Genomic DNA, 72089 nt, shown 5'->3' with positions numbered 1-72089 from the left:
CGCACAATTTTCCTCCTTATGTAGAATGGAATCCTAGAACTGTTCTGCTTGTCACAGGTCAATGCTGCCCCTGGATATAAACAAAAACCTCCAGGAATACAGTTAAAAGGGACTCTACCCTTTGAAAATTTACAAGTGGACTTTACTGAGATGAAACCCTGCTGACACTATCGTTATTTACTGGTCGTGGTATGTATCATGGTATGTATCTTCTCAGGATGGGTGGAGGCCTTCCCCACCTGAACTGAGAAAGCAAATGAAGTGGCTCGCTGTCTGCTTTGAGAAATAATCCCCAGATTTGGGTTCCCAACCAGGATAGGATCAGACAACAGCCCTGCCTTTGTGGCCAGCTTACTTCAACAGGTATATAAAGCTCTAAATGTCAAGTGGAAATTACATACAGCATATAGGCCCCAGAGTTCTGGAATGGTGGAAAGAACCAACCAAACTCTTAAAGAGACACTTTCAAAATGGATCATAGAGACTGATTGTTCATGGATGGACTTGCTTCTGGCAGCCTTACTCAAATTAAGGGTAACCCTGCATTCCCATGGTCATTCTCCTTATGAAATTGTCTATGGGAGGCCCCTCCCATAGTAAGACAGGTGTCGGCAAATTTGCCACAGGTAAAGGGATGGGATTTCACAGCAGATGGAACAACTGTGTAAGGTAATAAATCAGGAAACTAAGAAAGAGTGCCACTTCCCCTTGGGGAACACATTCACCAATTTGTGCTTGGTGACCAGGTGTGGGTCAAGGACTGGAAACACGACTCCTTGGCCCCACATTGGAAGGGTCCATATACTGTTTCTCTAACCACCTCTACGGCAGTTAAAGTTGCACATGGATCCACCATATGAGGGTGAAAAGAGCATACCACACAGACCTGGAGGACACCGAGTGGACTACATAAAGGGACCTCACTTATCCCCGTGAAACCAATAGCATCTTAAAGAAGAAGAAGAGATGAAGCTATGCAATGAACTGCTGCTTCAAGGACTTGCCTGTATTCTCTTGAGATTAGCTAATAGTTTCAGCACAAGACAATGTTTTCATTTCATGGGCACCTTCCTATGCTGACTTTCATAAAAAATCCAACCGCTGGGTATGTGGAACCATGCCCATGTCTGTCATGGATGGACTCCCATGGTGGATATCACCTCTATGTAGGGGTGATATGCCTAGCTTAAATGATTTTTTGCATCAGACAAAACAACAAAAATCAAGTCTAGAAACTAATCACAGCAGCCACTACCCATTGGTGTGATAAAAAGTCTGACAAGCTGACAAATGGCCATGGGATATATTTTAATTATACACTTAGCTCAGAAAATGCTTATCAATATCATGTGACAGCCAGTAAGTCCAAACAATCAGAAATTAATCAATATTTTGATCAATTTTACCAGATATGGGATGAATACTTGTGGGTTACTCCAGAAAAGGGACAACTTGTTAGGATAGCTGAAATTTGCTGGGAACAAGATGTACACATTATTGGATATAATATCCAAACAATGGATAAAATAATTTAAAACCAATGGGCTTTCTACAGACAGAACAGTGCCATAAGACCTATAAAGTTACTTATTATCCCAGTCAATCCACCCCAATGGCCCGCAACAGACTGGGGACTTAACCCCAGAATCAGGTGCATTGCTCCTAATGGCACCCATTGGTTATGTGGGACTAATGTATGGCCTTGGCTGCCCCCAGGATAGATAGGGAGGTGTACTTTAGGTCTGGCCTTTGCCCATGGAAACATCAGGTCAACAATACAAGAACCTTTAAATTTACCCTGATGGTCAGGGTAGATGGTCATGATCAGTTTTCCATCGGTATGATTATTTGGCTGCTATATTTGTTCCCTCATTGGGTACTATGGACATAATGATTAGAGTTGAAGCTCCAACTAATTTCACCCAAAGAAACCTACATGACAGCCTAAGAGCCATTCAAGCACTAAATACTGAACAATACAAAAGAGAAAAGTGGTAATTCAAAATAGAATGGCTTTAGACATACTTACAGCTGCTCAAGGAGGCACCTGTGCTATAATCAAAGATGAATATTGTGTATATATTCCTGATTTATCTGGCAATATATCAGCCACTCTAGATGACATGAAAGATCAAGTAAAAGCTATGTCTGATGATAAACTTCCTTTTTGGACTTCTGTTCTATCATAGGTAAAGGGTGATTGGTGGAAAACTATATTGACATTGTTATAGTTGTTCTGTTGATTCTGTTATGTAGACCTTGTATTCTCCAGTGTGTTGTTAACTTTGTATCACAGAGGCTGACTTCATTTACCCAAATATACCAGGAAATCTGAAGGGCAGTACCTCCTGATGACTGATGCTCACACTGGAAGTTGAGAACATCAAGAGGTGGGAATGAAGGAGGAAAGGAAGAGGCCAAGCTGATTCCATCTTGAAAATGAAGGAAACTCCATCTTGAACTTTCAGTGAACTTTGGACTGTGTGCCTGGTAGCCATGAGGATAACATACCTGCAGCCAAACTGGCCTCCCGGACTGATAAACACGACTCCATACCAAGATTTCCCCAGCCAAAAAGAATGTGATAATCCCCTATGTAGTCAGTCACCTTTGTAATCTTCATGGCACCCGTTGGTGTAGGCTACAATGTGTAACCACCTGACCCTTCTGATTATGAGTCATGGCTGTAACCTGATTGCATCTCCCTTTAACACTTTTCAGGCTAGGTTTAAGGAATTTAGGGGTGTGGCCTTGAGCAGTACACTTAAGGTATATAAGGTTTTCACAAAAGTCGGTCGGGGTCCTTGGCTAAGAGGAGACTCTGCCTTGTGCCCGCCAGTGTAATAAACTTCACTGCACCATCTGCATTGTCCTTCTGAGTGAGTTTGTTTCCCGGAGCATTTGACTATAACAATATGCTAAAATAGAAGGGCATATAAGAGTCTATCGATCAGCTCAGAAAGCTGCCAAAGCTGTTGGGGAATAGGTGATTTTTCAGCTCTTTCTTCATTGTGTTCTATCTACAACTTTGAGTCTCTGGGAGCTTATAGTTTGTTGCCTATGTTAGATTCTGGAACATTTAGAATGTGCATGTGAAGTAATATGAATGTTAAGTTTAAGCACCATAAAATTGTGAGAGTTTGTTACTACTGGATTAGCTGAAGAGCTGAGATGGCTCTTCCCATGGCTTTAACTCATAATACAAATAGAGGGACACTTGGATGTCAGTTCTGTCCACAGAGCAAGGTTAGCTTCTGGGACATAAACGTGGACTGGTGATAAATGACAGTGTCTGGACCTTAGGGGTGCAGGGAGGGGGCACTGCAGGACCAGTGTAAGCCTGTATGTTTTCTTTTCTTCCTTTATTGATGATTCAATAGATTTGAGTAAACAGCATAGTAATAAAATTTGCAGATGGTTCAACACAGGGATCACTCTGAAAACATCTGAACCAATACAACCAGAAACCCGAAGATTAGTGGGAAAAAAAAAACACAACAACTCTGGTGTTATGACAGACCTCAGGATGTAAAAAATGTGATGCACAGTTATTTTGGAAAGAGAATTGCCCAAGGGTATAAAAATGCCCAGGAGCAACTTGACATCAAAGAAAATATGCTATTTTTTAAATCTGTGTGAGCTTGGGATTCAGTGTTAATTTCTTCTTTAAAGAAGATAGATTTGTGACTGAAATACATGTATTATCTGAAATAAGAAAGTAACACATTCTTTCTAAGAAGAAACAAACACACACACACAAGTAAGATGACTAGGATGAAGGGACTACTGAAAGAGTCCTTGATAGGACAAGCTGGAGATCACTGACATTGTATCATAAAAAAAAAAAAAAAGGAAGCGCTTTCTAGGTTTTCCTAGCAAAAGAAAGATACACTTAACAGTAAGCGTATGCTTGACTTATCAGTGTTTTACCATGAGTTGACATTATTCTAGCAAAAAGCGTAACTATTTGATATGCTTGTTAATCTGTGTGGCCAAATTGAAGTGAGTAATTTCTGGTAAAATACTTGAGTTACCCAAAGCCCTCTCAAAGAACCTCCATGCATCCTGTAAGCATTCACAAAAGTGGCTACAAGTTGTCTAGATTCATAGCCTGAGTTTTCAATCTAGTAGGTGTCACTGAGCATTTTACTTAATTTTGCCTATCTCAAAAAGTTTTTGGAATATTCTTTAAGATAATTTATATAAAGCTTTTAGCACAGGAATTAACATACAATATGTTCTTAACTATCAAGTTATGATTGCATGCTAAGTTGCTTTAGTCGTGTCCAACTCCGTGTGACCCAATGAACTGCAGCCTGCCAGTCTCCTCTGTCCATGGGATTCTCCAGACAAGAATACTGGAGTGGGTTGCCATGCCCTCCACCAGAGGAATCTTTCTGACTCAGGGATCGAATCCATGTCTCCTATGATCCCTGCAAGGGCAGGCAGGTTCTTTACGACTAGCCCCACCTGAGGAGCCCTATCATGTTATAAGTATTGGAGTTGAAATTCTAGAGACTCTATGATTAGAACTATGCTGTTAATTCATTTACAACTATCTTGGCACCCCAAATTCCACTATTATTCTTCATTCTTCTTCTTTTCCTTCTCTTCCTTTTTCTTCTCCTCTTCTCCCTCCTCCTCCTTTCTCTTTCTTCTCCTCTTTCTTCTTACTCAGTTTTATTTCCTAGACTTCATACTTTAGTTTTGATTTGCATGTAATGGGTGACTCATTGTTTTCCCCTGACATTAATGAGACTCCAAATAGATCTGGATATGTGTCTATGTCCTATTCTTCTCTTTTATCTACTTCAGAATCACTACTTTTTAAAAATAATCAGTTGTTTTATTCCACATATAAATGATATTATGTATGTTTGTCTTTCTCTTCGTTATTTTACTTAGCATGATACCTTTCAAGCTTACCCTTATTATGGCAAATGTTGACATTTAATTCATTTTTTATGGCCGAGTAGTATTCCATTATATATATATGCCACATCTTATTTATCCATTAATCTGTTGATGGATATTTTGATTGCTTCTATATCTTGGCAATAATGCTGCTATGAAACTGAACTACTGATATCTTTTCAAATCAATGTTTTAATTTTAGGGGGCTATATATATCCAGAAGTAGAACCCCTCAGTCATATGTTAGTTCTAGCTTTAGGTTAGTTTTTTTTTTTTTTTTGGAAGAAACTACCATATTGTTTTCCACAGTGACTACAATAATTTACATTCCCACAAATAGTGCACAAAGATTCCTCTTTTTCCACATCCTCACTAACATTTGTCATTTTGTTTCTTTTTTTTTTTTTGATGGTAGTTATTCCAATAAGTGTGTGGAGATATCTCACTGTGGTTTTAATTTACATTTCTCTGATGCAAAAGCATTACATTTTGTTGTATACCTTATAGAAATTTTTAATAGTTATATAGGTAGTATTCTTTTTTATTAAAGTGTCATCTAGTTTTTGATCATCTAGGACCTTCCATCTGATCCACATAAAGATCTGTTTTGACTGGTATTACAATTAAATGTATAGATCATTTGGAGAAGAAATCCCATTTTTTAATAGTCCTTCCATCCATAAACATACTTTTTCATTTGTTTTTTGTTCTTTCATGCTTTTTATTAAAAATTTTAAATTTTCCGCATAAAGATCTAGCCATCTCCTAAAGATTCCTTCCAAAATTATTATGGCTATGTTGGCATTTTAAATGACAGTTTCAAAATTTTATTTTTGCTGCTAAATAAGAGATGTAAATGACTATTGTTTTTTACTGATACTTCCAGCAATATTTCTGAATACTTTCATTAGCTCCAATAATTTAGAATTTCTTGGGATTCTATGGGGAGGTAACAGAGGCAATCTAATCAAACTATCAAATTTAAGAGAGATGGTTTTCAGGTTGGAGGGAACCAAATGTGCTGTAGAAAGTTGTGTGTGTGGGTATGTGCACACTTGCATACCCCTGGTATTATAGTTTTGTTTGTTACTTCCTCATCTGTATACTATTTTCTTTTTTTTCTTAATCTTCTTGTTTAGGACTTTTAGCAAAGCATTATAGAACCAGTGAAGTTGACATCCTTGATTAGTTACCAGTCATGAAGAAAATGTTTCTAATCCAATAAGAATAATTTCTTGCATAAATATATCAGGTTAAACACATGTTTGTCTATACCTAAACTCCTAAATGTATGTTGAAATTTATCAAATATTCTTTCTGAGTCTATTAAGATTATAATTTATTAACCCGATAAGAAGTCAATATGGTAGATTACACTTGTATGTTGTCTTTGAATTAAGCATATGTTAGAATTTGTTGTACACTAGTGCATTTAGTTTTAACACTTTTCAGGGAATTTTCTGTTTATATTTCTATGTGAGGTTATTGTACAACTTTCCTTTTTTCTATCTTTTACTTGGTTTTTGTGTCAGGATCTGGAGCTTGCCTGGTGATACAGTGGTAAAAAATACATCTGCCAATGCAGGAGACACAAGAGACACTGGTTTGATGCCTGGGTTGGGAAGATCTCCTGGAGAAGGAAATGAAAACCCACTTCAGTATTCTTGCCTGGGAAATCCCAAGGACAGAGGAGACTGGTGGACTATAGCCCATGGGTTTGCAAAGGGTCAGAAACAATTGAGAATGCATGCATTTCAATATTTAAAAAAATATTAAATATTGTGAACATAATATTTTGGTATGTGGTACATAGGTGCTCAATTTGTCTTTATGCTTTTCTCTTATCTAGATTCTTAATGTTAAAAAAAAAAAAGAATAGAAATGGGGCTTGCAAAACTTACTGCTCAGGCTGTTTGTAGGATTTAATAAAATAACATATGTAAAAGTGCCTAAAGCAGTGTTTGGCATGTTAGAGGATTCATTAAATGCTAGCTCACTTGCCCTTTCCCCTTAGCTGTGTGTTTTTGAAAAAAAGCAGAAAAGGCAGGCACAGTGGAATACTTTTTTGGAACCCAGCTTAAAACAGTCATAAACACTGAAGTCAGTTGAATATGTTTGGTTTCCATTCAAAATGTTACTTTCAGAAATATGCAGAGAGTTCATTCGCATAATCACTCTCTAGGCAAGAACTTGTCCCTTAGGGGTTATCATTATTTAAATCTTAAGTCAGGTTATTATCATTCTTCATGTGGAGCTGCTTGGCTTTGCTTCCTTCCCTTTCCCCTGACTGTTGCAGCTACAACGTTCTGAATGGGAGATTGACCAGCAATACAGAGAGGTTTAGGGTAACAAGCAGCATGTCCAAGTGGAAAGAAAGAGCACGGCGTTCAAATCCGAGGTCCACTGCCCACTGGCTATGGAACTCTGGGGAAATGACTTCATAACTTCTGAAATGGGGATTGTTAGGTTTTTGAGAGGTTTAATTGATGTTGTGTAGATTACATACCATTCTAACCCGAAATAAACTCTAATTATATTAGCTCCTTTCCTTCCTTGCCACCTTTGTCCATTGGAAAGCAGTAATGCACCTCAGAAAAGAAACAAAGGCAGACTAGGGAAAATCGAACTGGCGGCGAAAAAACAAAAAAGATACGTGTTCAAATAGAAGAACATTTTACCTGTGAGAATCATTTTGGTGGGAAAAGAGTAACCTTCATAGTCAAGGGACACAAGGAAAAGAGGGCATTAAATTTCTCATCAGGTGCTATGGGAAGAAACATATCAAAAGTTCTCTGGAGAGAGTAGGAGTACACGTGAACATGGGTAGAACTAGAACAGAGGTGCCAATTAGAGAAAAGGATAATAAAGCAGGAAGTATTTTAAGCATCTATCAAGTGAGGGTTGTGTGATGGAAATAATGAAATGCAGAATAAAGACATCACACATGAATTATTTCCTATGCTTTCTTTCACAAGCCAGAGTACTTAGCTGACTTAATGCTCACCAAAACTCCTTACAGTGGGTACAGTATTATATCTACAGAATATCTGAAGAAACTGAGTTTCAGACACATTAAACAATTTGTCCAAGACTATTCAGCTATGAAGTGCCTGAACTGGATTCCAACAAAGTCCAGCTAATTGCAAATAATCTGCCACTCTCCCAAATGACTTCCTCTTCGGAAGCTGACCGTGTTGGGTCCTCTATTTTTTAAGACTATAGTTAGGTGCCCTATGGAACTTATGGAATTTGCTTTTTAGTCTCTGTGCCTGTGAAGAGTTTCTAAAAGAGGATACTTACAACATACAGACAGTGGGCAAAGGTGCTAATGGTGAGCACAGTATAAATTTACTGAAGACTGATCATCACTGGGGAGACTCCTTACAGAAAAGATGAAAATCCACTTTGCAATCAATAGTGCCATGTTTTCACCATTGTCATACACATCATTTCTGTCCACAGTCTACAAAGGGTTCTAGAGAATTGACTTTGTATCACATGGCACTGGGCAGCAAGAATAAAATGTTTTATACACACACACACACACACACACACACACACACACACACATACCCTTATCCTCTAGAGGTATGCTCCTTACATAGAGTAACTCTTTAAAAACACATTAATGAAATAAAATGAAACATTTATTTCATTGGTCTCATTTAGCTGTGTTTAAAGTACACACTTTAAGTGTCAGACTTTATTTTTGGGGGCTCCAAAATCACTGCAGATGGTGACTGCAGCCATGAAGTTAAAAGATGCTTACTCCTTGGAAGGAAAATTATGATCAACCTAGACAGCATATGGAAAAGCAGAGACATTACTTTGCCAACAAAGGTCCATCTAGTCAAGGCTATGGTTTTTCCTGTGGTTATGTATGGATGTGAGATTTGGACTGTGAAGAAAGCTGAGCACCGAAGAATTGATGCTTTTGAACTGTGGTATTGGAGAAGACACCTGAGAGTCCCTTGGACTGCAAGGAGATCCAACCAGTCCATTCTGAAGGAGATCAGCCCTGGGATTTCTTAGGAAGGAATGATGCTAAAGCTGAAACTCCAGTACTTTGGCCACCTTGTGCAAAGAGTTGACTCATTAGAAAAGACTCTGATGCTGGGAGGGATTGGGGGCAGGAGGAGAAGGGGACGACAGAGGATGACATGGCTGGATGGCATCACTGACTCGATGGACGTGATTCTGAGTGAACTCCGGGAGTTGGTGATGGACAGGGAGGCCTGGCGTGCTGCAATTCATGGGGTTGCAAAGAGTCGGACACGACTGAGTGAACTGAACTGAAGTGAACTGAAAGTACACACTAGGCAAAAAGCGTTTACTGTATAGCACAAGAAGCTGTAGTCAATATCTTATAATAACCTATAATGGAAAATAAATTTAAAAAATAGTGCATGTATATATATGTATAACTGAATCACCTTGCTGTGCACCTGAAACATTGTAAGTGAACTATCAGATAAGATCAGATCAGATCAGTCGCTCAGTCGTGTTTGACTCTTTGCGACCCCATGAATCGCAGCACACCAGGCCTCCCTGTCCATCACCAACTCCCGGAGTTCACCCAGACCCACGTCCATCGAGTCAGTGATGCCATCCAGCCATCTCATCCTCTGTCATCCCCTTCTCTTCCTGCCCCCAATCCCTCTCAGCATCAGGGTCTTTTCCAATGAATCAACTCTTTGCATAAGGTGGACAAAGTACTGGAGTTTCAGCTTTAGCATCTTTTTTTCCAAAGAAATCCCAGGGCTGATCTCCTTCAGAATGGACTGGTTGGATCTCCTTGCAGTCCAAGGGACTCTCAAGAGTCTTCTCCAACACCACAGTTCAAAAGCATCAATTCTTCGGCGCTCAGCCTTCTTCACAGTCCAACTCTCACATCCATATATGACCACTGGAAAAACCATAGCCTTGACTAGACGGGCCTTTGTTGGCAAAGTAATGTCTCTGCTTTTGAATATGCTATCTAGGTTGGTCATAACTTTCCCTCCAAGGAGTAAGCGTCTTTTAACTTCATGGCTGCAGTCACCATCTGTAGTGATTTTGGAGCCCAGAAAACTAAAGTCTGACACTGTTTCCACTGTTTCCCCATTTATTTCCCATGAAGTAGTGGGACTGGATGCCATGATCTTCGTTTTCTGAATGTTGAGCTTTAAGTCAACTATACTTCAATAAAATATATATATTAATAAAAATATAAATAAATAAAGTACACAGTGACTAGTGTTGACCATATTGAACATAGCAGGTATAGAACACATCTATCTTTGTAGAATGTTGTACTGGAAGACTGAATTAGAGCCTCCTGGTTTGGATTTGGGTTGGAGTTAAGAGTCTAAATTTACTGCCACCACTGCCCTAATGCTTTAACTATCAACATGGTCTGTGGGTTTTAATCCTCCAAACCACCATTCGAGGAAAGAACATCGGATGAAGAGACCAAGATTCAGAGTGTTAAAATAATTTACCCAAATGCTAGCAAGCAGTGGAGCCCGGATTGAAAGGCAAGTATGTCTGACTTCAGAGCCTAGGATCGCAACTAATGGGTAAAACTGGTCACACCTAAAATGCTGAGTGGCACATGGACTAGTTATATTGTGTATAAGTTCTATAATGAGTACAGAAAGCTGGGGTTGCTCAGGAAAATCTTTACCAAAAAATGGATAACAAGGAAAGGCTCTGAAATGCCAATGAAAGTTGCTTAAGAAGATAAGATTAGAAAAGGAACTTTTCTACTGACAGAGAGTAGAAAAAGTAACACAATGTTCCAGATTGCCTCCTCAAGCCAGTCCTATTTTATATATTTTGTTGTTGAGATTTTCTAAAATGTTACGTCTTGGGCATCTATGATACCATGAGCAGGGTACTGTGCTAGACCTTGTGGATACAAACTTGAGAGGCTGTCATACTTCCAGGAAGTTCACAGTCTACAGTGAACATACTTTGGCCAAGAAACCAATTGAGGACACTCTGTCATATTAAAATTTACCCAGCCATTGCTGTAGTCAAGAATCTAATAGAATTGGTATTAAGTGAACCTGAAAGTTTAAGAACTCCTAGTTTCTATCCAAAGGATGAACAGTTTTATCAACCTTGATTTTCATCTTCTCCTCTGACCCAGTGAAGAGGATGAACATAATTGTCAAAATTCTGCACTAGAAAAAGTAAACTTTACTTTACATAACTTATCAACCATTTACTACATGTGCAACTTTTGGAAAATGACAGCCTTTCCAAATACTTTTCTAATTTGGGGAATGAGAATAGCTCTATCAAGGTGCTAATGTGAATATTTCATAAGCTCATGTGTATAACACACTTAGCTTATGCCACGGGGCGGCCCCATGGTCTAGACTGAAAAAATGAGAGCTGGGTCACTTTTATAGGAAAGGGACATATGTGAGCAGTTCTCATTAATAACATCTTCCTTATAAGGACAAAAGGTATATTTTGCCCTTACTGGATATGGATATGTTTTTCTTCTTAGTACAAAATCTCTTTCCACAAAACCTTATAGTGGTTATTATTATCATCATATAATTTACCAATCAACTTTAACATTTCAATCTAATCTCCAATGGAATAGAAAGAAGGCATGCAATATTACTTAATAGTTACTTCAATAGTCCTTTTCATAGCACCTCACAATTGTGCCCCACAATTGTGTGACTTGATGATGAATAGATCATCAAGTCATCTATTCAAATTTTACAACAGAATAGTAGGCATAGCAAGAATTTTACTTTTCATGCACTTTGAATTTTGTGTAGGGAAAAAAATAGACTTTTGCAAAACTGAACTGTCCAGGTCTGCTTCATCACAAAAGATCCTATTCTCCAAATCCTGTCAGTTTTCTGCCCGTTCTGCATGACTCCACATTGAACATTTAAAATAAGGTTACACAATGGCACTGCCATAGAGGAAACTGCTTAGTTATCTCAATTTTCTCAAGAACTTTCACCCCATCTTTCCTGGTGACCTTAAGCTGTCCTGATATTTTAATAGCAGAATTATTTTCACTACAACTCAGAGCAGAAGAGCTACATGTTTGCTGAAAAGAAACTCTGCCTATGCAAACGTACTGTGTAAAACGAAATGTAATTTATTTTTCAAGGCTAATGTGGTTTTCCTAAGAATCTACACCCTAACTATGTACTCTACACTTAGGTTTCACGGCATTAAACTTTTATGAGCTTAATTTTCATCAGTTTCTTAAATTGAAGAAGCAATTTCAGTAATAGTATACGAGCTTCATAAAAAACAAGTGCATATGCATAATGTTGTTTAATCAGGAAAACCAAAAAAGTTAAATTTTCTGTGATCTTTTTTAAAAGGAGTTTTTCTTAGGATGGTATAATTTCCAGAATTTTGTTGTGCATGTTTTTTTTTTTTCTGGTACTTTTCAATGATATTACATTTAGCATCAAATGATTAAAAAATCTAGCTATGTGACCAGAATATATTGGTTGAAATTTCCTAAAATTAAAGTATATTTCCAAGTAAGGCTTATATGTGAACATCATGATCTGCTTCAATTGACTTAATAATTCTCATTATTAAATGAATCTGCATAAGCAACTCCATCTTATTTGTATATATCTTGAATTTTAATTTGAAAAATGCATAGAGTCATGTATTCACCATTATAGTATCATCCTGAATAGTTTCATTGCCATAGAAATTTTCTGCCCTTCACATGTTCATCCCTGTGCTCACTGCTCCCTCTACTTGAAGTCCTAAAATCACTATCTTTTCACTCTATCTATAGATTTGCCTTTCTCAGCATGTCATATGATTGGAATCAGATATTATGTATCCTTTTCAGACTGACTTCTTTCACTTTGCAATAAGCATTGAAGCACATCCATGTTTTTTGCATAGCATGATAGCTTATTTCTTTGTACCACTGAATAACATTCCATTGTATGAATGCCCCAAAATTTGCTTAAACATATATCAATGGCTTCCAGTTCTTGGTGATTATTCATTAGGCTGCTATAAAACTTTGCATGAGAGCTTTTCATGTACACATACATCTTAAAATCAGTTACACACATGACTACAATTGTGTATGCTAATACTATATTTAGCTTAGTAGAAAGCTGCCAAAGTGTTTCCAAGTGTCTGTTCCATTTTACACTCTCACTGGCAATGAATGAGAATTCCTGTTACTCCCTCTTCTCACCAAAAATTGGTAATGTAAATTTGTTATATTTCAGCAATTCTAACAGGTGGTGGTGGTATCTCTGTTATTTAATTTGCAATTCTTATAGACAAATAATGTTGAGCTTATTTTCATATGTTTATCTGCCATCTGTGTAAAGGTACACCTCAGTTTATTGTGTTTCACTTTATTGTACTTTGCAGATACTGTTTTTCTTTTTACAAATTGAAGGTTCATAGCATCTTGTGTTGAGCAAATTTATTAGTGCCATTTCCCAACAGCATTTGCTCACTTCATGTCTCTATGTCACATTTTGGCAATTCTCACCATATTTCAAACTCTATTACCAAATTTGTTAAGGTGATCTGTGATTTTTGATGTTACTACTACAACTCACTGAAGGTTCAGATGAGTTAGCATTTTTTAGTAATAAAATATTTTAATACAGGTATATATATATTTTTAGATATAATGCTTTGTATACTTAATAAACTACTATAAAGAGTAAACATAAATTTTATGTGCAGTAGGAATCCAGACAATCTGTGCGATTCACTTTATTACAATATTATCTTTATTACAATGGTTTGAACTGAGCTAGGCAATGGCACCCCACTCCAGTACCCTTGCCTGGAAAATCCATGGACAGAGGAGCTTGGTAGGCTTCAGTCCATGGGGTCGCTAAGAGTCGGGCACGACTGAGCGACTTCACTTTCACTTTTCACTTTCATGCATTGGAGAAGGAAATGGCAACCCACTCCAGTGTTCTTGCCTGGAGAATCCCAGGGACGGGGGAGCCTGGTGGGCTGCCATCTATGGGGTCACACAGAGTCAGACATGACTGAAGTGACTTAGCATTAGCATAGTAATATCTCCAAGATATGCCTGTATATGTTTTGTGAGATGCCTATTCATATCATTGCAAATTTTTAACTGAGTCATTTTCTTATTGTCGAGTTTCAAGAGTCTATATATATATATTGATTAGAAAATCTTTATTTGATATATATTATGTCTACAGCTTTTCAGAGTTCATTTTTCAATTTTGTTAAATTATCCTTAGATATTTCATTCTTTTGAGGCTATTTAAATTGTTTTCTTAATTTCATTTTGGACTCTTTATTGCAAGTGTGTAGTGATACAATTGATTTTTGCATATTGAGTTTGTATCCTGCAACCTTGCTGAATATATTAATTAGTTCCAAAAATGTTGCCTTGTAGATTCTTTTAAGATTTTCTATATACAAGATCATGCCACCTGTGAATATAAATGGCTTTTCCTCTTCCTTTGCCCCAGCTTTTCATTTTCTTGCCTAATTTCCCTGGCTAAAACTTATACTACAGCATTAAATAGAAGCGATACGAGTGCACATTATTATCTTACTCCTGGTATCTGTGGGAAACATCAAGTCTCTCAACATAATGATGTTAGCTGTGGGTTTTTCATGGATGTTCTCTATCAGGTTAAGAAGGTTCATTTCTCTTTTTTTTTTGGCTGTGCTAGGTCTTCGTTGCTGCATGGGCTTTTCTCTCTAGTGGCCTCAAGTGAGGCTACTCTCTAGTTGCGTGCACAGGCTTCTCATTGAGGTGGCTTTTCTCGTGGAGCACAGATTAAAGGGCACGTGGGCTTCAGCAGTTGTGACCTGTGGGCTCAGTATGCAGCTCCCCAGCTCTAGAGCACAGGCAGTTATGGTGCAAGGGCTTACATGCTCCAAGGCATGTGGGATCTTTCCAGAAAAGGGATCAAACTCGTGTCTCCTTCATTGGCAGTCAGATTCTTAACCAATGATCCACAACATAAGCCCAAGAAAGTTAACTTCTATTCCAAGTTTGTTGAATGCTTTATCATCATAAAGTATTTGCTTTTGTTAAATACTTTTTCTATGTATATTGGGATGATTTTTGTGTGTGTGGAGGGGGCATTTGTTTTTTATTCTACTGATACAGTATACAGTCAGTACTTTGTATCTGTGCATTTTAGATCCATGAATTCAACCCATTTCAGATCAAAAATATATATTTTTTATTCTATAAAATGACAAAAAAGCAAAATTTGTATTTGCTGTGCACCTTTTCATTTCTATAAGACTTGTATCAATGTCTTCTATTTCATGATTTGTATTAGTAATTGTCTCTGGTTTTCTTCTGTTAATCTGGATAAAGATTTGCTTATTTTTTAACCTTTCAAAGAACAAGATTTTAGTTTCACTGTTTTTCTCTATGATTTTATATTTTTTATTTCATTAATTTCTGGTTTAATTTTTATTAGTTCCTTGCTTCTGCTTGCTTAAGGCTTAATTGCTCTTCTTACTCTAGTTTACTAAGTTCAAAGTTTATTGATTTTGGTTCATCCTCTTTTTTTCCCTAATACACGCATTTATCCTTTCCATTTTCCACTAAGCAATTTCATTGCGTTGCACAAATGTTGGTAAGTTTTTTAATTTTCATTTAGTTCAACATATTTTTTAAAGTAACTTGAGGCATCTTCTTTGACCCATGTGCTGTTGGAAGGGTATGTTTAATCAGGAAATATTTGTGCATTTTCCAGATTTTTTGATTACTGATTTTTAGCTTAATTCTATTGTAGTCTGAAAATATTCTATGTATGAATTACATAGTTTGAAGTTTTTGAAGTCTATTTTATGGCTTTGAAAGAGATCTACTTTGATAAATATTCCAACTGAGCTTGGGAAGACTGTGTGCTCTGCCCTTGTTGAATGGAGTATTCTATAAATATCAATTAAATGTGACTGTTGATAGTGCTTTTAATATCAGTTCTGCAGCTACTTATTTTCTTTCTTCTCTACTCTCTGAGGAATGTTGAAGTCTCCAATAATAATGGTGGATTTGTCTATTTCTCCTTGCAGTTATATCAGTTTTACCTTATGTATTATTAGATGCATACATACTTAAGAGTTGAAGAAATGTTCATCCCCCAGAAGAACAAGGCTCTGGAAAGGTCTTTTTACCAGAATAGGTCTTTAAGATGGAAAACACTTGGGCATATTTCACAGGGATTATGCTTCCCCATTGTTTCATGAAGGGCTCTTGGTTATTTATCACGAGGACATTATGGTGATCCTGAAGGTAAAACTTAGAGAGTTGTGACACCCACATGAAGCCATAGCCTTGGGATTTCCTCACTCTTCTGATGGACCACACTCAACCTCCAAATAATTCTTCGAAATTAATATTTTTGTGTTCTTAACTGCTTTGACTTCATAAATTTCTTTTTTTTTATTTTTTAATTTTATTTTATTTTTAAACTTTACATAATTGTATTAGTTTTGCCAAATATCAAAATGAATCCATCACAGGTATACATGTGCTCCCCGTCCTGAACCCTCCTCCCTCCTCCCTCCCCATACCATCCCTCTGGGTCGTCCCAGTGCACTAGCCCCAAGCATCCAGTATCGTGCATTGAACCTGGACTGGCATCTCGTTTCATACATGATATTTTACATATTTCAATGCCATTCTCCCAAATCTTCCCACCCTCTCCCTCTCCCACAGAGTCCATAAGACTGTTCCATACATCAGTGTCTCTTTTGCTGTCTCGTACACAGGATTATTGTTATCATCTTTCTAAATTCCATATATATGCGTTAGTATACTGTATTGGTGTTTTTCCTTCTGGCTTACTTCACTCTGTATAATAGGCTCCAGTTTCATCCACCTCATTAGAACTGATTCAAGTGAATTCTTTTTAATGGCTGAGTAATACTCCATTGTGTATATGTACCACTGCTTTCTCATCCATTCATGTGCTGATGGGCATCTAGGTTGCTTCCATGTCATGGCTATAATAAACAGTGCTGCGATGAACATTGGGGTACACGTGTCTCTTTCCCTTCTGGTTTCCTCAGTGTGTATGCCCAGCAGTGGGATTGCTGGATCATAAATTTCTGTAAAAAGAAAGCAGATTCACTCAGTGTGCCTGAATGTTCAAACTTCAGGGTACCCCTTTTTTCTGTAACCTCTATCTCTTCAAGGGCTCAAGAAAAACAGCTGAGAAGTTTTCCAACTTTTTCTTGTTATAAGGTTGGGAGTGAAATGTTTCAAACTTTTTACACATTGGCACTGAAACCAGAAAATCTACTGACAGTGATGTTTTAAGAAAAATCCAAGCATCTTAGGTTGTATTTGACTTGAAACAAGGACTGGGAAGAGGATTCATGCTTAACTAATTTATGCAGGAATTGATTCCAGAAAGACTGGGCATTATGGGAGAAGAAATGTGAGACAGGGAAAAGAAGGACACCAAGACAGGGTTTGTAAATTTAATGGATATATTTCTATTACAGGCAAGTGGGTCTTATCCTGAAGGACCTGGTCAAGTTCTGCTGAGGTTTCTGATATGTTATGCAAAACCTATGGGCAAAAACTTAGAGGTTATAAACCAATTCTCACTTGTCATTGATTGAAATGTGCTGCCAGGGCATTAAATCCTTAGAAACTCAGGATGCCATCAGAGAAAGTCCTCAAGCAGAGAACAGCAGATGATCACAGTAAGAAGTCAATGGTCAAAGAAAGGATGGGGGTACTGAAGGCTTCTGCTACACCAGTTTCACAGAGATGTATTCCAAGGAATATATTACACACATAGTGAGTAGGGTCAGGGCTAAAACTCTGGATTATCTGTTTCCAGTGTTCTCTCTACTCTGTTCTTTTTACAGTCTTTACCAAGAAATCCTAGTACTTTGAGCACAGCAATGCTCAAAGTTCTCCAGGCTAGGATTGAACTGTATGTGAATCAAGAACTTCCAGACTTTCAAGCTGGATTTAGAAAAGGCAGAGGAACCAGCAATCAAATTGCCAACATACACTGGATCATAGAAAAAGCAAGAGAGATTCCATAAAAACATCTACTTCTGCTTCATTGACTGTACACTAAAGCCTTTGTGTGGATCACAACAACTGTGGAAAATTCTAAAACAGAAGGGAATACAAGACCACCTGACCTGCCTCCTGAGAAATCTGTATGCAGGTCAAGAAGCAATAGTTAGAACCAGACATGGAACAACAAACTGATTCCAAATAGGGAAAGGAGTACATCAAGGCTGTATATTTTCACCCTGTTTATTTAACTTATATGCAGAGTACATCATGTGAAATGCTGGGCTCCCTAAACCACAAGCTAGAATCAAAATTTCTGGGAAAAATATCAATAACCTCAGATATGTAGATGACACAACCCTTATGGCAGAAAGTGAAGCGGAACTAAGAGCCTCTTGATGAAAGTGAAAGAGGAGAGTGAAAAAGTTGGCTTAAAGCTCAACATTCAAAAAACTAAGATCATGGCACCAGGTCCCATAACTTCATGGCAAATAGATGGGGAAACAATGGAAACAGTGAAAGGCTTTATTTTCTTGGGTCCCAAAATCACTGCAGATGGTGACTTCAGTCATGAAATTAAAAGACACTTGCTCCTTGGAAGAAAAGCTACGACCATCCTAGACAGCATATTAAAAAGCAGACATTACTTTGCTGACAAAGGTCTGTCTAGTCAAAGCTATGGTTTTTCCAGTAGTCATGTGTGGATGTGAGAGTTGGACCATAAAGAAAGCTGAGTGCCGAACAATTGATGATTTTGAACTGTGGTGTTGGAGAAGATGCTTGAGCATCCCCTGGGCTGCAAGATCAAACTAATTAATCCTAAAGGAAATAGTCCTGAATATCCATTGGAAGGACTGATGCTGAAGCTCCAATACTTTGGCCACCTGATGCAGAGAACTGACTTATTAGAAAAGACCCTGTTGCTGGGAAAGATTGAAAGCAGGATGAGAAGGGGACGACAGAGGAAGAGATGGTAGGATGATATCACTGACTTAACGAATATGAATTTGAGCAGGCTCCGGGACTTGGTGATGGACAGGAAGGCCTGGTGTGCTGCGATCCAGGGGGTTGCAAAGAGTCAGACATGACTAAGTGACTGAACTGAACTGATAAAGTTCTGAAAAGATTCCTTTCTTGGGACATATATTCTGTTTAGAATTTATTAAATATTTCAAAAGATACAAGAGTTCTACTGGTCCTGAGATCTGACTCTGCAACAAGTAGCCAGAGGGAAGCTACAGGAAATGTGTTAGCTCACAAGACATTGATCTTGGGTTCACTATACAGAAAGATATCCAGCCTTGTGGAGTAACAATATTCATCTCTGTTTGCTGCTCTTCTCTGTCCCTTGAAAGTGCCCTTTGACCAAAAGTATAATTTAAAAATCATTTAGATTTCTAAGCTTCACTGCCTTTCTATCTAAAGTTATAAGAAGAATTCAACTTGTAGTTTCTTTGAGAACTTCTATTAAAAAACTTTTTTATTTAAATTATCTCAAAATATATTCATTTGAATTGTTTAGAATTTAGTTTAATTCAGACAGTGCTCTAGGTGTGGAGGACATGAACGGAAAGATTTAATATTCAAAATGTCCAGAGAGTCACTGAAGTACAGAAATCTATTGTTCTCTCTTTATTTTCAACAATTATATACTGTCTAAAGTTCATGTAAAATCTTTGTTCAAGTCCATTTTACTCATTGCTACTTCTTTTTCAAATGTAGAGCAAGACTTTCTCTTCTGATTGAATAGCTATGAACTGAAATATTGCCCTTGATGCGATTAGTACAAAGTAGGAGAAGTGCGAAATAGTGCTAACACATAGGGGATCAAAATCAGTTTCTGTTCTAGTAATGGTCCTTTTACTCTGGAATGGTTTTCTTACAAGTTACTTTTTAAGGTAATTTGTGGCTTTGGACAAGTTTCTTAATCCATCAGTGTATCAGTTTATTTATTTATAAAATACAGGAAATAACAGGACTTACCCAAAAGTGGCACACTAGATGCTCAATGAAGTTTAGTGTTATTAAAAAATTCCATTGGCCTGAATGTGTTTACCGATTGGCACTTCATTTTATCATGTTCCCACATTCCAGTCTTAAAGACAATCAATATCACCAGTTAACTGTCTAATAAAATCTACAAGACACAACCTCTTGTTGTCCTTGCTTCAAAAGGTGTCTGTTTCAATATACAGACAATTATTGAAATGAAAGTATACTAAGGTTCACTTAAGAAGGCTTTCTTATCACTCCTTGCTATTCTCTGGAACTCTGCATTCAGTTGGGTATATCTTTCCCTTTCTCCTTTGCTTCTCTTCTTTTCTCAGCTATTTGTAAGGTCTCCTCAAACAGCTACTTTGCCTTCTTGCATTTCTTTCTCTTTGGGATGGTTGTGGTCACCACCTCCTTTACAATGTTATGAACCTCTGGAGAAGGGGTTGACAGAGAATGAGATGGTTGGATGGCATCATTGACTCAATGGACATGAGTTTGAGCAAACCACGGGAGATAGTAGAGAAGGACAGGGAAGCCTGGCATGCTGTAGTCCATGGGGTTGCAAAGAGTCGGACATGATTTAGTGACTGAACAACAATACTAAAATTATATGCCTGATCTTCAAGTGGCCCTGTACCTTGCTCCTAGACTTCCAAATAAAGTTAAACAATCTATGTAGTTTAAGATTGGGAAAGATTGATACTTTTTGGTTTTGTTGTTTTTTTTTTTTGGAAAATACCTAAAGTGGTATTTTTTCCAGCTTTTATGAGTAGTAGCTGAAAACAGATTTCAATGAAACAAATTAAAACCATTTAACCCCCAAAATATCCCACAAACCAATCAAAACAAACCAGTCAAGAAATACATCCATTTGTGCTGACTTCATCAGTTTGACTTCCTGTTGAATTGTTTCCAACTTGGGTTTACTGCTAATTCAAAATTTTGCAGAATGTTCATTAAGTTTACAGCTGGCTGAAATCTGTAGTTTGCTTTGCATGAATTTAAGTGAGAAAAGAAAACTAAGTAATATTTGTAAAACTCATGAAATTTTCATGAGAGTAAATAAAAACCCTTATTTTTGCTTGATAAGTATTTTACTTCTTGGTCCCATGGTTCCTTGATATGAAAATCATTGGAACAATCATTAGAGGAACTATCTCTGCGGTTGGGACAAACTATTGGCTGATTTAGATAACCATAAAATTAAAATCATCATTTCTCACTGAAGCAGGCAATTTTGCTTAGAGAGATATACATGCACACTTTAATTTGGAAATTCAAAATCAATCAGTAAATTATGTAGTTACAATCATGATGCATTAGACCTTGGGAATTTTCCCCTTTTCTATTCAGCAACATTTTCTTGGCATCGTAGGTTGGTGAATCTATACATAATTTATTGGCTTCAAGAAATCAGATGAGAGCACTTGAGAATATTTATTTTTTTGACTTATACTGGTTTTTTATAAGACCCCCACTAGTCTGAGGGTTTATGAAAAATATATAATGCAGAAAAAACCCTACAAATTCAATTTTTGGCTTCTTAGCAACCACACCCACCAGGAACTCAACCAAAATTCAGAAGAAAATGAAAAAGGCATGTAAGAAGCTAAAACATATGTGTCACAGAGTCCTCATCTTAAAACCAGTTCCTGCACTCAGGACCTATTCCTGATTTTTTATTTGTTGATTTATTTTAACTATGCAATAATATTGCCCAGTTTAAATTCATTGCAAGAATATCAAAAGGACTTGCTACAAGATGGCCAAATGAAATAGCCCTTATTGCCTGTCCTTCACCATCTGAGTTAAATATCTCTCCTCTTAGCTCTCATTGCGTCTTCTGCTGGCTGTTTTAATGGTACTTATTGGACTGTATTATAATTCTGTTTCCATTTTTCTTCCTTGCTTCCTTTCTCTCTTCCTCTCTCTCTCCTTCATCTGTGAGGTTCAGTGACATGTAACGGGTCTTTCTATGTTTAACAGTCATGCAGTAGGTGATCAAGTTCTACCTACTTGGAATTTAGGGCAGTTTTTATCAATGGATTTCCATAAAGCAACTATTACAGTCTTTCTTATGGTTAGAGTTATTTACAGGTAGATAAAATTTCTAATCCAAGGTATAAAAAAGAGCTTTTGTTGTTAATAGGATTCAACTGCATATTCATTTGAAATCTGAGGGAAAATTTTTGCTGTCATGAAATACTTCATTGTCTTTTTTAAGCAATGTTTTGACGAAAAAATATAAACAAGAAACCACATTTTTATCAAAAAGTTACTGCAAACTTTAAGCTAGTAATAATGATTACAATGATAACAGTAACATAAACATCAATAAACACGGTTATATTTGGATTATATATCCCCTGCCCTATATGCTCACAGCCTCCCCCACTATCTGGACCCCCGAACCAGAGTCATGTATTATATAATGCATGTACTTAACACCATCACATCACAGCTACCCAGTGTCTGTTGTTTACATTAGGGTTCATTCTTGGTGCTGTACATTCTAGGGGTTTTGGCAAATTTATAAAATACTTCCACTATGAAAGTATCATCTGGAGAAGTGACACTGCCCTAAATAGATTTTCTATAAGATGTAAGATTTTAAACTATACAAAACCATGAAGTGTATGTTATTGTGCATAGCTAAGTGTGTCTTAGCAGTTCAGTTCTATCGTTGATTATGGCTTCTTCTGATTCACTCGAGTCTATAAACACAAGCATGGGCAAAAGGTGTGTTTCATCTTAGTATCCCCAGTGATAAGCAGAGGCCCTGGTAAAATTATGACCCTCATGATGTATGCTTTAAATTAAAACCAATAATACCCTGCTGCTGCTGCTGCTGCTGCTGCTAAGTCGCTTCAGTCGTGTCCGACTCTGTGCGACCCCAGAGACGACAGCCCACCAGCCTCCCCCGTCCCTGGGATTCTCCAGGCAAGAACACTGGAGAGGGTTGCCATTTCCTTCTCCACGTAATAACAAAAGCAAATATTTCTTTCCTTCCACTCTATTTTTGTTGCTGTTGTTAAATGAACCTTGTAACTGACAAAACAAGAGAACCTCACTGAGGGAGAAAGACTGTGCTGAAATTAGGCCTTTAAATAGCACATCAGGTACAAAGGAGACACACTCAACAGGCTGCTTCTGTCCTCATTGGCCTGTACTCTTAGGTCTGAGGGACCTGCTTCTGTTTCTAAGCCAACACAAATCAAACATAATCACACTAGTCTGTCCTTTATGTTTCACTGCCCAAGTATCACACTATTGCCCAGCGTCCTTTGGGCTAAAGCTAGAAGCTTTTTATCTTGGCATCTAAGGCAGCTCAGTGGTATATACCTGATAATCGAGTTCAGACTAATCACAGTGGTGCACAGAGCTAAGGCCATTCTAGCTTTTAAATGCTAATTATTCTGCCTAGAGTCTTCATTTACAAAAATTTCAAACACCATGCTTCTATAGTATTTAATGCAAGATGCAGACATACATCCATTAATTGAATACCTCAGACGTGTGCATGTGTGCTAAGTCACTTCAGTCATGTCTGACTCTTTGCGACCCCATGGACTGTAGCCCACCAGGCTCCTCTGTCCATAGATTTCTCCAGGCAAGAATACTGGAGTGGGTTGCCATGCCCTCCTCCAGTGGTTATTCCAGACCTAGGGATTGAACCTGTCTCCTGCATTGACAGGCAAGTTTTTTACCACTAGCATTACCTGGGAAACCCAATACCCCAGATAAGATGCCATTAGAAAAATAAAAATAAAACTTAAATGGAAATAAATAAAATATAAAAATTGTCTTATGGGAAGATGGGATGGAGAGTCTTAGGTTACCATAGACTGTGTGAAAGCAAATTGAAAGAGAGTGATAATCTAGAGCCCATTTCTTTTTTTTTTCCCTCAGTCCTTTATTTTACATTAATAAAACTCTTGCTCTACTCCACAGATTTACATGTAGGTGAATGTCTTAAGGCTCATAATTTCCCTGCTGAGATCCTTGTATCCCTTCTGTAAGCTTATTGTAAAATAAAGTATTTTTGTATTACAGTGCTTCCATTTATCTTTGAGGCCCAATATTTATTTGTTTTGCTTTTAATTATTCCTTTAGGTTTTCATATATATATAATCATACACACACACACATATATAACTTTAAAATTACTATGTACTAGAGTATTCCCTGGCAGTCCAGTGGTTAGGAGTCCAAGCTTCCACTGCAGGCAGTCTGGGTTTGATCCTTCATCTAGAACTAAAATCCTTCACGTCTCATGGTGCAGCCAGAAAAACACAAAACTCTACACACGAGTGGTACATACCACTCTAGCTGTCCCGACGTTCCCTCTGAAAGTGCTCTCCGTTGCAGCAGTTTTGATTTCAGGAACTTACTATAACATAACCTGATGAAGTGTTGCAGAGCTGACTTCAAAAATACATTTTCTGGTATTTTATCTTGCTTATTAGTGGTTCCCTAGGTGTGAGCATAATTTCTCAAGTGTTGAAAATATATGAAGGGCCTTTGACTCACAATACTGGCAGAAGCCAGAGGGAGGGCACATGGATACCTTTGCACTGAACATAAACTTGTCTGTCAAGAGAGGGCATTTACTATAACTCAGAACACTTTTCCAAAAATGTATGTTTGCTGCTATATATATTTAAAAGATACTTGGGGACCCAAATATTATCACAGGCCTTTAAAATCCAAAACAAAATAAAAATATTACCCCCATAGTCCTGTCTTTAGGTCACTCATGTTCCTGAAAATAATTCTTATTTTAAGTTGTTGTGAGATATTAGGAGGGTGTGATCCATCAGGATACACTTGGTACACTTTGACTGTACTCAACAACTAAAGGGCAAACTGCCTGAACATTTATTTTCTTGCCAACAATATGAAGCATGACCCTGAGATTTGTGGATATCATTCTGATTATGGAAGGATATCATTAGGATTATGGAAGGGCACCGATAGTAACTAACATTTATCCAGTGTCCATGATCTTTTGGGCACTGGACTAATTATTCTATATCCCCCATCTAATTACATCTTCTATTCATCTCTGAGCAGTAAATATCTGATTCTGGAGGTGAGAAAACTAAGCCATAAGAAATTCAGTAATATGCTCCAGGGTTACATACCTAGTAGGTGTCAGCATAGTAGGATTAGTGAACAATGATGACAAGAGACTTGTCTTCCAAGAATTGGCACTGGGTTACAAAACTCTGGTACACAGTGCTTTTTAAATTTCTTTTATTGAGAGCTTGGAAAGAGAACAGATTTTTAAATCTTAAAGAAAGAAATGTCCACTATCAATGTTCTCTATTTCCTGGAGGAGAAAAGATGTGTATGTGTGTGTGTGTGTGTATACACACACATATTTACATATATTATGCATAATTATTACCTGTGGGAAGAATAAAATAAGACAAGCTTATTGGAGTCTTGCTAAATAGCACATCAACACAGTTCAGTTGTTTCAAGTTATATAAATTACTTTCCCTTAGCTACATTGATGGCCACCAATTACAAGTATGGTGATAAATAAAACTGAGAATGCTAAGATATTTGATTAGTATGTTTGATTGAAAATTTAAATATACTTATGTGTTTAAATGTAAGCTAAAATGCATATTACATTTAATATTATTAAGTGTAACATGCTTATATTCAGGCTATATATTTTAATTTTGCTCTTGTAGGTTAAACAAAGGCAGGGCTGTGCTTTTTTTCCATGAACTTCATTACTGAAAGCTAATGATCATCTATTCTATTTTATTACACCCTGCAGTTTTTTGAGAAACCCATAATTTCTAAGTAGCACCACTAATTAACTAGATGCTGCTGTTTGCATACAAATAATAGTTACTGTAATTCTGTTCATCTTTGTGTAAGAAAGCATATTACAACAATCAATTTCCTTTCAATTTGATAAACTGGTTTTCTAAAGCTCCCCAGTTGTGACATATTAAATAAGGCATATAAAAGCATATTTTTAAACATGCATACTTAAGTACTGGCCAGGAAATGGGCTTGGGGTATTATGGGGTGTCTATATTTAATGCCATTTATGCTTTGGTTTTGCATTTTGGGAAGGAGGGTGTGCATGAAGATACAGGAGATATATGGTAAAAAAAAAAAACACACACACACACACACAAACAGTATTTCTAATGAACACTTCTAGACCTCATCAATACAGGCTTGGTATTAATTGGCACTACTTTCTGCCTGCGTAAATGCTGTGAGTCCTGTGTAAATAAGAAAAAGAGGCTTTTAAAATTCTGATTTCAACTCACTGACTTAGAATTTAATGAAACCGTTCAAGTTCAGCACTTTAATCTCACAAATTGGTTTATCACAGCCTAGTGGCCACTTCTTGTTTTATAATAAGTACAACAAAAAAATATCTATGAGCACTTAGAAAATTAAACCAAGGGAAGTATATGCAATTCTGAGCTCATTAGAAGCAATTCATATTTTCATCTGTCTCATTAGAGTGGTTTTTATGAACTGAAAAATATACTTTTGTATCTGTGATTTTTAAATTTTCAGACCAACTGGTAAAAGCAAAGTTTTCTCATTATTCCCAAACAATATACATATATATTTTTAAAGCAAAACTAAGATGAAGAGAAAAGCAAGGCAACAAAGAAATTCAGAACAGGGAGGGGATGAAAGATTAGTATTGAGACAATGTTCAGTGAATCCTTCTGCATCATAACTCAGATTTAATTCCACATTTTTAGGACTTTTTATCTGAAAAAAGTGTAATTGGCATTCTGAACAAAAGTCATGAGATCAAAAAAATTTTTTAAATATTCTACTGCATTTTTGCTATATAAAATCAAGAATGAATTTTTATTGCTGTTTGTGAGACTGTGTGTGTGTCAAGCTGATCAGCTGAAAGGCAAAAATCATTAAATTTGGATGTGATGTTAGGAAATATTTTTAAATTATACCTGGTTCTTTAGAATGGGCAATATCATCTTTATGGGGTTTTTTTATGACTTTTATAATTGATTATAAGTTATAAGCAATATAATTTAAGCCTGAATATGGCTTAAAGAATTCACCTTAATATTATTTATCGTGATTTTGTTTGAGCTAGGAAATAACTGAAAAAAACTTAACATTTGATAGAAAAATCTAAATGTTTATTGATTTGGGAAGATTTGGGAGAATGGCATTGAAACACGTGAAGTGTCATGTATGAAACGAGATGCCAGTCCAGGTTCAGTGCACGATGCTGGATGCTTGGGGCTGGTGCGCTGGGACAGCCCAGGGGGATGGTATGCGGAGGGGGGAGGGAGGAGGGTTCAGGATGGGGAGCACGTGTATACCTGAAATTAAAAAAAAAAAAAAAAACAATTATACTTTAAAAACAAACTCATAAAAAAAAATAAAAAAAAATAAAAAAATAAATTAAAAAAAAAAGAAGTACATGAACAGCTATGAGAATAAATCTAAGGTTTCATTTTAAAAAGAAAAAAATAAATAAATAAATAAATTCTACCTTGTAAATGCTTGAATTAAGCATACTGAATCAGATTCCCCTATTACCCAAGTTACTCCTAGGTCATTAATGGTTCTCTTGGGATGCTGCAGTGTTTTGGGGGAAGAACTGCAATTCATGTTTGTGTGACCTCAATAGAAGAGTGAACCAGCTCTTAAGTTTACCTTCATTTATTAAACTCACTTCATTGGGCTGAACTTTTCAGTTACAAGTTGATTGAGAAAGGAGGTAAAAAGGGAAGCATTTTTCATTCTCTAGTTCAGGTCCATACTCTGGACATCATCTGGCTTTTGGCCTCACATTAGCCATTTCCTTCTACTCTGATAAATAGTACCTTATTTCTTTGGGGGGATCCATTCTACCCACAGTGAGAGCTGCTGGCTAGTTTTAAGCTCTTCTCAAATAAGAATTGAGTGTGTAATAAAAGCTTCCGTTTTTCGCTCCTAGAATCTTCAATCTAGAGAAGAATTAGCAAAGCCCAGAGGTTTTTTTTTTGGTTTTTTTTTTTTTTTTTTTTTTTTTTTACTGTTTTTGAATTGTCTCCTTTCTGCTACTTAGGTTTTTGTAATTATACCGGTTGCTGTCCAGGCTCTTCAGCCATTCCTTCAATTCTGTGAGATGCTCTACACCCTTGCTACAATGTATTTTTTTTTTCAGTCAGAAGCAGCTTCTGTTACTTGCACTCCATGCTTCCTAACATATGCTAGACATCACTAAATAATAACAGTACACATTGAGATCAGTCATAAGCATAGGATTCTTATCAACAAAGGGATCCCAAGCAGTTATAAGCCATCAAACCTAGTTAGCACATGATGTAAAATAAATTAATCATGCCAGGAAAGTTGATAATATCTTTTACGTCTAATGTGATAAGATATTGGGCGTATACTGACTAAACCTCAGAATGTGGTAAGAAGAAATGTATGCCCAGTGGTTGGTAGAAAGTTACACGTATTACCTATTCATATCTATCTATATATGTGTGTATGTACATATATTTATTATGTTTACACACATGTATTACTTTTACAAAAAGAAATGATTTAAGTATGCTAACTTCATTGCATACTTTCCAAGGAAATATTCCCAAGAACCTATTTTATACACAATTGTTGATACGTGAATTTCACTCACCATATTTCATTCTAAAAGAATTTCCAAAAGATCCAATTTTTGTTGCTCAGATTTATAAAATCTTGAACACGGGGTTATATCTATCAATTTTACAAATTCACTATATATTAGAATATAATTAAAATAGATTACTCACCTTCTTATATGTATATATTAATATAAATTCATTTTCTCAAAATTAATTTCTCAAAAAACTGTTATGCCTTCAACTTCTATGGGGTCACAAAGAGTCAGACATGACTGAGCAACTGAACAACAATGACTTCTATAACCCAGACATAGAGCATTGTGTGTTTCAAAATGAAAAATATGGGCTTCCTGTTCTCAAGGACCCCCATGAATGATATTTTTCTGATGCCAACAGACAATTTAAACACTAACTGATAAGCACTGTAAGAGAGAACAGCAGAGAATACTTGACCCTAAGAAAACATCTAACTTTCTAAATGTTTTCTCACCAAGGCATAGGACAGTGACATGCAGATATTTGTTAATAAATGTACCAATGAAGCAATGACTAAGGCAATTCATGAGTAAAAGAAAATGGTATCTCATAAACCGTGGAATAAGAAGGAATTTCAGAGCTGGTATCAGAAAGAAGTGAGAAAAGATGGTTCTGAGAGATTTAGATAAAGAAAAAAACAGGTGGTGGGAAAGAGAAATAATATTTAATGAAAAATAGCATATCTAAGATTAGGAAGTTTAGAAACCACAGGATTTTTCTGAGTAATTATAAATACTTTAGTGTGACTGAAGCACAGAAAACAGGGGGGAAGGTTATTTCTGAGGAGAAAGTTGAGAAGAAAATATTGAAGAAATATGTCCTGCTGAAGGATATAGATTTTACACTATATTTTAAACAGGGTATGGAATTAATGTATGCATTGTGAAAAGTCTTGTTCTTCCAAGGAATCTTACTATTTTGAGTGAGTTTCTGTTTTCCTGGAATACTAATGGGACGGGATGGGCAATCACCCCTTTCAGCCAGGGCCTCTGTTACTTGGTAATAACAGCTTTTCTGTGCTTGTGGTGGTTATGTTTTGAAATTTCAGGGAACAGTGTCAACTTTCTGGCCAATTCTCTATATATGTCCCTGGATGTTTTCCACCTTTCCCATTACTCAAATTCCATCTCGACTCTTTGGCCCTAGATTCTTGTCCTTTTAGATTAAGTCTCCTGGATGCATGTCTGTTCTGTTACTCCTGAAATGGTTGAAAAAAGGATGAAATGGAAGTGAGGTAATCTGGAGAAAGCAAACAAATTTGCTCAGGAAATATGATACTGCCTCAAACACGTAAGAATATGTTTCTCAAATCCCAACATAAATTAACTATCTTGCATTTGTTTATGAAATGTTAGTGAACAAATATGAATGAGTACCAACTTCTCGACCACACACACACACACAGGCTTCCCTGGTTACTCAGTGGTAAAAAAATCTACCTGCAATGCAGGACCTGCAGGAGACAAGGGTTCGATCCCTGGGTCAGGAAGATCCCCTGGAGGAGGTCATGGTAACTCATTCCAGTATTCTTTCCTGGAGAATCCTATGGACAGAGGAGCCTGGTGGGCTACAGTCCATAGAATCACTAAGAGTTGGAAGACTGAAGTGACCCAGAATGCACACGCACATATACACACATGCATATGCATGTGTGTGTGTATATATATATATATATATATATATATATATATATGCATATATACACGCATATGCTGCTGCTAAGTCACTTCAGTCATGTCCGACTCTGTGCAACCCCATAGACGGCAGCCCACTAGGCTCCCCCGTCCCTGGGATTCTCCAGGCAAGAACACTGGAGTGGGTTGCCATTTCCTTCTCCAATGCATGAAAGTGAAAAGTGAAAATGAAGTCACTCAGTCGTGTCCAACCCTCAGCGACCCCATGGACTGCAGCGTACTGGACTCCTCCGTCCATAGGATTTTCCAGGCAAGAGTACTGGAGTGGGGTGCCATTGTATATATATACATGCATATGCATGTGTGTATATATCTGCTAGGAGCCTGAGGAACTTATCGTATTGAAAACAATTTGGGTGTCAGTTGGAAGTCTGCCCAGGACTGAAAGCCTGTTGTTGCTCTAAGATGTCACCTGAGACCATATCATCAATCTACCTACCTTTCCGAATGGCTCTGATGCCGATCAGTCTGGTTTCCCTGAGTATTAAAGTAATGGGCTTCTGGCTCTATTTTAGCTCTGTCAAAATAGTTGCCAAGCCTCTCTATTGCCTTCCTACAAGGATTTAATCTACTCCAACTTCCCTGACACATTATAAGGAGGAAATCTGTTTTCTCTGTCACTTTTTCTTTCTCAGGCTGAGTCTGCACCAGAACATCTTTGCTTTGGTTAAGAAGGTGAAGACTTACTATGAAAGCCAGTGTACTCATTTGTGCTATGAGTTGTATAACTTAATCATCTTGTTTCTCCACACCTCAGAGGCTTTCTGCATGCTGCACCCTGTGAAAGAAGAACCATGTACAACTTATTTCCAGCTCCTCTGTGAAATGTCTGACCCCTCAAGGAGAAAATATGACTTCTCTTGGACCTGCAAAATCATACCTTTTAATGCTCATAATATTCTTGTAATGCATTTTGTTACTATCTCTTTCTCCTCTTAGACAGTAAAGTGTTCAGTAACGGAAAATGCCCCTTGGTCATAAACATTAATAACAATAATAACACAAATATCTATAGATTGCATTCTCTAAGCCAGACACTAGACTAAATGCCTTTTGTTTATGTCATAATTTCCTCACAACAAACTTCAGTTTTGTTTTTTTGCTTGCTTTCCATTCTTTCTTTCTTTATTGATTTATTTTGCAGATGCCACAGAGAAGTTTAGGAACATGTACAAGATCCTACGACCAGCACATGATAGACTGTAGACCTGATTTCAGCCCAGCAAAACCTCGATGTTCTACTTCTGTTCCCTGATAACAATGTACATTTGCTAAGCAGCTTTGATTGTCTGAATCAGTCCTCACAGAAAACCATTTCATGAATGAAGAAACAGAAGCTCAAAGTTTAAGCCATTTCACTAAAGTCATGCAATGAATAGCAGTGAAAAAAGGTCCAGGTAGTTGAAAAACTGTGCCCTTCTTTACTCTAAACACTAACTTGTCTTCCTGTATTCCTTTTATAATGCAAGAACCTATCACAAAGACTTCATTGATACTTTATTTAAAATCAATTTTAGAATGAAAAGTAACTCCTCTTGCAAAAGGGAAAAAAATTCCCATTATTTATGCCAAGTACTATTTTCACAGTAAACAGTTTACACAAAATTATTAAATAATCATCCTAAGGACTTTGGGAATTTAATGTCTCTGAACCATCTATAGAGGTGATCTGCTCATCTATTAAAAAGAAGTAAGAATGGAACTCATCTCTTAGATTTGTAAGTGGGATTTTAATTTTTGTTTGCCTGTCTGTGTGCATTTGTGTCTATGAAGCTGAACTTCTTCTTATGGTCCTAACCTTAAGCTCATCAACAAATTTTGTTTTCCTGGATTATAATCATGGTGCAGGGAGAGGCAAGGAACCAGTAGGTCTAATTTGAGTGACTACTGCTTGAAAGGCTAGGAGAGGCATGTTCTCTCTCTTTACATGTCACATCTAAATAGAAAGCCTTGAACCCCTATAATCAATACTTACTGACCAATGATGGCACTGATACCAGGGAGATCACCAAGAGGAGACATGAGCAGATAAATGGAGCCAGAGTAACCTGGACAGCCAATATAGTAAAGCCGTGATACCTCTAGAATTCCAGTGACAGGTACCAATATATTTTCTTATGGTGTAGGCCTACTGCTTTGGGTTTTCTACTACTTAAATCAGAAAGCATCCTAACTGACATGCTTCTGGAGCTGAAGTTCATACCCCAGCTCTGGCACAGAGCAGTCATGGGATTTGGGGTTAACCTCACTGGACCTCAGCACCTTCTCATCAAGCGCACAACATTTCAACCTCATTTGGGCCCTGGGAGAATGAAATACAATAACATATATGAAACATTCACCAAACAATCTGGTGATATGTTACCAAAAAATTGGTTGGCACTAATTAAGCTCCTGAACTGTTTATTCTTTCATTCTTTCACTTGAAAAAATAACAAATCCAACATTATTTGCCATCTATAATGTCTCCAACACTGGATTTACATTGGTCAACTCGCTTAATCCCAGGTACAGATTTAAAGGGAGAGTTCTGCTCTCGCCTCCATTTTATAGATGAGGAAATGGTGGTTCTGACAGGTTAAATTTCCCAAAGCCCTTTGGATGATTATTTAATTCACTCTGTGTAAATTGGTGACTATGAAGTTAATATTTGGCATAATAAAAGGGAAAATTCAGAAAATAGTTCATTGAAAAAAATGTATTCCAGGGAATATATTCCTTTCAAAATATGTATATGTAACCAAAAATGTTACATGCTAAATTATATTCTTTCCCAGCATCAGGGTCTTTTCTAATAAGTCAGTTCTTCAGAGCAGGTGGCCAAAGTATTGGAGCTTCAGCTTCAGCATCAGACCTTCCAATGTATATTCAGGACTGATTTCTTTAAGATTGACTGGTTTGATCTCCTTGCAGTCCAGGGGACTCTCAAGAGTCTTTTCCAACACTGGAGTACAAAAGCATCAATTCGTCAGCACTCAGCTTTCTTTATGGTCCAACTCTCACAATCATACATGATTACTGGCGACCATAGCTTTGACTAGACGGACCTGTGTTGGCAAAGTAATGTCTCTACTTTTTAATATGCTGTCTAGGTTGGTCATAGTTTTCTTCCAAGGAGCAGCATCTTTTAGTTTCATGGCTGAAGTCACCATCTGCAGTGATTTTGGAGCCCAAGAAAATAAAGCCTGTCACTGTTTCCATTGTTTCCCCATCTATATGCCATGAAGTAGTGGGAATGGATGCCATGATCTTTGTTTTTTGAATACTGAGTTTTAAGCCAACTTTTTCACTCTCCACTTTCACTTTCATCAAGAGCTCTTTAGTTCCTCTTTGCTTTCTGCCATAAGGGTGGTGTCATCTGCATAGCTGAGTTTATTGATATTTCTCCCAGCAATCTTGATTCCAGCTTGTGCTTCATCCAGCCTGGCATTTCACATTATGTACTCTGCATATAAGTTAAATAAGCAGGGTGACAATATGCAGCCTTGATGTACTCCTTTCCCTATTTGGAACCAGTCCATTGTTCCATGTCCAGTTCTAACTGTTGCTTCTTGACCTGCATACAGATTTCTCAGGAGGCAGGTCAGGTGGTCCAGTATTCCCATCTTTTTCAGAATTTTCCATAGTTTGTTGTGATCCACACAGTCAAAGGCTTTGGCATAGTCAATGAAGCAGAAGTTTTTCTGGAACTTTCTTGTTTTTTCTATGATCCAGTGAATATTGGCAATTTGATCTCTGGTTCCTCTGCCTTCCCTAAATCCAGCTTGAACATCTGAAAGCTCTCAGTTCATGTACTGTTGAAATATAACTTGGAGAATCATATGGGACTGGAATGCAAATATAGAATACCAAGAGATACCTGGAGTAATAGGCAAGATTGGCCTTGAAGTGCAAAATGGAGCAGGAAAAGGCTAACAGAGTTTTGCCAAGAGAATGCACTGGTCATAGCAAACACTCACTTCCAAAACACAAGAAATGACTCTACACTTGGATATCACCAGATAGTCACTGAATTTCAGTGGATATTACCACTGAAATCAGATTGATTATATTCTTTGCAGCCAATGATGGAGAAGCTCTATACAGTCAGCAAAAACAAGACCAGGAGCTGATTGTGGCTTAATTCCAACTTAAAGTGAAGAAACTAGGGAAAACTACTAGACCATTCAGGTATGACCTAAATCAAATATCTTATGATTATACATCTCTTTTACAAGCTAGAAAATATGGGAGATTTGTCTATTCATTTGAGCTTCCATAGTCTCCTTTCTAAAATGGGAATAGTAATTAAATCCCAACTGAACTTTATGACAGCCTACCAAATAGATATTGCATATTCAATGTAGAGCAAAGGTCCAGTAGAATCTAAATAGTCATACTAAATACTCAACTAAATACTCTAGTTACAGTTCTTTCAGCAAGACATTCATTTCTGATCATAATGAAAGTAAAATAAACTTGCAGTCATTGATTAAATAATCATTGGTTATCTTTGTTCTTGTAGAAGAGAAGGATTTGGAAGGATTCTTGAAAATTTTTACCTAGGAGAAAAAGATTATTTTATCCATAAAAGAGGTAGTAAAATATCTCTTTCCTGGAGCAAACTATCTTTCATTAAACAAACAAAAAAAAAGAGTGTAAACTATTTTTCTGAATAGCATTTTTGGAAGTCAATTGGATTTCTTTTTTTCAGCAAACATTTTTATGGCAAAATGCCTTTTTCGTTTCAATTTCCTCAGTGGTAGTGTTGTTGCCAGAGTATGTGTTGATCTTGGTTAGTTTATTGAAAACATACATCATATATACCATTTTCTAAATAAGGGAGCATCAGAGAATAATAATCTCATAGGTCTTATACAGCTGCCTCTTACTCAGACAGTTTTTGCAACTTTCTCTATAAAGACAAACTTGTTATCCTGTTGGAATCACCTGAATTTCTCTTACATACCCACTTCTTTCTTTCTTTTTTTAAAAATATCTCTAGTTTCTTAAGAATCTGACTAATCTCTGTATTTTCAGAATCAGGCTGAATTCATGTCACAACACATGTTCGTAATCAATCATTAATAGAGTAAAAGACTAGTCCTAAAACAGCTTTTATCAAACTCTATGTCATGAGTCATATGGACCACGTAGGTCTCAAGGCCCCTTAAAAGGTCTGTAATGAGCTCTCACTTGGGTTTTACTTGTCCTCTCCTACTGCCAAGCATGATAAAATCAATTTGTTCCAATTATACAGTCTATTTTGTTGATAACTTATTAGACGTGAGTTTTTCAAAAATGTAAAATGTGTGTTTCATTGCCCACAGTAAATAACCAAAAAATAAATTTCTCAGTGCATTTCTTATATAGCTGATTTATAAGCATAGATCACATCCTTTGAAGATGAAGGCTTCTGTGTAATGATATCTGTTACCTTTCTGGGTGTCATATCCATTCCTTACTAACGATTTGCTTTGGCTGAGTATGACTGGATGGCTTGGCCAGCCTCCATCCTTCTCACCCTGCCCTCCCTGAAAACTCAATGTAATATTCCACTTATTAGTAACTTCTTCTTATGATGAAGATTGCCAAAGGACTGAATGCTAACAAGGCCCTAGAATTTTCAAATACAAAATTATAAGCTTTCAGACTCACTTAGTTCCCTCCATTGATTCCCTGTTTCAGTCTACCTCTCACAGCATGCCATCTCTCACCCAGAAAGCTTTTAAAAACTCCTGTGGTTTCCAGTACCATCTGGAAGCTGATGACTCATAGTTTTCTCCTCCTATCACTCACTTTCTAGTCTCCTAAGCAATAGAGTCACATATGCATAAAAATCCATCTCCAAATTCGCCATTTACCAAACAGGAGTCTTCTTCTAGAAATGGTCAAGATGGCTAAAAATATAGTTTTCGTTGAATCTGAAAATAATTCTCAAGGTCATCAACAGGTAGCAGAACCATAGGTTTTTGAATGAACCTCAGTGGCTCTTCCCCATTTGATCCTTATGCCCTTTCCACTCTGTTGGTTGAGTTCTGTTGGATCTACATCTGAAGCACATTTCAGTGTTACGAGTTTGTTATCTAGTCACATACAACATTATGTCCATTCCTTGCAATAAATCTGTGAAAGATGCATTTGCATTCCCTTATCAATGAGAAAATTGAAGTGTGTCTGAGCTCCTTTAAGTCTGGCTGAAACCATAACTGATATAATCCGATATGCTTCCTTACCACCATTCTTTTATTAAGAAAATGAAATTTAAAAATTTCCGGTTTGGGAACTTCCCTGGTGGTCCAGTGATTAAGAATTCACCTGCCAATGCACGGATCACAGGTTCGATCTCTGGTCTGGGAAGATCCCATATGCCATAGAGCAATTTAGCTTGTGCACCACAACTAAATGAAGCCCACACAACTAACACCCCTGCTCTGCAACAAGAGAAGCCACCACAATGAGAAGCCCTCAGAGCACAAAGAAGAGTAGTCCTGGCTTGCTGCAATTAGAGAAAGCCCACATACAGCAACAAAGACATAGCACAACCAAAAGCAATAAATAAATAAATTTACAGTTCTATCCCTATATTACTCTGGCTGATGATTTAGGGTTATCTATAATATATTTACATGGTTGGATGTCATCATCAACTTGATGCACATGAGTTTGAGCAAGGTCCAGGAGCTGGTGATGGACAAGGAAGCTTGGCATGAGGTAGTCCATGGGGTCTCAGAGTCAAATGTGACTGAGCAACTGAACTGAAAATATATGCAATAATTTTGAATTAATAACTATTTTAACAGGTAACATAAGAAAGTGTGTTGAAATTCTCCAATGTCTTTCTTGCCTGGAGGCGATTACAATTTTTCACAAAGAAATTAAAGAGATACATTTCCCCCAGTTAAGTGACCCAGGCACCCAGAAGAGGGAAACGAGTATGCTTACCACATTTCAGGGGCTGTTGAATTATTTGTGCTCTACTACAAGGTCGCTATAATTCCTCACTAGCTATCAATTGTTTGACAATGGGGTGTCATCAATCAGCCTGTAACTTTCATTGCCAAGTACATTCTATTTTTATATACCCATGAACTCACACATTTAGCAGTGACAGGAAGAAGTCTTTCTCTACAGGATAAGCAATGAATTGTGTGTTTCATCTGAAATACATTATTTCACAACATATTATTCAGAAATATCCTTTGCCATAGACAAAAAAAAAAAGACTGAAAAAAATTGTAATATATTCCGCCTTAAAAACTATTTTTTCTATGAAGGTTTGCTATAGAGAGCAGATTGGGGGAAAAAAAAGCCTCCTATTCTGCCATTTTATAAAATATGTCTCAGCAAATAGTCATAAATCTGTCAGATATTGCAACCCAGTTTTGTATTATATACTAGGAAAATGAACTCAATAGCAATATAATCTTACTTTCCAATATAACTGAACTCAGGGAAAATATCTCAGGAAGAAATGCAGGCATAGAGAGCAAATAAAATCTAAGTACCATAGATATAAAGAAGTTTATGATAGCATATACAACTTTGGATATTGGTGTTTTCCTTTTATTAATTCTAACACAAACCTTCAATCATATCCTTCATTTTAATTCAGTTTAGCTTTTTTCATTGCTCTGAGAAAAGTGATATTATATTTTATTATCTTTTATTTTTTGTTTGTTTGTTTAGGTTTATTTTTCTATTTGAATTATTATTGAGGCTTTATTTTGATGTTAGTCTATTTACGCAAGCACCATTTTCTCAGAGTTGATGCACTGGTATCCATATCACTGAGATTTATGGATTTCTCTTCCTTGCAAATCAGATAGTGTGTTTTTATTTATCAAATGGGAACTTTAATTGAAAGGTGAACAAAGCTGGTTCAAATTGCTGCTTTAAATGTTTCGGGATTTCAACTCTTTAGCTGCCCTTCTTCAGTGAAAAGAAAGACAAATGTATTTGGCCAATTCAATTCGACAATTCAACAAAATTTTGTAAGAGCATTGTTATATAGTGTAGAGAATATGTGCTGACTTTGAGTTTTTACCACTTAAGTCTATGGGTAATGATCACCTAAGTGACTGGCTACAATTCCTTTTTGGAATAGTTTGTCATTTATTGATACCATAACACCATCTAGCAAGTATTTACTGTGGAATGTAGAAGTCAGCATATCCGTGAGAACAGAAAATTGAGGAAAAGAGTATAACATAATCAGAGCCTCAGTAAGTAGGGCACTGGCTAATTTATTTCCTAATTAGAGGAAAAACAGCTTCTCATTGATCTATAATACAGAGTAGTAAACCCTTTAATTTGACTCACTATGATTTTTATAATCCAGTGACTCATTTGCTTTTCAGTCTCATCACTTATGACTATTACACTTTTTCTCCCCCAAATTCTATGCTCCAGTTGGAAAAAATTTCTTTCAGTTTTATTTAAAAAATCCAACTGTCTCCTTGGAAGCTTGTATACATGTTGTACTCTTTGTATGATTCATCCTCATTTTTCCATCTATCTCCCACTATGTCCTCTTCCTTGAGATAAGAAATCAAATATGGTCTCCACAAAACCTTGATAAGATGCCCTATTTTAACTCCCAGACTACTGTACTTCCCTTATTCTGGCCTCATAACATTATAATTCCTTGTTTAATTATCTGAGTTTCCTAAAGTCCCAGAAAAGGCACACTGGTCATCTTGCTCAGTGTTGAATCCTACAGTGAATGCTATGCATTTCAGGTGGAGGGGAGGATGTAATGAAAGTAAAGGATTAAGGAGTATTCTAGGAAGTACAGAGGAATCATAAGAATCTTAGATTTTCTGGATCAAGAGACTTTAAAAGTTAATGTGTAAAAGTTACCTCAGGGTTAGATTATATTTGAATTTAAAGTGAGTGGAATACTACTGAATATCATCAGACTGGACAATGTGTTCTGAAATTCAAGAACTAGAGCCATTAACATGTTGCATTTGATGCATACATGGATAGAACATCGGAAAATAAAATACATACTAAACAAAAAATTTGCATTCATAGTAATACCTAGAAAGGAGAGGAAATTAGAATGAAGAACCCACTGGGATTCCCAGGTGGCACTAGTGGTAAAGAACCCACCTGCCAATGCAGGATATATAAGAGATGTGGGTTTGATCCCTGGGCTGAGAAGATCCCCTGGAAGAGGGCATGGCAACACACTCCAGTATTCTTGCCTGGAAAATCCCATGGACACTTTAGGGCTTTCTATGTAGAGGATCATGTCATCTGCAAACAGTGAGAGTTTTACTTCTTCTTTCCCAATCTGGATTCCTTTTATTTCTTTTTCTGCTCTGACTGCTGTGGCCAAAACTTCCAAAACTATGTTGAATAGTAGTGGTGAGAGTGGGCACCCTTGTATTGATCCTGACTTTAGGGGAAATGCTTTCAATTTTTCACCATTGAGGATGTTTGCTGTGGGTTTGTCATATATAGCTTTTATTATGTTGAGGTATGTCCCTTCTATTCCTGCTTTCTGGAGGGTTTTATCATAAATGGATGTTAAAGTTTGTCAAAGGCTTTCTTTGCATCTATTTAGATAATCATATGGATTTTATCTTTCAATTTGTTAATGTGGTGTATTATGTTGATTGATTTATGGATATTGAAGAATCCTTGCATCCCTGGGAAAAAGCCCACTTGGTCATGATGTATGATCTTTTCAATATGTTGTTGTATTCTGTTTGCTAGAATTTTGTTAAGGTTTTTTGCATCTATGTTCATCAGTGATATTGGCCTGTAGTTTTCTTTTTTTTGTGGCATCTTTGTTTGGTTTTGGTATTAGGGTGATGGTGGTCTCATACAATGAGTTTGGAAGTTTAATTCCTCTGAGACTCCACCAGAAAATTTCTAGAGCTAATCAATGAATATAGTAAAGTTGCAGGATATAAAATTAACACACAGAAATCCCTTGCACTCCTATACACTAACAATGAGGAAACAGAAAGAGAAATTAAGTAAACAATTCCACACACCATTGCAATGAAAAGAATAAAATACTTAGGAATATATCTACCTAAAGAAACAAAAGACCAATATATAGAAAACTATAAAACACTTTTGAAAGAGATCAAAGAGGACACAAATAAATGGAGAAATATACCATGTTCATGGACTGGAAGAATCAATATAGTGAAAATAAGTATACTACCCAGAGCAATCTACAGATTCAATGCAATCCCTATCAAGCTACCAATGGTATTTTTCACAGAATTAGAACAAATAATTTCACAATTTGTATGGAAATACAAAAAACCTTGAATAGCCAAAGCAATCTTGAGGAAGAAGAATGGAACTGGAGGAATCAACCTGCCTGACTTCAGGCTCTATTACAAAGCTACAGTCATCAAGACAGTATGGTACTGGCACAGACAGAAATATAGATCAATGGAACAAAATAGAAAGCCCAGAGATAAATCCGTGCACCTATGGGCACCTTTGGAGAAGGCAACAGCAACCCACTCCAGTACTCTTGCCTGGAAAATCCCATGGACGGAGGAGCCTGGTAGGCTGCAGTCCATGGAGTCGCTAAGAGTCAGACATGACTGAGTGACTTCACTCTCACTTTTCACTTTCCTGCATTGGAGAAGGAAATGGCAACCCACTCCAGTGTTCTTGCCTGGAGAATCTCAGGGACTGGAGCGCCTGGTGGGCTGCTGTCTATGGGGTCGCACAGAGTAGGACACGACTGAAGCGACTTAGCAGCAGCATGGACACCTTATCTTTGACAAAGGAAGCAAGAATATACAATGGAGAAAAGAGAATCTCTTTAACAAGTGGTTCTTGGAAAACTGGTCAACCATTTGTAAAATAATGAAACTAGAACACTTTCTAACACCATACAGAAAAATAAACTCAAAATGGATTAAAGACCTAAATGTAAGACCAGAAACTATAAAACTCCTAGAGGAAAACATAGCCCAAACACTCTCCAACATAAATCACAGCAGGATCCTCTATGACCCACCTCCCAGAGTAATGGCTCTAAAAGCAAAAACAAACAAATGGGACCTAATTAAAATTAAAAGCTTTTGCACAACAAAGGATACTATAAGCAAGGTGAAAAGATAGCATTCAGAATGGGAGAAAATAATAGCAAATGACGCAACTGAGAAAGAATTAATCTCAAAAACATACAAGCAACTCCTGCAGCTCAATTCTAGAAAACTAAATGACCCAATCAAAAAATGGGCCAAAGAACTAAATAGACATTTCTCCAAAGAAGACATACAGATGGCTAATTGCACTCATCTCACATGCTAGCAAAGTAATGCTCAAAATTCTCCAAGCAAGGCTTCAGCAATACGTGAACCGTGAACTTCCTGATGTTCAAGCTGGTTTTAGAAAAGGCAGAGGAACCAGAGATCAAATTGCCAACATCCGCTGGATCATGGAAAAAGCAAGAGAGTTCCAGAAAAACATCTATTTCTGCTTTATTGACTATGCCAAAGCCTTTGACTGTGTAGATCACAATAAACTGTGGAAAATTCTGAAAGAGATGGGAATATCAGACCACCTGACCTGCCTCTTGAGAAATCTGTATGCAGGTCAAGAAGCAACAGTTCTAACTGGACATGGAACAACAGACTGGTTCCAAAGAGCAAAAGGAGTCCATCAAGGCTGTATATTATCACCTTGCTTATTTAACTTCTATGCAGAGTACATCATGAGAAATGCTGGACTGGAAGAAACACAAGCTGGAATCAAGATTGCTGGGAGAAATATCAATAACCTCAGATATGCAGATGACACCACCCTTATGGCAGAAAGTGAAGAGGAACTCAAAAGCCTCTTGATGAAAGTGAAAGTGGAGAGTGAAAAAAGTTGGCTTAAAGCTCAACCTTCAGAAAACAAAGATCATGATGGCATCCGGTCCCATCACTTCATGGGAAATAGATGGGGAAACAGTGGAAACAGTGTCAGACTTAATTTTGGGGGGCTCCAAAATCACTGCAAATGCTGACTGCAGCCATGAAATTAAAAGACGCTTACACCTTAGAAGAAAAGTTATGACCAACCTAGATAGCATATTCAAAAGCAGAGACATTACTTTGCCAACAAAGGTCTGTCTAGTCAAGGCTATGGTTTTTCCTGTGGTCATGTATGGATGTGAGAGTTGGACTGTGAAGAAGGCTGAGCGCCAAAGAATTGATGCTTTTGAACTGTGGTGTTGGAGAAGACTCTTGAGAGTCCCTTGGGCTGCAAGGAGATCCAACCAGTCCATTCTGAAGATCAGCCCTGGGATTTCTTCTGAGGGAATGATGCTAAAGCTGAAACTCCAGTACTTTGTCCACCTCATGTGAAGAGTTGACTCATTGGAAAAGACTCTGATGCTGGGAGGGATTGGGGCAGGAGCAGAAGGGGACGACAGAGGATGAGATGGCTGGATGGCATCACTGACTCGATGGACGTGAATCTGAGTGAACTCCGGGAGTTGGTGATGGACAGGGAGGCCTGGCGTGCTGCGATTCATGGGGTCGCAAAGAGTCAGACATGACTGAGCGACTGATCTGATCTGATCTGATATATATAAAGAAAATCCATGGACAGAGGAGCCTGGCTGGCTACAGTCTATAGCACTGAAAAGAGTCAGATACGACTGAAGCAACTTAGCACACACACATGCAAGGAGTACCCACTAATGACAGGTACTTTATAATATATTGTCTCTTTAATGTTCATTATTCCTCTCTGGGGCAATACACTTTGTTTCTTTTTTAATATGGGGACACTGATGAGGTTGTGAAAACTAACCTCCAACTTCTTTAAGTGTAGGACTTTTTTATTCCTTATCTTCAAATGCCTAGAGCACATCATAGAGCTAGTTATAAAATGATCCCTCAGTACGTTTTCTTTTTCTTTTTTTAAATTGGTGGATAATTGTGTTACAATGTTGTGTTGGTCTCTATTGTATAACAACGTGAGTCAACCACTAGTATACAGATATTTCCTCCCTCTTGAGCTTCCTTCACAAACCCCTCCCTACCACCATTCCACTCAATCTAGGTTATCACAGAGCACTGGGCTGAGCTCCTTGTGCTATACAGCAGCTTCCCACTGGCTATCTATTTTATACACGGTAGTGTATACCTCAACCCACTCCAATACTCTTGCCTGGAAAGTGCCATGGGCGGAGGAGCCTGGTAGGCTGCAGTCCATGGGGTCGCTGAGAGTCGGACACGACTGAGAGACTTCACTTTCACTTTTCACTTTCCTGCATTGGAGAAGGAAATGGCAACCCACTCCGGTGTTCTTGCCTGGAGAATCCCAGGGACAGGGGAGCCTGGTGGGCTGCCATATATGGGGTCGCACAAAGTCAGACATGACTGAAGTGACTTAGCAGCAGCAGCAGAGTATACTTCAGTGGTACTCTCTCAATTTGTCCCACCCTTTGCTAGCAAAGAAATGCTCAAATTCTCCAATCCAAGCTTCAACAATACATGACCCATGAGAGTCCAGATGTTCAAGATGGATTTAGAAAAGGCAGAGGCATCAGAAATCAAATAGCCAACATCCACTGGATCATCAAAAAAGCAAGAGAGTTCCAGAAAAACATCTATTTCTGTTTTATTGACTATGCCAAAGTCTTTGACTGTGTGGATCACAAGAAGCTATGGAAAATTCTTCAAGAGATGGGAATATCAGACCATCTGACCTGCCTCCTGAGAAATCTGTATGAAGGTCAAGAAGCAACAGTTAGAACTGGACATGGAACAACAGACTGGTTCCAAGTCAGGAAAGGAGTATGTCAAGGCTGTATATCATAACCCTGCTTATTTAACTTATATGCAGAGTACATCATGTGAAATGCCAGGCTAGATGAAGCAAAAGCTGGAACCAAGATTTCAAGGAGAAATATCAATAACCTCAGCTATGCAGATGACGCCACCCTTATGGCAGAAAGTGAAGAACTAGAGTCTCAATGAAAGTAAAAGAGGAGAGTGAAAAAGTTGGCCTAAAACTCAATATTCAGAAAACTAAGATCATGGCATCCAGTCCCATCACTTCATGACAGATGGGGAAACAATGGAAACAGTGGCAGACTTTATTTTTTTGGTCTCCAAAAACACTGAAGATGGTGACTGCAACCATGAAATTAAAAGATGCTGCTCCTTGGAAGAAAAACTATGACCAACCTAGACAGCATATTAAAAAGCAGAGACATTATTTTCCCAACAAAGTTCTGTCTAGTTAAAGCTATGGTTTTTCCAGTAGTCATGTATGGATGTGAGAGTTGGACTATAAAGAAAGCTCAGCACCAAAGAATTAATTCTTTTAAACTCCAGTGTTGGAGAAGACACTTGAGAGTCCCCTGGACTGCAAGGAGATACAACCAGTCCATCCTAAATAAAATCAGTCCTGAATATTCCTTGAAAGGTCTGATACTGAAGCTGAAACTCCAATATTTTGGCTACTTAATGCAAAGAACTTACTCATTTGAAGAGACTCTGATGCTGGGAAAGATTGAAGGTGGGAGGAGAAGGGGATGACACAGGATGAGATGGTTGGATGGCATCACTGATGCGATGGACATGAGTTTGAGTAGGCTTCAGGAGTTGGTGATGAACAGGAAGTGTGGCATGCTGCAGTCCATGGAGCTGTAAAGAGTCAGACACGACTGAGCGACTGAACTGAACTGACCTCCTTTCTCTGATGTCCTCATTACTTCTATAGATTCTGTTTAACAAGCCTATGTTTATTTTATGCTATCTCCAACAATCCTAAAGATAGGAAGGATCGTTTTCTCTTATATAAAATATGGAAAATACATATCTTAGCTGAGACTTCCACAATAAAATATAAAGAACACATTTATTTTCTTACATTATTGAGGCTGAGAGTCTGAGGTTAGAGTTCTGTTCCAAGGTTGGGTTCTGGGAAGCATCCCTCTTGCCTGCAGATGGACACCTTGCAGTGTGATCCCATGGCCCTTTCTCCATTCATATGTGTAGTCTAACCCTCATGACCTTCATTCAGTTCAGTTCAGTCTCTCAGTCATGTCCAACTCTTTGTGATCCCATGAACCGCAGCATGCCAGGCCTCCCTGTCCATCACCAACTCCCAGAGTTTACTCAAACTCACGTCCATCGAGTCGGTGATGCCATCCAGCCATCTCATCCTCTGTTGTCCCCTTCTTCTACTGCCCCCAATCCTTCCCAGCATCAGGGTCTTTTCCAATGAGTCAACTCTTTGCACGAGGTGGCCAAAGTATTGGAGTTTCAGCTTTAGTATCAGTTCTTCCAAAGAACACCCAGGACTGATTTCCTTTAGAATGGACTGGTTGGATCTCCTTGCAGTCCAAGTGACTCTCAAGAGTCTTCTCCAAGACCACAGTTCAGAAGCATCAATTCTTCAGCACTCAGCCTTCTTCACAGTCCAACTCTCACATCCATGCATGACCACTGGAAAAACCATAGCCTTGACTAGATGGACTTTTGTTGGCAAAGTAATGTCTCTGCTTTTTAATATGCTATCAAACCCTAATTACCTCCTGAAGGTCTCTGCTCAAATTACTGTTAATTACATTGGGGTTAGGTCTTCAATATATGGATATGGGGAGGGATACAGCATTCCACCCAGAACAATTCGTGAAACATTAAGGATGCATTTATTTAAAGACACTGTGCTGAGTTGGATATGTATCCTCAAAATTAGCATCGTTTCTGTTCTGGAACCTCAGAATATGACCTTGTTTGGAAATAAGCACATAAAGATACCATCTGTTAAAATGAGGTCCTACTGGAATACAATGAGCCTTTAATCCAATTTAATTTGCCTCTTTATAATAGAAGAAACAAAAATATAGACAACCCCACAGAGAATGGCATAATGCAAGGGAGGCAAAGATTAGAGCCATGCTTCTATAGGACTACTGGCAAATACTAGCATCTAAGAGAAAATCATGCAACAGATTCTCCCCTAGAGTGTTCAGAGAAAGTATAGCTCTGATTACACCTTGATTTCAGACTTCCAACTGCCAGGATTAAGAAAAAATGAATTATCTTGATTTTAAGTCATCTAGTTTGTGGTAATCTGTTACAGCAGCCTTAGGATACTAATAGGATATCTAGGATATATCTAGGATATCTAGGATATATCTAGGATATCTAAGATATATCTAGGATACACAATCTTAGAAAGTAAGTATAACTCTTACTTCTGACCCTAAATGTAATGAGACAGTATGGTGTATAGTAAAACTATAAAACTGAGGGATGGGATGGGGAGGGAAGTGGGAGGGGGTTCACATGTACACCTATGGCTGATTCATGTGAATGTATGGCAAAACTACCACAATATTGTAAACTAATTAGCCTCTAATTAAAATAAATTTAAAAAATCATTTTGCCACAAAATCAGCGGGATAATGTCAACCATTATTGTTTGTTACCTCTGGTCTTTTCTTTTTTCATCTTTATACTAATTCTAATCATTTGCACTGTCTTCTTATGGTTTTTATTGGATCCAAAGCAAAAAATATTATTTCTAAGATGGAGAATTTGGCTAATAACTTAAAATATAAGATTAACACTATTCCTGCTAAACCCCAGGTATTGTCTACTTTAACATTAAGTGCCTTTTTTTTAACAAGTGCCAAGTGCCACAAGTATTTTCAACAGCATAAGGATTCTTAAAATTAGAAAAATAAAGAGGAAAGAAATCAACAACCTTATTTATATGTTCTACATTCCAGTACTTGCTAGTATCTTAGCATATTTTCTTTCTCACATGCAGTCATGCAGTGGCAGGGGGAAATAAGACAATTAGCATTTCACTGACCTCTCCTTTAGACTTACCAAGATGTTTTATGTGTAAGAACATGAAAATGACACTGAAAAATCAAAACTTTTTTCTATATGTTTACATTTTCTTTCTTTTTTTTAAATTTTGTTTTATTTTTAAACTTTACATAATTGTATTAGTTTTGCCAAATATCAAAATGAATCCGCCACAGGTATACATTTTCTAAGGGAGGAACTTAGATGTTCAGTTTTAAATTAAGAAACTTACATTTAATCCTTATCATTCTTCCTTAAAAGATAATGAATTTAGATGTGGGATGAGGGGTACATGGTTATCTGTACTTTCCACTCAATTTTTCTATAAATCCCCAAAACTACTCAAAAAATAAATAAAGTCTTGATTTTTTTGAGGAATAATGAATCTTAGGACATCCAGGCCCCAAATCAGAGCAACTAAATCTTATCTCCTTGGAGTGGGGCCCAAGAATCAGTAAAATTTTGTAAGAATTATTTTAAAACTAGGTGGGTTATTCTTTTGTGAAGCAACACTGAGAAACTTTATTGTCAATCATCCTTCCAGGATAGTATTAACAGGTTACAAGTGTGCCAAGCTTGAAGCTACGGAAGGCATTTTGTGTTTGTCTTTGCATAACATATATCTGCTACAGTGCATACACAGTACCTGGTTTACAAATGCTATGTTTAGCATATGAATGGCTACATATGCATGTGTTCTGATTTAATGGAAATTACTTTAGACATTTATCCTTCCTTGGAAACGATTTATCTTACAATCATGCCTTAGAAGGGGGAAGAAGTCTTGCTCTTGGGTGAGATTTTCAATAGGTGATAAGCGTGTTGTGGGCTTCCCAAGTGGCACTAGTGGTAAAGAACCTGCCTGCCAATGCAGGGAACTTAGGGGATATGGGTTCCATCCCTGGCTTGGGAAGATATCCTGGAGAAGGCATGGCAACCCACTCCAGTATTCTTGCCTGGAGAATACCATGGACAGAGGAGCCTGGCAGACTACAGTTCATGGGGTAGCAAAGAGTTGGATATGACTGTAGTGATTTAGCACACATGCATGCAAACTTGATGCAGTAAAACTCTTATCAATATTCAATTGACTGAGAAGGCTTTGGATAGACCAAAAAAACCCCTAAAACTCTTATTTTTTATTTTTTCAGGGTGATTGCTTTGTAACCATTAAATAGAATGGCTTCCTTGAGATTCAGGGCTTACTAACTCTGTTGCAAGAGTGACTAGAAAAGAACTAAAGTAGATTTTAGAAAGAAAGAAACAATATTTACATGGCTTGCTAATGATATAGTTGTCTACCACACAAACAGAAACACAGACATTCTACTGGGAAAAGAATATTAAATTAATAAGAAAGTTTGCTTAAAGTATAACATTTTACACATTGAAATAAATAACTAGATATATAATAATGAGATTCACTAAGACACATAAAATATAAAAACCTCAAAATACATGCTTAGTAATAAGCTTAATTAAAATTAATAATCTGGTTCTAAAAAATTAGACTTTATGAAGCAATATAAAAGGTCAATTTTATTTTATTTATTTATTTTTTTGGGGGGGAAAAGGTCAGTTTTCTTTTTTTTTTTTTTAATTTTATTTTATTTTTAAACTTTACATAATTGTATTAGTTTTGCCAAATATCAAAACGAATCCACCACAGGTATACATGTGTTCCCCATCCTGAACCCTCCTCCCTCCTCCCTCCCCATACCATCCCTCTGGGTCATCCCAGTGCAGTAGCCCCTAGCATCCAGTATCGTGTATCGAACCTGGACTGGCAACTCGTTTCTTACATGATATTTTACATGTTTCAATGTCATTCTCCCAGATCTTCCCACCCTCTCCCTCTCCCACAGAGTCCATAAGACTGTTCTTGTAGAGATATTATATGATTCTAAATGTGAACAATGTATTATAAAAGTATCAATTCTTCCCTGGTTAATTGAAAAAAAAACTGATACATTTCTCCAGTAAATGATATTATGAATCTTTTTTCTGAGTCTTTTCAAAGTGATTGGAAAAGTTCACCTGTAAAATAAACTGGACATAGCTAATCAATTTTTATTTTATTTTATTTTTTTAATTTTATTTTATTTTTAAACTTTACATAGTTGTATTAATTTTGCCAAATATCAAAATGAATATGCCACAGGTATAAAATATGACTACTAAGATTACCTGCCTTATGTCTTTTTTTTTTAACTTTTACATATTGGGTCCTTTGAAATTAGAAATCTCTTGTTGAATTACCAGAGCCACATGAAGTCTGCAGGCCAAGTTGGGTTGTTAAAATTAAATCTCATTCATTATTTTGTTTTATTTATATTTTCATATATGAGTATTCCAGAAATTTTGAATTTACCTTATAAATTGAATGCCTAGTAAAGCACTTGTACAGAAAAGCTAATACAGAGACTAAGAAACAAAAGAGGTCAAGGTGACCTGTATAAACCTAGTTTATGGATAAGGAAGTGGTTACCTGCGCTATGGTTCTTTTCCGTTCTCTACAGCAAAGGCATTAGACATTTTGAAAAAGTTTGGAGAAGGAACACTGCACTGGGCCCTGGACTGGAAACCGATGGCTCTGAATCTTCTCCTACCACTGCCACGTAGTTTGTCTTTCTGGCCTCAACATTTCTACCTGTAACTGCAATCTCACATCTGTTTGCAATCCTCTTGAATGATGTAATTTGCCTCCTTCAACCCTGGATTGCATTATAAGTCAGATAGAATGACATTAACATTTAGACTTATTTAATTATAGGATAAATGCCTCTGAATTATACATCAAAGTTCCTACAAAATCAAAGCAGGAGACATACAGTAGTCTGTATACGTGTTATATCTTTTTCCTCCTTCTAAAAACCAAAGAACTATTCAAGTATCATTGGCAAGAAAGTAACAGTGTAATTTATACTGAAAAAAAATCTGAATTACCAAAATCATAATGTATTATTGATCTCTCTGGGCATTTTTACAATTGGCTATAGAAGGAAAAGTGCCAGTGGCAGCAGCAAGATTGTCACAATATGTATGTGTGAATTCAGGAACTCAGCATTCTTCAAGTCAAGAAGAATTCAAAAGCAATTGATTTTTTTTCTGATTGGAATTTGGGAATAAATCACCACCCTCAACATCATGATACATGGCTGAAGAAAACTGATTTTAAAATTATCAGTCACGTATAACATCAAAAACAATAACAGAAAATAAAAATCTTCATAATAACCCCTTTCCTTTTCTTTGTTATGTGTAAAATATATTCTAAAATATTATTAGTAATGATGGCATATTATATATTACACCTATAATTTATATATATATATATATACACTATCTTATTAGGGCCTTGTACAACATGTTTACTTCCCTGCTATTTCTCACAGAAATAAAAAGGAAAAAAAGGAAAAAGGTCTTACAGAGAAATACTAATGTACTTCCAGAGTAGTTTCTTAAAATAAATTTCTAAGCAACAAAATAGATCAAAAATATTATGTTCTTTGAGAATAAAATCCCTTCACCATCTTCAATGGAGAGTGCAGCCTTCTTTTTAAGTGAAAAGTTTAATAAGCTGTCAGGGGTTTAAATGCTCCTGGATACAAAGATGAAAAGGATAGTCACTTTGGCGTGTTTCCATTTGCATATAGGATCTGAGTCACTGCCACATTGCCAGAGGTCATATAAGAGCTGGGAAAGAGGTATGGAAAAACTGATACAAATGTCTTGCTCCTAGAAGGTTTGGGAACAACTTAAGGGGATAAATTTAACTTCTTTGGGATAGAAGTCAAACGAAATATCCAACTAGAGGATTTTTATTAAGTGACTATATTATAAAGCCTGTCCCTCAGTTCATGAAATGAGCAGTAAACTCATAATTCTTCATCAGTGCTGTAGAGTTGTATTTACTTTGGGTGGATGAGAAGTGGAGTCTTTCTCCATGGCTCCCATGAGTATCCAGCAATGTCCTATTATACCTGTAACTGATATTAGGTTGCAAATCTGTCGCCTCTGCTTAGTTCAACTTCTTTTCATTACTTGCCTGGATAACTGGCTCCCGCCATCTCTGTCTTCAAATTTAAATTACAATGCAATGTGTATATCTATATATAATTTTATAGGTAACACCAAATTAACCTTGGTAGAAAACTGCCATTTATAAAACTTCTGAAATTTTGTAAAATTACTTCCCTTCACCTATTTAAATAATGGACAATATTATTTAAATTTTTTGAGGGGCTATTTAATAATTTCTACCCTCCTCTAACTATCTTAGACTACATGTGCTGAAGAAATTCTGGACTTTACATGTGTTTTTTTGTTTGTTTGTTTTTTTAACTACATTTCTTTTTTAATTTACTTCGTTTTATTTTGCTATTGGATGTTTGTATTATTTTTATTGACTTAAAAAGAACTTTTTTTACACATGAAGTTCATTATTATCATTTCTCATTATATATACATAAATAGACACATCAATACAAGTATTTTAAATAATTATCAATTTTTTTCCATATGCTTTCTGATTTTGGTGTCTTGGTCAGACACCTTGTGTACCATGATTATATAAATATTTACCTATTATTTCTAATATTGTTAGGCTTCATTTTTATTTTACATTATTTAATCCATACTGGTACTCTTTGAATATTGTGTGAAACAAAATTCTCTACTCTTATCAAAAAATTAGCAAATTTCCTGAAGCCATTTATTGACCTCTTATTCAAAGGTTCAAAATGCTGAAATATCATCTTTATCATGCTGCATGCTCTGTTGTTTTCCAAAAGTTTATTTTTCCCTCTGCTAACGATAGGTAGACTCCACTTAACCAATGATAGCCGTGTTTTACATTTCAAATGCTGGTGCCAACTCCTAATGAATTGCATATTCTGTTGTTACTTCTACACTGATTTTAGAATATCCCAAATCCTATTCAAAATTTTGGTTGTATTATTTAAGGTTATAGACAGTTTGCTTTTTTCCCCAAATTATTTCAGGTTTCTGTAGTTTCCTACATAGCAACAAGAGAATTCTCTATTTAGCCATAGCTTTGCTTTTCTGATATCTATCTGAAAGAGCCTCTTAACTGAACTACTGTTTTCTATTCAACTTCCAGAATGAGCTTTCAAAAGGACAAATCCAGCCATGTTCTTTCTGTCTTAGAACTTTTCATTGGTTCTTCACTGAAGACAGGGGTTTTCTCCATTGATTCACCCAGTAACTGACTGAATAGAACTGGCTTCAACAACAGACGTGCCAGAAAGCACATATTCCTTATTACTAAGCAATATGGTCTTAAGAAAAAAATTCACAGTCCTCTTGCATTGGCCTCCATTTTTTGAGGTGGTAAATTATCACAGTTTTTGATCTGATGTGTGCATTGTAATATTTTCCCATTTCATAGAGTATCTGACAAAGCAAATTATAAACCAGGTGCCAGTCTGTGGGTTGCTTTAAATGACAGTTCACATAGCACTAGACAGAATACATTAACCTGTCAACTAAAATGTTTGTTTATACTGCTTTCTTTTCTTTCCTATCTAAGGAAAATTAAAGCAAATAGGTCTTTAGTTGAAGAGTGTAGTAAATTCTGTTGTGAGTATCTCTCTTATTCCTTGGAAAGAGAAAGTCACTGGAAAGAATAAGATGAGATAGAAGCTCTCGCCTTGACCCATTGGTTCTGGAAGGCTGCTATCTATATAAATGATAACAAAAAAAAGGTTGCCAAGAACTATAACCTTGGCATGCCAAGTGTCTTGGGAAACATTTGGCATGACTCAGTAGTGAGGGCATGTTATCATCATCTCTTGGGAATTCATCATGGTCTGCACAGGGATCTGGGCCAGCAAACAGACAAGCATCATCTATCAGAGTGTGCAGGACCAGCATTCAATTGTGACCCTGTGTAATAGCAAACAATGTTGACAGTAATTAATTGAACAGACTTGGGTTTTCTCTATAACCTGTTGTTGGAAGAGAATGGAATCCAACTTTGAACAGAACAAATCTAGAATATTTGGGGACAGTTTAAAAGGGAGGACTCTCAAGAGAAGGAAACTGAATTTTCTTCTTATAAGGCATTAGAGGTTCAACCTAATGGGAAAGTAAGAGTTGTTACTTTATGCCATGAATATATGGAATGATCAATACATATTGTTAGCAACCATTTAAATAAAATGCATATGTTGAATGTACGTTATTAAATCCAATTCAGTATTATTGACTGCCAACTAGTGGATTTCTATCATCCTCTTTGCTAGATAAGGGAATGATGACTCAGATAAGTCAGCCATCAAATGGACAGTGCAAGTAAACAGAGTCACTGTGAGGCCAAACTTCTTTGTACCGTAACTATTTATTTTAATTGTCTTACTTTACCTTAAACTTCCAATTGTCAGATACCAAAATGAATCCTCAATAATGTTGACAATTTTTATCACATTACCTAGCATTTAATGAATAGAAGTTATTATTATCACTAAGTGCTTGCTTTGTGGCCACCTTGCTCTTATTATTTTATTTCATCTTCATAAAACCAGTATTTGGAATATTTAATACAAAAAAAACAAGATACTGTGAATTCAAATGTAAAATGTATGTGCTTCTGCTTGCAGAGCTGAACACAAACACAAAGCACATGTTGTCCCCTTGTGTGCTGTGATGCCTCCCAGGCGATCAGTAAATACTGCTTGAGCTTTTTAAGAATGAAGTGCCTGTGGCAATGGAAAAGTGACAATGAGGAACCTCATCTTTGGAAAAGAGTATTTTAAAATTTCAGCTATTGCCTTTTAAAAAAATATATAAATTTATTTATTTTAATTGGAGGTTAATTACTTTACAATATTATACTGGTTTTGCCATACATCAACATGTCTTTTTTAATTTATTTTTTAAACTTTTTGTATCTGTTGCCTCTACTTTGATACAATTAAAGTTAAAAATAAAGGAAGAGGAAACCATAAATTCATTTTAACCTAACATGTGCCAGTGAACTACCATTTTTTTGGTAATTTTCCTCATATAAATGCATAGCTTCAAACCAATGTGAGATAGGTGACTTGCCCAAAGTGACACAGCTTTTCAATACCAAATGTAGTATTCAAATTCAAAATTAATTGACTCCTAAGCCAGCACTCTTTTAACTTTCCTACTGGTGCTGTGATAACATCAGGGAAAGTTTATTACTATTGCAAATGTTCTTACTTGTTTCTTCCCTTGTAAAGTGAAATCACTCTCATTTCAAACTAGTCCAAAGAGAAAGGGAGGAATGATACCATCTCTGGGTATCTGACTTCATCATCAGTGGGAGGTTTATTCACAGAGAATGTTTGATATTTGACATCTATCTGCCAGGGAAGCCCCACATTTTTAAAGAAATGAAGATCTGTTACTTGCCTGGAGGTTTAAGTGGTTAATATAGAAGCCATTATTTTATGGAGAAAGAAATGTTCTATTTAACCAGTTTGTCAAATTTATATATCTAAAGGACACATTGTGTTGGCACCCAAGGGCAAAGTAAAACGGTTCTGCAAAAAAAGTAAAAATGCCACTGCAATTTTAAAAAGATAAATCACACAAATAGTTCTACTACCTATTAAACTTTAGGACTGATTTTCAAATTGGAGGATAATTCAGAATATCTAAGATAATATAGAAGAGAGGGGAGCATAACCCTGGTGCCCTTCTATTCTATTTACCAGCATTATAGTCTTTCACAGCCAGAAAGTCACTGTTTCAACAAAGAACTTTCAAACAAAGAAAGTCTGTGTACCTCCGCAATGAAAGTCAACCAGAATCTAAATATTAATTCAGACTCTACAACTTGACAGACCAAAGGTGCTCAAGGATGTGCTTTATTGACACTTTGTTCATCTACTTAGTGTTGACATATTCAATACTTTAAAAATGAATTTTTTACAAGTTTTTTTCCTAAAAATTGAGATTTCATAATACGAATTTTAATTGCTAACTTATTTCTTTCTACTTTTTCAAATCTAGCCCCAAATCTAAAGTCTGCCAACTGGAGAGGAGGCTAGGAGTAGCACAATATATTTTTTCTGTTTATTTTTCTTTCTATCTTTTGTTGTTGTTATTATTAAACTGTTTTCTCACCTTTTTTTCACTCTTCAACTTCCTTCTCCTATTTCTACTTTCTGCAGTTAAATACTTTTAGGCTAGTGCTGAGATACGGGGAACATGTTAAAAACATCCCTGAATGAGCACATATAATTGATATTGGAAATTTCTTAATTTGGCAAACATCCAAACTCTGGTTCACTTTAAGGTAAATTATTTGGGGGGGTGGTTCTTAGAATCTCCCTAGCTCATATGCAAATTCCAACTGCAGTTTCTCATATGGCTCCTTATTAACCCCACACACAAACCCTCATGCTTGGTCATCTTGCTTATTATCACCTTATACTGTTCATTTCAAGGTGAGATACTCTGGCATATGCAAAACCCACTACAGAGAAGCAAGGTTTGTAGCAGAACTCCTCACAATGGACCTCTATCTTTTTACTACTATTACTATGCCTTATTGTTTTATCTTATTTCCTTTAGTATATTCTCACAGATATTTGAGATGGCATAACTTGCCTCCCAAATTCCAGCTCTCTAGGTTGTTCTCAGAAGACACTCTCACTTGACCTGGAGGAGAACACACTGATAATTTTCCTCAATGAAATAGTTTCTCTAATGTCTATCTTTCATTAACATAAAAAACAGCATCCAGAAAAATGGTACAGATGAACCTATTTGCAGGCAGAGATAGAGACGCAGACATAGAGAATGGATATATGGGCACAGAGGAGGGGGCACATGGTGAGATGGGGATTGCCATATGTGCACTGCCATGTGTAAAACAGATAGTTAATGGGACCCTACTATATAGTGAGTGCAAGGAGCTCAGCCTGGTGCCCTCTGGTGAACTAGATGGGTGAGATGGGGGTGATAGTGAAAGGAAGAGCCACAAAGTAGGGGATATATGTCTCAGTTCAGTTCAGTTCAGTCACTCAGTTGTGTCCAACTCTTTGTGACTCCATGGACTGCAGCATGCCAGACTTCTCTGTCCTTCACCAGCTCCCAGAACTTGCTCAAACTAATGTCCACTGAGTGGGTGATGCCATCCAGTTGGTGATTCTCCTCCTTCCTTCAATCTTTTCCAGGTTCAGGGTCTACTCCAATGAGTCAGTTCTTTGCATCAGGTGGCCAAAAACTGTTTACATATACCTAATATATAAACTCAGACTTAAATTGAAGAAAGTAGGGAAAACCACTAGATCATTCAGGTATGACCTAAATCAAATCCCTTACGATTATACAGTGGAAGTGAGAAATAGATTTAAGGGACTAGATCTGATAGATAGAGTGCCTGATGAACTATGGACTGAGGTTCATGACATTGTACGGGAGACAGGGATCAAGACCATCCCCATGGAAAATAAACGCAAAAAGCAAAATGGCTGTCTGGTGAGACCTTACAAATAACTGTGAAAAGAAGAGAAGTGAAAAGCAAAGGAGAAAAGGAAAGATATAAGCATCTGAATGCAGAGTTCCAAAGAATAGCAAGAAGAGATAAGAAAGACTTTCTTAGTGATCAATGCAAAGAAATAGAGGAAAACAACAGAATGGGAAAGACTAGAGACCTCTTCAAGAAAATTAGAGAAACCAAGGGAACATTTCATGCAAAGATGGGCTCGATAAAGGACAGAAATGGTATGGAGCTAACACAAGCAGAAGATACTAAGAAGAGGTGGCAAGAATACACAGAAGCATTATACAAAAAAGATCTTCACGACCCAGATAATCACAATGGTGTGATCACTGACCTAGAGCCAGACATCCTGGAATGTGAAGTCAAGTGGGCCTTAGAAAGCATCACTACGAACAAAGCTAGTGGAGGTGATGGAATTCCAGTTGAGCTATTCCAAATCTTGAAAGATGATGTTGTGAAAGTGCTGCACTCAATATGCCAGCAAATTTGGAAAACTCAGCAGTGGCCACAGGACTGGAAAGGGTCAGTTTTCATTCCAATCCCAAAGAAAGGCAATGCCAAAGAATGTTCAAACTACTGCACAATTGCACTCATCTCACATGCTAGCAAAGTACTGCTCAAAATTCTCCAAGCCAGGCTTCAGCAATATGAGAACCGTGAACTTCCAGATGTTCAAGCTGGTTTTAGAAAAGGCAGAGGAACCAGAGACCAAAATGCCAACATCTGCTGGATCATGGAAAAAGCAAGAGAGTTCCAGAAAAACATCTATTTCTGCTTTATTGACTATGCCAAAGTCTTTGACTGTGTGGATCACAATAAACTGTGGAAAATTCTGAAAGAGATGGGAATACCAGACCACCTGATCTGCCTCTTGAGAAATCTGTATGCAGGTCAGGAAGCCACAGTTAGAACTGGACATGGAACAACAGACTGGTCCCAAATAGGAAAAGGAGTACGTCAAGGCTGTATATTGTCACCCTGCTTATTTAACTTCTATGCAGAGTACATCATGAGAAACTCTGGGCTGGAAGAAGCACAAGCTGGAATCAAGATTGCCAGGAGAAATATCAATAACCTCAGATATGCAGATGACACCACCCTTATGGCAGAAAGTGAAGAGGAACTCAAAAGCCTCTTGATGAAAGTGAAAGTGGAGAGTGAAAAAGTTTGCTTAAAGCTCAACATTCAGAAAACAAAGATCATGGCATCCGGTCCCATCACTTCATGGGAAATAGATGGGGAAACAGTGGAATCAGTGTCAGACTTTATTTTTTTGGGCTCCAAAATCACTGCAGATGGTGACTGCAGCCATGAAATTAAAAGACGCTTACTCCTTGGAAGAAAAGTTATGACCAACCTAGGTAGCATATTCAAGGGCAGAGACATTACTTTGCCAACAAAGGACCATCTAGTCAAGGCTATGGTTTTTCCAGTGGTCATGTATGGGTGTGAGAGTTGGACTGTGAAGAAAGCTGAGCGCCAAAGAATTGATGCTTTTGAATTGTGGTGTTGGAGAAGACTCTTGAGAGTCCCTTGGACTGCAAGGAGATCCAAGCAGTCCATTCTGAAGAAGATCAGCCCTGGGATTTCTTTGGAAGGAATGATGCTAAAGCTGAAACTCTAGTACTTTGGCCACCTCATGTGAAGAGCTGACTCATTGGAAAAGACTCTGATGCTGGGAGGGATTGGGGGCAGGAGGAGAAGGGGACAACAGAGGATATAATGGCTGGATGGCATCACTGACTTGATGGACGTGTGTCTGAGTGATCTCTGGGAGTTTGTGACAGACAGGGAGGCCTGGCATGCTGCGATTCATGGTGTCGAAAAGAGTTGGACACGATTGAGTGACAGAACTGAATTGAACTGAACATATGTTTGAAAGTGAAAGTGAAGTCGCTCAGTCGTGTCCGACCCTTTGCAACCCCATGGACTGTATCCTACCAGGCTCCTCTGTCCATGGGATTTTTCCAGGCAATAGTACTGGAGTGGATTGCCATTTCCTTCTCCAGGGGATCTTCCCAACCCAGGGACTGAACCCAGGTCAACCGCATTGTAGACAGACATATACTAATTCATTTTGTTGTACAACACTGTAAAAGCCAGACTACCGCAACTAAAAAAAAATACATCTAATACTTACTGAATAATTATTCTATATTAGGTGTTGTTTAAGTTAAGCATACCACACGAAATGACTCAATTTAATATTAAGAATAAATCATGAGCTGGACGTGGCTATTATGTGGTGTTTAGTAGCTCATTCATGCTCACTCTGTGAAACCACATGAACCGTAGCCCATCAGGCTTTTCAGTTAAAGGAACCTCCAGGCAAGAATACTGGAGTGGGTTGCCATTTCCTTCTCCAGGGGATCTTCCCCACCCAGGGATTGAGTCTGCATCTCCTATGTCTCCAGAACTGCAGGCAGATTCTTTACCCACTAAGCCACTGGAGAATGGGTGGGTGGTCATTATATTCACTATATAAATATGAAAACTGAGAGTCTGAAAACTTAAGTAAATTAATGAAGGCTACTGAGTTAATAAAGTAGCCGAGTGTAATATATATATAAGATAGATAATAATAAAGGCCTATTGCATAGCACAGGGAATTCTACTCAATAGTCTGTAATGGCCAATATGGGAAAAGAATATATGTACAAGTATAACTGATTCACTTTGCTCTACACCTGAAATTAATGCAACATTATAAGTCAGCTATACTTTAATAAATTTTTAAAAAAACAAGTTAAGTAAATGTCGCTCAGTCATGTCCAACTCTTTGCAACCCCATGGACTGTAGCCTACCAGGTTCCTCTGTCCATGGGATTTTCCAGGCAAGAATACTGGAGTGGTGTGCCATTGCCTTCTCCAGGAGATCTTCCCAACCCAGGGATCAAACCCAGGTCTCCCGTTTTGTAGGCAGACGCTTTACTGTCTGAGCCACCTGGGAAGTAAAAAACAGGTTACAACTTTTAAAAAGGACTAAACACAAAGTAGCTGAATGAGTGGTGGATCTATTTAGCCTGAAGGTTTTACTCATTGTCACTTTACTGTACTGTTTCTTGCCTTCCAATGCTCATTAGTGATTATCCTATAATTGCAATTGAAAAGACCAATTACTCTAGGAAATACAAGTTTTAAAAATGTTTTGGTAAGACTATTACCAAATGCTCTTACTGTGGAAAGCTCTTAAAGAGATGGGAATACCAGATCATCTTACCTGTCTCCTGAGAAACCTGTATGCTGGTCAAGAAGCAAGAGCAACAGTCAGAACCCTGTATGGAACAACTGATTGGTTCAGGATTGAGAAAGGAGTATGACAGGGCTGTCTGATGTCACCCTGTTTGTTAACCTATATGCTGAGCACATCATGAGAAATGCTGGGCTGGATGAGTTACAAACTGGAATGAAGATAGGCGGGGGAAACATCAACAACCTCGGCTTTGCAGATAAACCACTCTAATGGCTGAAAGTGAATAGGAACTAAAAAGCCTGGTGATGAGGGTGAAAAAGGAGATTGACGGAGCCGGCTTAAAACTAAATATTAAAAATAAAAACTAAGATCATGACATCTGACCCCATTACTTCATGACAAATATAAGGGGAAAATGTGGAAGTAGTGTCAAATTTCCTCCTCTTGGGCTCTAAAATCACTGCAGATGGTGACTGCAGCCATGAAATCGTAAGACAACAGCTTCTTGGCTGGAAAACTATGACAAACCTAGATAGTGTGTTGAAAAGCAGAGACATTATTACTCTGCTGACAAAGATCCATATAGTTGAGGTAATGGTCTTCCACTGGTCATATACGGTAGTGAGAGCTGGACACTAAAGAAGCCAGATGCCAAATAATTGATGCCTTCGAACTATAGTGCTGGAGAACTCTCTTGACAGTAACTTCAACAGCAAGGAGATCAAACCAGTCAATCTTAAGGGAAATCAACCCTGAATACTAATTGGAAGGACTGATGCTGAAGCTGAAGCTCCATCATTTTGGTCATCTGATGCGAAAAGCCAACTCATCGGAAAAGACACTAATGCTGGGAAAGACTGTGTGCAGAAGAAGAGGAAGGTGTCAGATGATGAGATGGAAGAATGGCATCACCAGTGCAATGGACATGAATTTGGGCAAACTTCAGGTAATGGCAAGGGACTGGGAGGCCTGGCATGCTGCAGTCCACTGTGTTGTAGAGTCAGACATGACTGGGTGACTGAACAACAACAACAAGAGCATTTAGGCTTATTTCACTTAATCAGCATAAAATGAGACTGAGTACTATTATCATTCCCAAATAATGTGTGAAAAGTTAAGGCTCATAGAGATGCCACAACTTGCTAATGCTAAGAGTTAATTGGGTCCAAGGCTGGGAGTCTGGCATTGTGATTGCACAGTGCCTCAGAAATCTTCTAGACTGTCTCCCTCTAGAATGCTGAGACTTCACTAATTTAGGACAGCAGACACAGCTAACTCTTCTACCATGCCTAAGAAAATTTAAGAATCTATTAAGATGTAGTGAATATATCAGTTTTTATTTCAAGCTTTAGTTCAATTATATGAGAGCAAGTTATATAAAACATGGAGATCTTTATTGAACTACTGAGGGCAAGGTGAAAAGTATATATCAATATATCATCTCATGTATATGTGGGTGTATATATATATATGATTAAGAGGTTTAATAAGTTTTATAATAATGATTATTGTAGCACATGGCATATTATCCTATATCATATGATAAAACATTATGCTAGAATGTTTTATGTTATTGCAGCTAACTCTTCCAGAAAAATAGGACACTATATTAGTGGGAGAATTGTTCAGTGAATGCCTGCATCTTGCATAGTAACTGATACTAGGTAAGCTAGACCTATTTCCTTTGCTCTTATAGTAATCTTGAAAAATATGGTCTAATACACAATACAACAGAGGTCCATCTAGTCAAAGCTATGATTTTTCCTGTGGTCATGTATGGATGTGAAAGTTGGACTGTAAAGAAAGCTGAGTGCTGAAGAATTGATGTTTTTGAACTGTGGTGTTGGAGAAGACTCTTGAGAGTCCCTTGGACTGCAAGGAGATACAACTAGTCCATCCTAAAGGAGATCAGTCCCGGGTGTTCATTGGAAGGACTGATGTTGAAGCTGAAACTCCAATACTTTTCCACCTGATCCAAAGAGCTGACTCATTTGAAAAGACTCTGTGCTGGGACAGATTGAAGGCAGGAGGAGAAGGAGACAACAGAGGTTAGATAGTTGGATGGCATCACTGACTCAACGGACATGAGTTTGAGTAAGCTCTGGGAGCTGGTGATGGACAGGGAAGCCTGGGGTGCTGCAGTCCATGGGGTTGCAAAGAGTAAGACATGACTGAGTGACTGAACTGATCTAAACTGAATACACAATATGCCATTATGGCAGATACTGTTGGCTCATCACTCAATAGTTGTTTCTTCCCTTACTTCTTGTCAGCAGAAATGAATGTGAATCAGGAAGAAATTAGACCAGCAAATTAAGAAAGAAGGCATGAATCATGATTGGTATAACATGTTAATCTTAGTCTCTTGTACTCTTTCTTACAGAAAGGCTTAGTTTAATGACACAGTTTGAGTCAACAAAAGAAAGGTAATATCTTCTATGGGAATTTTTGAAACATTTAATTTTAATTTTGACTAAAAAACACATGCACAAGAAAAAATCACTTATGAAACCTCTTCTCCTTTCTTCCTGTTTGAACATATTTATTTAGGACATTGTGTTGGTGAGCCAGCATCCTTGTGATTTCCATGGAAAGAGCCTAGGCATGACATTCATAACTGAGCAGCATGACAGATGGACCTGCATCCTTGATAGCAGCATAAAACCATTGCATTAATGTGGATTTGCTTCTTTCCTTCTTGGCTTATGGTAAAGTTGTTGTCTTTATGGATTCATTCATTGTTATCCTAGTACGCTGTTACCTGTTCAGTTCAGTTCAGTTGCTCAGTTGTGTCCAACTCTTTGCGACCCCATGAATCGCAGCACGCCGGGCCTCGCTGTCCATCACCAACTCCCGGAGTTCACCCAGACTCACGTCCATCGAGTCAGTGATGCCATCCAGCCATCTCATCCTCTGTCGTCCCCTTCTCCTCCTGCCCCCAATCCCTCCCAGCATCAGAGTCTTTTCCAATGAGTCAACTCTTCGCATGAGGTGGACAAAGTACTGGAGTTTCAGCTTTAGCATCATTCCTTCCAAAGAAATCCCAGGGCTGATCTCCTTCAGAATGGACTGGTTGGATCTCTTTGCAGTCCAAGGGACTCTCAAGAGTCTTCTCCAACACCACAGTTCAAAAGCATCAATTTTTCGGCGCTCAGCCTTCTTCACAGTCCAACTCTCACATCCATACATGACCACAGGAAAAACCATAGCCTTGACTAGATGGTCATTTGTTGGCAAAGTAATGTCTCTGCTTTTGAATATGCTATCTAGGTTGGTCATAACTTTGCTTCCAAGGAGTAAGCATCTTTTAATTTCATGGCTGCAGTCACCATCTGCAGTGATTGTGGAGCCCCCAAAAATAAAGTCTGACACTGTTTCCACTGTTTCCCCATCTATTTCCCATGAAGTGATGGGACCGGATGCCATGATCTTCATTTTCTGAATGTTGAGCTTTAAGCCAACTTTTTCACTCTCCACTTTCACTTTCATTAAGAGGCTTTTTAGTTGTTACCTGTAGAGGAACACTCTAATTGTCACACCCACTCTAACTGTGGAAAGCAGGCCCATAGCCCCTTAAGTCCTAATCCCCAAAATCTATGAAACTGTTACTTTGCATGGAAAAAGGGACTCTGTAGATATAATTAAAGTTAAGGGCCTTGAGATGGGACAGTATCTTAGATGGTCCAGGTGATCCCAATCTACTCATGAATCCTTAAAAGCAAAGAATCTTCCACAGGCTATAATCAGGGGGGGATATGATTAAAGAAGTATTATTTAATTCAAATCCAGTATTGCTGGCTTTGAAGATGGAGGAAGGGGTCCAGGAGCCAAGCAGTGTAGACAGTTTTTCGAAGCAGAAGAAAGCAACAAAACAGATTCTCTTGTAGAGAATACAGACAGGAGCACAGAATCATTGCCCTTTTGGTTTTAGCCTAATAAAACTCACTGGGTTTGGGACTCCTGACCTAAAGAACTGTAAGATAATATATTTGTGTTGTTTTAAGTCACCAAGTACATAGTGATTTGTTCTGGCTGCAGATAGGAGAGTAATATAATTGCTAACGCTTAATAGTTTTGCCTAGGGGAATACATGTCACAATGAGATACTCAGAGGATGAGGGCTAATAAATCTACATACATGGTCCTAGGATTGTCTTTGGAGGTGAAAAAATTAACATCACTCTTCTTCTTGGGGCATAAAGGATCTATTGTGGATATTTATACCCTTTCAATGACAATTTACAAAGGCTACACAGAGATGTTAACTCTCAAATAACAGTCTTATAAGGATGTCAGTGTAAAAAAAAATTCAGCAAAAAATACATGAGAAATGACAATCAGTAAGACCAGCAACCTGATGACAGATAAATTAACATTTACTAAACATATGTGAAGGCATTAATAAACTTAATCCTTAAGAGTGGTTTGGAGAGGCAGAATGGGGAAGGGGTGGGAGGAGGGAAGCTCCAGAATGAGAGGATACACACACACACAGAGAGACACACACACACACACATAATTACGACTGATTCATGATGTTGTATAGCAGATACCAACACAAAATTGTAAAGAATTATTCTACAATTAAAAAAACTAAAAATAAATCTTTATAGAAAAAGACTGAGAAAATAATCTCAAAGTCTCTATTAGTTTTCTATTGCTGCTGTAACAAATAAATTCATTGGCTTAAACAAACCAAAGAAGAGTAATTTGTGGTTCAAGAGTACATAAATCATGGATGCTTATTCTAGATCTATCTCACAGAGCAGTCTAACTTGCAACAAAATATTGCATCTCTATGCCCCAGTTTCTTCACCTGTGAAAAGTTTGTCCTTACTGACAAGGTTTGTGGTATTATTTAGATAATAGATATAAGGGAGCTGACACATAGCAGGTCCTTAATCTCAGATAAATTCTACTACTCTTAAATAATGGCTTAAATACTTTTAAAAACACTTATCTGAACTCTTCCCCTGAATTAGATCTTTAATGGAGAACCATCCTATAAAGAGATAATTTTTTTTTGTTGTGTTCATAGGTAAATGGGACCTTCCTCTCTCCCCCACCAAACTCCCATATTGGTTCTTGCATTTCTTCCACAGAGTTCTGTGACATGTTAAAAAAAAAAAAAAAAAAAGATTCTGTGATTCTGTCCTAAATAACAGAAATGTTAATCAAATTTTAACATTAGGACTTGTTGAATTTAAAAAGTATAACCTCTGCAGAATATAAAGACATCTTACATAGAAGAAAACAACTTTTACTACCAAAATTTACTCAATGTAAGAAGGGTCATGGAAAAAACACACAAACACACACACCCACATCTTTCACTGTGTTAAACTTCTGATAATTAAGAAGATAGTTGTGTGTGAAATATCATATAAAAATGTTTCATCCAGATTAAATTGATGAAAATAAGTGTAAGAGTAGCCCTGAGTCATTTTGAAAACTAAAATGTAGATACAGATTATTATTACTAGGTACCCAAAGAGATACACACAGCTATTTACTGTCTACTGGAATAGAGATAGGCTCTTATTCTAATTTAATTCTTATTTCTTTGTGGTTTTCTTTTTTAAAAATATTACTCTCTGCTTTGATTTTTGTGTGTTTGTTCTTAATTATTTTGTCTTTCAAAGTTCACTTTTCCATACTGTTAGAATATTTGCCACTAGTCATTTATCTCCCTTACTAATCAAATGTTCATTTACTTTTATGTTGCTACTCAAAACAATCACAGTTATTTTGACTGTCTGTAAAATAAGAATAAACAGGCTCTGAGAGAGGCTGAAAAATTCTCATACGATTGAAGTGCACTGGCAATTCTGGATTCTAAGAAGCCTATTTCTCTAGGTTTTTTGGGTCTTGCAAATGTGTTGAGCCAGAGTTGTCCATGTAGCCTAAGTATATTCTTACATCTTTTTCATACCAAAGGCTGAGAGAGATTCTAAGACTATTTCAGCAGCTCTCCTTATCAAAAGTTACTTTGCAGCCTAACATACTGAAGAAACTTACCTCAACTTCCATAGCAATCCTGTAGGCAATAGAAAAACAGAGAGCTCTATAGTCAGTTGTAAGGGAACAGTGGATTGGGAAATGGGAGACCTGGGCTCCTCAGTCCTTCCAGCCTCTCACTAATTAACCTCTCACTAATTAGAAATGCCATTTTTAATTACCATCATTTCCCTCTTTGAATGTGGTGAAAGCTAACTCTGTAAGACTCTAGGGTTCCATTATGTTACAACAGCTGTAAATTACCTAAGTGATTAATATGGCCTCTTCTGATGCCCCTGGAGGTCTGGTCTCCCTGGGGAGCAATGATGTCAAACACCGAGCTCAGCATCATCAGATTGAGTACTTGTTTTCAAGATCTAACTTAATAAAATAAGCTGAAATGATGAGAGGCTTGCTCTGAATCTGGTGTGCCATATGGTTCCCAATGAAATGGTGGGTCTCACCTGGCACAGAGAACAACTTAGACCTTCTCAAATGTTTTATCGTGTTATGTGATGCTCATTGCTCTCTTGTCTTTAAATACCTTTGTGCTAAGTGCAAAGCTGCCTGCCTGGTGCTGTATTTTTGTTCTCCAGAAAGAGAACAGTGATTACCCTTCATGGGACACACGTGCCTCCCTTTCCCGGCTCACCCTGCACTACTGTTTTCTGACTTGTATCTTCCATTCACATGGGTCTTCTATATTGAGAATCTCAAATTCCCTTATACATCAGGGCTTTTACCCACTTTATTCTCTCAACTGGAAAGCTCCAATAACCCATCTAAGCCTGGTTAACTCCTCAGTTCAGTTTAGTCACTCAGCTATGTTCGACTCTTTGCGATCCCATGGAATGCAGCACACCAGGTTTCCTTCTCCTTCACCAACTCCCAGAGCTTGCTCAAATTAATGTCCATTAAGTCAGTAATGCTATCCAACCATCGCATCCTCTGTTGCCCCCTTATCCCCCCGCTTTCAAAGTCTCCCAGCATCAGGGTCTCTTCCAATCAGTCAGTTGTTCGCATCAGGTAACCAAAGTATTGGAGCTTCAGCTTCAGCATCAGCTCTTCCAATGAATATTCAGGACTGATTTCCCTTAGGATTGACTGGTTTGGTCTCCTTGCAGTCCAAGGGACTCTCAAGAGTCTTCTCTAACACCACAGTTCAAAAGCATGAGTTTTTCAGTGCTCAGCTTTCTTTATGATCCAACTCTCACATCCATACAGGGCTACTGGAAAAACCAAAGCTTTGTCTAGATGGACTTTTGTCACCAAAGTAACATCTCTGCTTTTAATATGCTGTCTAGGTTGGTCATAGCTTTTCTTCCAAGGAGCAACCGTCTTTTAATTTCATGGCTTCAGTCACCATCTACAGCAATTTTGGAGCCCAAGAAAATAAACTCTGTCACTGTTTCAATTGTTTTCCCATCTATTTGCCATTAAGTGATGGGACCGGATGCCATGATCTTCATTTTTGCATGTTGAATGTTAAGCCAGCTTTTTCACTCTCCTCTTTCACTTTCATCAAAAGGCTCTTTAGTTCCTCTTCACTTTCTGCCATAAGGGTGGTGTCATCTGCATATCTGAGGTTATTGATATTTCTCCCAGAAATCTTGATTCCAGCTTGTGCTTCATCCAACCTGTCATTTTGCATGATGTACTCTGCATGTAAGTCCTGCTGCTGCTAAGTCACGTCAGTCATGTCCGACTGTGTGCAACCCCATAGACAGCAGCTCAACAGGCTCCTCTGTCCCTGGGATTCTCCAGGCAAGAACACTTGAGTGGGTTGCCATTTCCTTCTCCAATGCATGAAGGTGAAAAGTGAAAGTGAAGTCGCTCAGTCGTGTCCGACTCTTAGCGACCCCATGGACTGTAGCCTACCAGGCTCCTCCATCCATGGGATTCCCCAGGCAAGAGTACTGGAGTGGGGTTCCATTGCCTTCTCCAGCATGTAAGTCCTACTAGCCTTCTAATTTCATTTCAGTCATGTTTTCCTTCACAGGCCCTACAACTCAATCAATTCCCACCGTATTATGCTCCCATATTGTGTTCCTATTTATAGCCCTTTTACCAGGGTCACAAGTAAATATTTATTTAGCTATTTGATTTTTATTTTCCAATGAAATCACAGGCTCCATAACGACAGAAACCAGAACAGTTCTGTGCACACAACTGATGCTCTGTTTTACATATAATTTATGCTTAATAAATATTGTTGAATGAATTAGTAAATTGATAATTGAGATTACTAGCTCAGTTGCAGCAGTCTTCTCCTGCCATTAGCATTTAATAAGATAAAAGGCATTTAAACTTGGCTGTCTACTAACCAGACTGCTTTTTTCCTATAAATGTCTTCAAGGATTTTATTTCTCCTAAGACTGTTAAGGATGTTCAGAATTTTATTTTCTATTTTTTTGCAATGTTTTCCTCATTCTCTTCAAATCTTAGAGTTCAAATGGTTTGAGAAATTTTCTTCTCTAGGGTGATAGGTTATAATGCAATGATTCAAGCATAGGGGAGAGTTTTATAGCCAGAGAGATTTAAATAAAAATCACCATTCTTCACTGTCAATATTTTAGTCCTCAGGATCTGCTTCCTTCTCTCTTAAAGGGGAAATAGTATTTTAAAATTGTTCATCATGAGAAAAATACTGAAAAACAAGTGACAACAGGTCTAAAGTGCCTTATACGTAATCAGTATTCACCAAATCCAATTCCCTGGAGAGAAAGAAAGACATAAACAAATAGTCTGTGTCAATCACTGTAGTAGGGAGAATAAGTATCCCCTCCTATGTCCAAGTCCCTAATCTCTATGAATCTGGTATCTTATATGGCAAAGGCGGGGTAGGGGTGGTTAGGTTAGTTATCAACTGACTTTAAAATAAAGAGGTTATCCTGGATTATCTGGTGGTCTCAATATAATCACAGTGTTTTTTAAATGTGGTCAGTTCAGTTCAGTTCAGTTCAGTCGCTCAGTTGTGTCCGACTCTTTGCAACCCTATGAATTGCAGCACACCAGGCCTCCCTGTCCATCACCAACACCTGGAGTTCACTCAAACTCATGTCCATCGAGTCAGTGATGCCATCCAGCCGTCTCAACCTCTGTCATCCCCTTCTCCTCCTGCCCCAATCCCTCCCAGCATCACAGTCTTTTTAAATGTGGTAGAGGGGGTCAAAAAAGTAAGCATCAGAGTAATATAGAGGGAGAGACTTTGTGAGACACCGTTGCTTTGGCAATGGAAAGAGTCCATGAGCCAAGGAAGGTGTGCAGCCCCTAGAAGCTGAAAAAAAATGGGGTAAAGGATTTTCTTCTACAGCCTCCAGAAAGAACACCACCATCCCAACACATGATTTTAGCCTGAGACCCTTTTTATCCTTCTGTTCTCAGAACTGTAAAATATTAACTTGTGCTGTTTTAAACCATTAAATTTGTGGTATTTTGTTACAGCAGCAATAGGAAACTAATACAATCATTATCATCATTATCAGCAGCAACCTCTTTCTCTCCCCCATCATATGTACTTACATGTCTTTTTATAAATTCATATTTGTAATCACAAACACAAAGAAAAAGCCCACATACATGTAAGAGGAAAACACACATAAATCATAAGACAAAATGCAAAATGTTTCTTCAGATTAAGGGACAGGCATGATTCAAAGTGAATCTCCCCTCCGTGATGTCCCTCAGTAAGCCAAATGCTACATCAGTGGCATTAATCTGTAATTGTGACATTAATTTTATGGTGAAATCATGCCCCCTTATCAATCTCATTTTTTCTATCAGAAGTGGCTTTTTTTTTCACCTTGGAGGTGAGGCTTAGCCGAAGAAATGTGCCCTTCACACTGGAAAGGTCGTGGTCAGCAGAAGGGAGACTCCATTAGCTGGACACATCTGCTTTCCAGGTGTCGGTAAATTCTATACTGGGCTCTTAGGTGCAAAGTTGTATGTTCCATCAGTGAATAAATAGACCAGAGAGAATTAAACAGAATTGATACTGGCTGGCTGTCAGTCTCATATTAGAAAAGACAAAAAAATGTAATAATAGATAGAAGTGACTTTACACTGCTAAGCCTTATTGAATAATTCCATTCTCCCCAGGGTTACCTGCAGATGGAGGATTTTAAACACAATTCAAAGTCTGAAGGGCAGAGTAGCTGAAATACACTACATGATCAATTAATGTTTATTAAACTAATATAGTTTGAGCCTTTTACAGAATAAAAACTGAATTATGAAAAAGAAAACATTGGAAATGATGAGCATCTTCTACTTCCATTTTCTGTCTACATTTTCTCATATTTGTGACTTTTTATTATAAAAATGATTAAATTCAAATATTGGGTCTTGGTTTATAAATGCAATTTGATGTTTCTCTTATATGATAAGTTATCATGTTAAATTATTTATTGCTAAATATATTTTCTCTGTATGAATTTGTGTTTAACCAAAAATATTCTATGTTTCCAGTTTCCACTATACTAGCACTCAAGGTGACTTCTTTTTTGCAATAGAAAATTGCCTCAACCCAAACCACATGGTTAACAGTCATTAAAAGGAAAAGAAAAAAATAGAGCCTCCTATGATTTGGCCACTTCATGTGAAGAGTTGACTCATTGGAAAAGACTCTGATGCTGGGAGGGATTGGGGACAGGAGGAGAAGGGGATGACAGAGGATGAGATGGCTGGATGGCATCACCGACTCGATGGACATGAGTTTGAGTGAACTCCAGGAGTTGGTGATGGACAGGGAGGGCTGGCATGCTACAATTCATGGGGTCGCAAAGAGTCGGACATGACTGAGTGACTGAACTGAACTGATGATCACATTATTGTGGTTAATCAATCGTTTATTTTTTCTACATTTCCTTGCTTTATATGCACATGGTCCCAAAATAGTTAATACAATTATAACCAAGGAACAGCCTCACATATTTTATTTTCCAAGATATTTTATGAAAAATTTCAAACATATAGAAGAGCTGAAAGAATTTTATAGCAAACACATGTATACCTACCACTTAGAGTGCATGATTAATATTTTGCTATAGTTGTTTTATAATATATCCAATCATCTATCCATCATAGGTTCAAATCTATATCCTTACTTTTCTTATTTTGCATTTAGTATTTTTCTGTGTAGCTATAATTTCTTAAGTATCATTTATAACATTTGCATAGAAGTGGCTCTTTTTTTAAATAAGCAAACCGAATTTTTCTTTTAAAATGTTATCATAAAAGATAAATTGAATTTAGAAATTATTAAATTTATGAACAGAAATTACTTTCCAATTATACTTACTAAACATTTCATTGACAGACAGTTATGTGTCAGTCAATGTTGGGTGCTGTGGCTATGAAGATGAATAAAATACCTCTTTTGCCATAGGACTACTCTACTGGTAGGAGAGACTGCCATTTAATTTAATTCTATGCAGTACAATAGGACAATTACAACAGTAAAGGTATGTACAGGGTTCAGATATAGTGCAGAAAAAGACATCATTAACCTTGTCTAGTCTGACTAGAGAAGACTTCACAGAAAATTTAACAACTTAGTCTTACAGAATTCAATGGCAAAGAAGTTTGGCTCCCTATGGAAAAATGATCTGTACTCCTCATCCCATCCTACCCTTTTTCTCGTTTAAAGAACTACAATTGATTCAATCATCCACAATCAAGTTCTTCAGGGGAGGCAGTTTCAGCCACATTCCCAGATTTTGGTGGTTTATCAGAATTCATCTGAAGCCAATCAAGCATGGGACCATTCCCATTATCAATGACATGTTTAGGTCCTGACATGTAATATGATTCTGGACAATGAGTCCCAGTTGAGGAGTTTCCAAGGAGCTTCTGGGAAAGGTTTTCCTTACTCCTTAAATGTAATATCCAGCACTTGTAATGGGGAACTCAAAAAAACCTCTGCTATCTTCACTATATTCTCCCCAGGAAAGGGATAGGAACCTGAGACCTTGATGTTATCTACTGGATATATTTACCAATTCTAGATCCTGACTACTTCCAGAATTCTTATTATAAAACAATACTTTTCTTTTTTATTTACTGCATTTAGAGATGGCCTATTTTCACATTGCTACTGCCTAAAAAACAATCTACCTAAAACAAATATATCTGTTTTAATGAGTAGAAAAGGTGGATTTTGGCAGAAGGAGACATTAAACAGTAACATAGACAGCTTCATATAGAAATATTAAATGGCACTGAATGCTTAGACTCTAAAATAAAAAGAGAGGTTCAGACAGAAGAAGGAAAGAAGGCTTGAGAGATAGACAGTCATGATGACACGGTGAAACTTGTTTTCACATTTATAT

The 72089-nt window shown here is 37.3% G+C and overlaps 1 long non-coding RNA gene across 1 annotated transcript; it reads right to left on the bottom strand.

The window, feature by feature from the left end:
• Window positions 1-27081: 27081 nt before the first annotated feature.
• LOC147353347 (uncharacterized) lies at window positions 27082-65925 on the bottom strand. The gene is made up of 4 exons (XR_015146710.1): window positions 65782-65925; window positions 36884-37012; window positions 30963-31053; window positions 27082-27267 (listed from the first exon to the last, which is right to left on the bottom strand). It is a non-coding gene; the product is annotated as an uncharacterized LOC147353347 (long non-coding RNA).
• Window positions 65926-72089: the final 6164 nt, after the last annotated feature.

This window comes from Bos grunniens, chromosome 18, assembly GCF_055505025.1.
Source record: "Bos grunniens cultivar Pamir isolate PY7600 chromosome 18, Bosgru_T2T1.0, whole genome shotgun sequence".
Taxonomy (NCBI): Eukaryota; Metazoa; Chordata; class Mammalia; order Artiodactyla; family Bovidae; genus Bos; species Bos grunniens.
The sequence above is the reverse complement of the archived record's forward strand: the minus strand, read 5'-3'. Positions and strand labels throughout refer to the sequence as shown.